The 72,089-nt window shown below is 38.3% G+C and overlaps 2 protein-coding genes across 2 annotated transcripts in view; both read left to right on the top strand.

Annotated features, from left to right (window-relative positions):
• Positions 1–9,755, top strand: part of LOC128663291 (threonine--tRNA ligase 2, cytoplasmic-like) — a 411,905-nt gene extending 402,150 nt beyond the window's left edge. Inside the window, exon 19 of the mRNA XM_053717549.1 lies at positions 9,478–9,755. Within this exon, the coding sequence (XP_053573524.1) occupies positions 9,478–9,626 (149 nt within the window). The 3' untranslated portion in view covers positions 9,627–9,755. The remainder of the gene's footprint in view (positions 1–9,477) is intronic.
• Positions 9,756–37,942: 28,187 nt separating this feature from the next.
• Positions 37,943–61,303, top strand: TM2D3 (TM2 domain containing 3). Its single transcript, XM_053717548.1, has 6 exons — positions 37,943–38,264; positions 38,708–38,800; positions 57,779–57,936; positions 58,502–58,676; positions 60,340–60,415; positions 60,700–61,303. Exons 1-6 carry the CDS (start codon positions 38,144–38,146, stop codon positions 60,863–60,865), a joined length of 789 nt encoding a protein of 262 aa, XP_053573523.1. The 5' UTR covers positions 37,943–38,143; the 3' UTR covers positions 60,866–61,303.
• The last annotated feature ends 10,786 nt before the right edge of the window (positions 61,304–72,089 follow it).

The raw sequence follows: 72,089 nt of genomic DNA, 5'->3' as shown, positions 1-72,089 counted from the left end.
GGCTCATTCTACTAGGGCTGTGGCTTCCTCATGGGCATTTAAAAACGATGCTTCTGTTGAACAGATTTGCAAGGCTGCGACTTGGTCGTCTCTTCACACTTTTTCCAAATTTTCCAAATTTGATACTTTTGCTTCTTCTGACGCTGGTTTTGGGTGAAAGGTTCTTCAAGCAGTGGTGCCTTCCGTTTTGGTTCCTGTCTTGTTCCCTCCCTTTCATCTGTGTCCTGTAGCTTTGGTATTGTATCCCACAAGTAAGGATGAAATCCGTGGACTCGTCATATCTTGTAAAAGAAAAGTAAATGTATGCTTACCTGATGTCGTGAGTGAGCTCGTCTCAGGTGCAGTAATAAAGAGGTCCAGACCAGATATTTATCAAACAAGGGCTCACCTCAGGAGAGGTAATCTTTATTACACTGTTGCAACAGTGTCCCAGAACATAAAACAGCAACGCAAGACTAACACATTTTCATATACATGCATTTTTATACTATTACAGTAACTTACAAAGCAGAGAGCTAATTGGCTGATAATGATTGGCCAATAAATCTCACATGATTAGTGGTTACTAGGAAAGGAAGAAAAAAAAACAGGTCCTCTATGTTAAAATTTGGGAGATATGTTTTCTTGGAATGTGACCAGAGGCTAGCTGACTAATTGGATTGAGAAGTTGATACTGTACAGAGAAGCCTTGGATTTTACCTTGAGTTTCAGATATTTAGAAAACTTTGTATGGGAGAAGCCATAACTTTAATATGTACTGATATATACTTTTTATGCTAAAAGTAAGTTGTTAAAGATACATCACTTATTAGGTCAGGAGTGAATTGCTGGAAAATACAGAAGTAATATATCTGCAGTTTCAGAGAAGAGTTCAGTAAAAGAAAAGGAAAAGTTTGGTTAAACATATAAAATAATGAAAATAGAATAAGCAGCTCATAACATTCCCCCCTTTGATCGCAAACGTCAAAGTGCTGCGATCACAAAAACTTAATGTGACTCATGGCGGTTTGACAATTACAATCACAATGCTATTAGTACATGGGTGCTCGCGTCCAAGATGGTTCACAGGACTACAAGAGGGTAAGCAAAAACAAGGTAGGAGTGAAGTTATTAGGTAGTAGGCAATTCCGCTATTACCGGACGCTAGTCGCCATCGGGTGGAGTAGACAACTACCTAAACATTCCTATGCTGTAAATGTGTGTGTGGCATGACATATGTGTGTGGCATGACATAGTGCAGAAACATCCCCTCCCAGATTTATTAACAACAATTAACAATCCCCATCATTCTTGCAGAGTTGATAGCGAATAGTGGGTTATCAGGCAGTATCATGGCATGTTTGGGAGGTGAAGGAATTCTGCACCTGTGAAGGAAATATAGAGAGTGTAAGTATAAGGTAATGCAATATGAAATCAAAATAAAACAATACAGAAAGACAATGAAGAAATAGAAACCACAAGGGAGGGAAAAAGGAGTGGGTTATGGGTATACAGGCTATGACCGGGGTGGCCATCAAGGTAGATGATGGTCCATGGTCTCTCCGTGGCCAGTTTCCCAATGTAGGAAAGTTCTAGACGATCCCAGGGACGTAGTGCATCCTGCATAGGGATAAGACAGGGAATTTTAGGGCACAGCTGGTGGGTAGACAATAACATTGTAAGATCAAGAGGTCAAAAGAGACATAGAGTAGGAGAGAAGTCAGGGTCAAGAGAGATCTCAACATGGTGGGGAGATTCAAAACAGATAGAGGGAAACAAGTATTTGGGAGAAGAATGAGACACAGTGAAAACATTCTTGCATGTAGAGATTAGACCAGGTACACATTGTATACAGCAACACATCAGGATAAGGCATACTATAATAACAATGCCATACAGAAAAAGGGAGTGTAACCATCCCAAATTAGGTAGCCAATCAAAGAGATGGTTAAGAATACCTCCAAGGCCAAATTTGTCATCAATCACATCTTGGACATCCTGGGATAGGGACCTAATAACTGTGAGATGGTGACTCAAATTAAGTGATTGATCAGTAACATAGGTACAACATTCTTTGCTCACAAGACTACACCCCCCTCCCCTCCTTGGGATGCCAGGAGGTAATCAAGGACCATCCTATTCTGCAATGCTAGTTGTCTAAGCTGCTTCAACTCTTGGGCCACACTCTGAACAACTCCTGCACTCTCATTCATGAAGGTCTGTAGTGTCACAGATAACATGATGATGTCCTGATGATTCAGGTAGACACCAACGGCCGGGAGGATAGCTCGACCAGTTGAATCTCCAGCATACTGTTGGACAAGGGGGGGCAGCAAGCTTTCAGATTCACGTTTATTGCGAATTGGGCCCAAGGGCATCGTGGGGACAACACGGATGGCTGGGGTTACCACACCCAGGAAGCAGATGGCTGTAGAGTTACCAGGGAGGACTGACACCGCTGTCTGTCCACATATCAATACAACCCAGGGGGTGGTCTGCTGAGGAAAGATTGTACAAGGGATGGGGAAACAAAAGTACAATTGGGGCCCTGGAGGAAACAAAAAAAGTGCAGTGAGATTTTGATTCACAGTCAGGATCATTCCAGAGAAATTTACCAGCTGGAAATGAGTGCCATTACTGGAGATTACATACTCACATAGGGAGGCACCCAACCGCACCGTACCTTGGCCAATTTCCCTGCAGATAGTACCATATGAGGTGCCTCCCAAAGAGATAAAATTACCTGATGGGTTGAACAATGGTGTACCTGGAGGAATAAAAGTAGACAAATCAAAGGTAAACAAATCAACATTAATACCCATAAGAGGAATACCCCTCTTATGATGATTGGGAATGCGAGCACAAATATAACAATTGCCCTCTGTGTGATTGGCTATAGTTTGGAGTAGGACAACGTGTGAGTTTAGTCCCCATTCACCTAAAGAATAGTTCTCTGTGGACAATTGGGCATTAGGTAAATTATCATTATGGGGGAAAGAATTGTGGGGGTAAATAGGGGTTGTGGCAATTGCAGTTACAGGGGAACGTCAAGCAAGAAGGGGTGACTTTCATTTCTCAGCTACCCACTTCATAATTTTCAAACCACATTCACTAGTGGGGCTATGCAAATAGACTGGATAACAAACCCCTTAGGGCCTTTAAATACGAACTTTGAGTATAATTACTTGTTGAGTGCAGCTAGTTGTAGGAGGAAAAACTGCCACAGATACAAGGTTACCAGAACAAGAGTATTTAGTAAAGGGGTTAGGACAAACACACTGACCAGAAGACACATATTGGGAAGAGAGCATGGTCAAAAGTGTGACACAAAACAAAGGAGACATATTGAGGGATGTTACTCAAGATATCAACAGAGGAGTGAGACAATGAAAATAAGAGAAAGACAGATCTTTCAGTTTCACTCATTCAGCTAGTGAGATTTCACTATTTCTGGTTAGTCTGAGTTTCAAACCCAGAAGGGTCTGAATTAACCAATCGTCGTCAGGGGTCTTGGTTACCCCTTCTTCAGAGGCCTTGGTTGCCCCAGCTTCTTCTTTCTTTGGCTTGTTGCAGGCTGCTTCTTTGTCTGGGCTGTATCTTTTACACATGGAGTAGTGGATCCAAGAGTCGACCTCAGCAACTTTAATAGCTGTTGGAGTAGTCAGCAAAACCAGGAAGGGACCTTTCCAGAGAGGCTGCAGTGGCTTTTTTTGATAGGTCTGGACTAAAATGAAGTCACCTGACTGGAAGGGATGTGCAGTCATGTCCAATGGAAAAGACTGAGAGAGAGAGACATGTCTGTGGAGAGAATGTCTGCAGTTGCAAAAGATAAGCAGTTAGTTATACATCACCTACTGCAAGGTCAGGCAGGTGTAAGGTGTTGGCACTATACAAAGGAGGTGGCCTACCAAACAATAGTTCATATGGTGAGAGCTTGAGGGTCCCCCTATGGTTTGTGTGAGTCCCAAACAGTGCTGGGGCAAAGCATCTACCCATTTAAGGCTTACTTGAGAACAAATGTTTGCAATAGTCTGTTTTAGGGTCTGGTTCTTTCTTTCCACTTGGCCTGAGCTTTTCTGGATGCCAAGGGGTATGGAGATGCCAAGGAAAGCCTAAGGCTAATGTCAGTTGCTGAATAATATTACTTGTGAAATGTGTTCCTCTGTTAGATTCAATTACTCTGGGAGGCCAAACCTGGGTATGAGTTCTTTTAGCATTCACTTGGCAACTTCTTGGACTTTCACAGTTCTTGTAGGAAAGGCCTCGACCCATCCAGTAAGTTGGTCCACTATCACAAGTAAATGTTTGAAACCCCTACAGGGAGGTATGTCAGAAAAGTCAATTTGTAAACATTCAAAAGTTTCAAATGCCCATGGGCATCCGCCTGGTGGGCCTTTAGGTTCCCCCCTTGGATTGAATTGAGCACGTCTCACAATTCAATACAACCCATTTTGCAGCTTGATGGGGGGGGGGGGGGCAAAGTTGTGTGGTACCTCAGTGTGTTTGGTTATGCAGAAAGGATAGCATAAGAGAGAGGTGTGGTTGAGGTAGAGCAGGGCATCCATCTGGAGTGGACCAGATACCAAAAGTCACACCAAGAATAGTCCAGAGGTGAACAGTTTGTTCAGGAAGAGAAGTGTAAAGAGAGACAATGTAGTGTAAATGGCAGAGAAGCTGCATGCTAAGCAATTTGATCAGCATAACTATTACAAAGTGAAATGGGTTCCTGTGAGTGGGTGTGTGCTTTGCAATGCATGACAGAGATGGAAGTGGGTAAATGGATTGAGTCAAGGAACGCAGAAGCTTGTGGTGCATTGGCAATTTGGGTACCAGCAGAAGTTAGAAAACCCCTTAATTTCCATAATTGACCAGTGGCATATACAATCCCTAAAGCATATTTACTATCAGTGTAAATGTTTACTGACCTGTCCTTTGAGAGCTGACAAGCAAGTGTGAGTGCATGTAGCTCAGCCGCTTGGGCACTGTAGTGAGATGGGAGGGGCTTGGCCTCTATAACAGAATCTGTCATGACTACAGCAGAAACATTCACCATCCTCAAACTTCCATCACAGAACAGTGTCCAATCCAGGTTAGGTAGAGGCACATCAGAGAGGCCATCCCTTAGTTTGGATTAAAAGAGAGATACAGATAAACAGTCATAGTGTGGGGTACCATCATCAGGTAGAGGTAACAAAGTTGCTGGGTTGAGAGAGGTACAGTGGATGATAGTGATATTAGAAGGTACAAGAAGCAATGTCTCATACCTAGTGAGACGTTGGTTTTAAAAAAAATGTGTATTTGTCTGACTGAGTAAGAGGTGTACTGCGTGTGGCACATAAATGTGTAAAGAATGTCCCTGTACAAGCTCCTTTCCTCTATTTTGGCATTTGAAATAGCTGATTTAGTCTGTGGTATACCCACCTATAGTAAAAGTTTTATACTGGAGTCTCATCTATCAATCAGCCTAAGTAAACAAGCCAGTAATAAGAAACCACACTCACAGGGGTGCAGGATAGTTAAAGGGACAGTTTACCCAAATTAAGAATAATTTTTAATTGAAACTGCTTGACATAGTTAAATATACTAGTGCTGAGCATACAATAAACTTCATTTTCTTTCTCTGTAAATATTTTTTGAAATCTTAGATTTTATATCAGTTTGCCTATACCCCTTTAAATATTTTTTTTTTCCTGCCTTCTGTGCATAGCACTTGCTCCACCCCCTGACTCCGTGTTGAGCAGTGAGCAGTTTTTTTTAGAGCTTGAATACATTCAGGTCAGTGATATCTCTCAGTTTGCAACTTATTTGAAGAGAAAAAGAAAACGTTTGCAACATGCAATTCCACTCCTGTATTAGAACAGACTTTTACACAGACCTGTATGTATTCAACTCAGAAGTCAAATCCACATCGGCATGAAGCCTCAATCAGCTGGAAAGCAAATGTAACTCTTTTTTTTGTTCACTGTTAGTCTCACGGATTTTATATTATACTGAATATATATACAAGGAAAGGTCTGCACAAGGTGATTATGTAAGCAAACTATTGTAAAACAAACTAAAGTAAAAATATAGAAAATCATCCAGGTCTTATGCAATTATTATGCTCCCAGAGACAGGACCAGTAAACACAGCAGATTTGCATAATCAACAAATGCAAGATAACAAGACAATACAATAGCATTTAGTCTGAATTTCAAATGGGTAGTAGATTCTTTTCTAACACATTTCTAAGTTATGTATATTTCCACTCCCCCTGTACTATGTGATAGCAATCAGCCAATCACAAATGCATATACGTATAGTCTGAGTTCTTGCACATGCTCAGTAGGAGCTGGTGACTCAAAAAAAAGTGTAAATATAAAAGACTGTGCACATTATTTTTAATGGAAGTAAATTGGAAAGTTGTTTAAAATTACATGCTGTATCTGAATCATGAAAATTTTATAAAACCTGAGTGTCCCTTTAAATGTAAAGTGTGGGGAGTGATATTTAAATTTATATTGTTAGCTGCCGATTATTTTTTATACTATGCAGCTTGTATAACAAGTCATTGAAAATACATTAATATAAAAACAATTTTACAGTGTACTGTCCCCATAAGGGCTGATCATTTATCATGTATATTACATATTCAACCTTATTGTCTTATTTACCATCAAAACTCCACCTCCCCACTGCATCGCAACCTGCATATACTTAAATATTTATTGCAAAAGAAACAGACCCAAATACATACATCTAATGACACACAGTCCATAATACAGCAAAGAAGCAGAACTCCAATGGCAAACAAGACAAGTTTTTTTACCTTATTATCTTTTCCACAAACATACTTAACCCATTAATCATATACAAGAAAAACTCTCATATTTACTAGAGCGTGACAAAAATGACACACACCATCGCACTTTCAAAGTCCTTAGCTACTTCACTTGCAGATATATTTTATATGCCTCAAACAGATGGAAACACATTAAATCTCTTATCAGCCCATACATAAAACAAATATCACTTAAAACTAAAACAAATTCTATTATTGGCGCACAAAATTAAGAACATACATATGACTTTAAAACCAAGTTACAGCAATTACAAGCAAATCCTTACGTCATCAAATTTCTTAGCTAAGAATCCCTGATACACACACACAGCTCCAGCCTGCATCAAACATCAAGGCCAGCTTTCTTTTGCAGCGATCGTACACAGAATTCATATCAACTCGCATACCTCAAATATTTCCCTCCCAGCATTTATTCTAAAGCAATGTTAACATACATGAAACTTTTAGTAATACAGAAAACACATTTTCATTTGGGTTTTGACGTCCGCAACCCTACTATTCTCAAACAGATAATAGTAGTCCATCTGGTCAGGGCATATATCAACCAGAAGATTGCGGAGGGCAATTAATTTAGGGAGCTCAAAGGACCCAAATCTCGGCCACCTTAATTCAGGATCAAGGCTGAGAGTATAGGAAACTCAGAGCTCTGTGCACAAAGTATAAATTCTATTTTTTTTATAACCAAGCAGTACTGAGTTTTCCCTAATTTGCATATACTTTAACAAGGGGAGAGTCTTTGTCTACTTTAGACAACCGGGATCCCATTATTATATCCCTGTTCCTTAAAGTGAATGTAAATTTTGATGACAAAGTGCCCAGTCTACAAAAATTAGACCAAAAACAGGGGCACTTTAACTCCTCAAAATCCACACCTCACCTCAATCCCTAATCAAGTCCCTGCAGTTACCGGACGGACACTACCTCAACGTCCCTGCTTAGCGGGAGAGATTAGCACTATAGTCTCAAGTCACAATATGTCTTGGATCACTATTTCTGCCTCTGTAAAATCCCTACCACCTGAAACTTTATTTTATAGTGGGCTGGCACCCTAATGGTGTTTAACTGCCAGACAGATGTCCCACTGAATTTAATAGGGATCCAGTATATAAAACAAAAACAGGGTAAAAGACCCACAACATATATTACACGTACATGAACACAAAAGACAAGAAGACACTCACAGACTGGTCCAAGGGGTAGATTGTGTCCGTTGTTTGTGGTCTGTTCCTCAGGACGTACTCCCTTATCGCCCCCCGGGACTCCCTGGCCAACAAGACAAAACCTCCCACAGGTAAGCTATAGACCTGAATCAGATGGGTGCGCGCAGATGTTGGTTCCCAGCCAGGGAGGCACGGAAAGGTCGACCTGAAGCATGTCCCACCAGAGTCGCCAAGTTACTGTCGTGAGTGAGCTCGTCTCAGGTGCAGTAATAAAGAGGTCCAGACCAGATATTTATCAAACAAGGGCTCACCTCAGGAGAGGTAATCTTTATTACACTGTTGCAACAGTGTCCCAGAACATAAAACAGCAACGCAAGACTAACACATTTTCATATACATGCATTTTTATACTATTACAGTAACTTACAAAGCAGAGAGCTAATTGGCTGATAATGATTGGCCAATAAATCTCACATGATTAGTGGTTACTAGGAAAGGAAGAAAAAAAAACAGGTCCTCTATGTTAAAATTTAGGAGATATGTTTTCTTGGAATGTGACCAGAGGCTAGCTGACTAATTGGATTGAGAAGTTGATACTGTACAGAGAAGCCTTGGATTTTACCTTGAGTTTCAGATATTTAGAAAACTTTGTATGGGAGAAGCCATAACTTTAATATGTACTGATATATACTTTTTATGCTAAAAGTAAGTTGTTAAAGATACATCACTTATTAGGTCAGGAGTGAATTGCTGGAAAATACAGAAGTAATATATCTGCAGTTTCAGAGAAGAGTTCAGTAAAAGAAAAGGAAAAGTTTGGTTAAACATATAAAATAATGAAAATAGAATAAGCAGCTCATAACACTGATAAATTAATTTCTTCTACGATATGACAAGTCCACGGCCCACCCTGTTATTTTAAGACAGATTTAGGTTATATTTATTTTTTGTAAACTTCAGTCAACTTTGCACCTTTCTCTTCCTAACTTTGGTCGAATGACTGGGGGTGGAGAGGAGGGAGGAGCTATATATACAGCTCTGCTGTGGTGCTCTTTGCCACTTCCTGTTAGCAGGAGGATAAATCCCACAAGTAAGGATGAAATCCGTGGACTTGTCATATCGTAGAAGAAATGAATTTATCAGGTAAGCATAAATTTACTTTTTGTCATTGCCTCACCTGATGGTTTAAGACAGGTCCCAGTAGTGCATTGCTGGTTTGAAGCTGACTTTAACTTTGTGTTTAACCCCTTTGAATGGATTAAACACATAGAGCATTTTATTATTGCACTAGTGCTTGCATATGACTAACATAATAGATCAATTTCTTTTTTGCACTTTTATATAATTTTAATGAGTATGTAAGAGGAATGGTGAAGGATAGTATAACAATGAAAAAACAGATTGCAGGTGGCCTGACTGCATACTTAACGTATTAATAAATCTGTTTAATCTATGTGAATCTTTTTTATGTTAACAATAGAATGTCTGTACTTACAGTTGTTGGAGAGAAAGAAAAGGCAAACAATGCAGTAAATGTACGAACAAGAGATAACAAGGTACACGGAGAGGTTTCTGTATTATCTGCCATAGAGAAACTCCAGAATCTAAAGAAATCGCATTCTAAAAATGCAGAAGAGGAGTTCTGAGGATGAAATCAAGAAGAATGCAAATGGAAGTGCACATGATGGTGACTGAAACAAAATCATGACGATGAGAAGAAAATGATTACATTTATTTATAAAATGTGAATAAATTACAATCTCTTTCTTGAAAAATGTGATGCTGTCTTTAGTATTTGACTGTATTATTGTCCTTTTTTTAAACTCACAACCTGTGGATTTGTGTAAAACACTTGCTTAAAAGGAACATGATCTAATCGCAGTTTCTTTCTTAAAGGTGGTAAGAGTCCACAATCCATTACTCCTGGAAATTGCCTTCCCTGCCACTAGGAGGAGGCAAAGATTCCTGAACCTAAAGAGCTCTTTATAACCCCTCCCACCTCTATGGTAGTTAGTCTTATCTTTGCCTCCGCTGGAGGAAGGTAAAAACTGGAGATGTGCAGATGAATTCTTTGTTGAGAGGGGTTCTTAGACCGAGTTGAGGCCCATTTCGCCTCAGAGTGCAGTGTTTGTCAAGAGGGAAGTTTAAAGGGACATAATACTCATATGCTAAATCACTTGAAACTGATGCAGTATAACTGTAAAAAGCTGACAGGAAAATATCACCTGAGCATCTCTATGTAAAAAAGGAAGATATTTTACCATCACTTTCAAGTGTTTCAACATTTGGGTATCATGGCCCTTTAAAGAGTTCAAGGTGTGCCTTATTCTTTTTTTTTCTCATGAGAATCTAATATCCTCACTATCCTCCAAAGGATGTTGCAGGGACTTTTGTTTTTCTTCCTTCTACTGGGTCTACAGTTAAAGGGACAGTCTACTCCATAATTGTTATTGTTTTAAAAATGTAGATAATTCCTTTAATACCAATGCCCCAGTTTTGCATAACCAACACAATTATTAATATACTTTCTCTTGTAAGGTGTATCCAGTCCACGGGTTCATCCATTACTTGTGGGATATTCTCCTTCCCCACAGGAAGTTGCAAGAGGACACCCACAGCAGAGCTGTCTATATAGCTCCTCCCCTAACCCCCACCTCCAGTCATTCTCTTGCAACTCTCGACAAGATAGGAAGCATCAAGAGAAGTTTTACCTTCAATCAAGAGTTTGTTATTTTTAAACGGTACCGGCGTTGTTCTGTTTTACTCTCAGGCAGAAATTAGATGAAGAATTCTGCCTGGAGGTGGATGATCTTAGCGGTTTGTAACTAAGGTCCATTGCTGTTCTCACACATAACTGAAGAGTATGGGAAAGACTTCAGTTGGGGGAACGGTCTGCAGATTACCTGCTTTGAGGTATGTTCAGTATATTTATTTCTAGAGATGAAATAAGTTCTAGAAAATGCTGACAGAGCCTTGTGTATTGGAGGTATGCCTGATGCAGTGATTTAACAGCAACTGGGATCATGCTTACAAAACAGGGTAATACTTATGTTAATACTCATATTACTTAGTGACAAAACGTTTGCATGTATACATAAATAGGAAGTTTTTTCTCTGAGGGAGATAAGTCTTTATTTGGGGCCTAGTTTCCACATGGCTAGTCAGATACTCCTAGGAGTATTTTCTTAAGGCCCCTCTGACATCCAGTACATGGTGGGAGGGGCCTATTTTCACGCTCTAGATGCGCAGTTTTAATTCAGACTGAGACATCCAGCTTCCCTAGAGGAGTCATCTGGCATCTGAGGACCATTCTGAGACATCCAGCTTCCCTAGAGGAGTAATCTGGCATCTGAGGACCATTATAGAGGGTTTATTTCTTCCCTAAATCGTATTTGAGGGCAGGTAGGAGCCTCAGCAGAGCTGTGGCAAGGTGTTTAACTGTTTTTTACCGGTGGTTAACGTTTTTTTAAATCCGGTTTGGGGGCTAAGGGGTTAATCATCCATTTGCAAGTGGGTGCAATGTTGCTTTAGTCCTTTACACACACTGCAAAAATTTCGAAGAATTTACTAAATTTTATCACTGTTTTGCAGTTTAAGTGCTAGTTTTTTTCTCTTAAAGGCACAGTAACGTTTTTGTTTAATTGCTGTTTTACACTTATTAAAGTGTTTTCCAAGCTTGCTTGTCTCATTACTAGTCTGTTAAACATGTCTGACATTGAGGAAAATCCTTGTTCAATATGTTTAGAAGCCATTATGGAACCCCCTCTTAGAATGTGTACTAAATGTCCTGAAATTTCTATAAACTATAAAGACCATATTATGGCATTTAAAGATTTATCTCCAGAGGAGTCTCTGACTGAAAGGAGGGAGATTATGCCATCTAGCTCTCCCCATGTGTCAGAACCCATAACTCGCGCTCAAGTGACGCCAAGTACATCTAGCGCGTCTAATTCTTTTACCTTACAGGACATGGCGGCAGTTATGACTAATGCCCTCACAGAGGTATTGTCCAAGCTGCCAGGGTTACAAGGAAAGCGAGACAGCTCTGGGGCTAGAACAAATACAGAGCTTTCTGACGCTTTAATACCCGTGTCCGATATACCCTCACAATATTCAGAAGCTGAAGCAGAAGAGCTTCTATCTGTGGGTGACATTTCAGATTCAGGGAAGGCGTTACTTCAGTCTGACTCTGAAATGACAGCGTTTAAATTTAAACTTGAACACCTCCGCTTGTTGCTCAGGGAGGTTTTAACGACTCTGGATGACTGTGACCCCATTGTAGTCCCAAAGAAATTGTGTAAAATGGGCAAATACTTTGCAGTGCCTATTTACAATGATGTTTTTCCAGTCCATAAGAGGTTTTCAGAAATTATTACTAAGGAATGGGATAGACCAGGTGTGCCGTTCTCTCCCCCTCCTGCTTTTAAAAAGATGTTTCCCATAGATGCCGCAATACGGGACTCGTGGCAGACGGTCCCTAAGGTTGAGGGAGCAGTTTCTACCATAGCTAAGCGTACAACTATCCCCGTCGAGGACAGTTGTGCTTTCTTAGATCCTATGGATAAAAAATTGGAGGGTCTCCTTAAGAAAATCTTTATACAGCAAGGTTTTATTCTCCAGCCTCTTGCATGCATTGCCCCAGTCACTGCTGCAGCCGCTTTCTGGTTCGAGTCTCTTGAGGAGGCTCTACAGGTGGAGACCCCGTTGGATGATATTTTAGACAGGATTAAAGCTCTTAAGTTAGCTAATTCCTTTATTTCTGACGCCGTTTTCCATTTAACCAAGCTAACAGCTAAGAATTCAGGTTTTGCCATTCTGGCGCGTAGGGCGCTATGGCTTAAGTCCTGGTCAGCAGATGTTACTTCAAAGTCTAAGCTTCTCAAAATCCCCTTCAAAGGGCAGACTCTATTCGGGCCTGGACTGAAGGAGATCATTTCTGATATTACTGGAGGAAAAGGTCACGCACTTCCTAAGGATAGGTCCAATAAATTAAGGACCAAACAGAATAATTTTCGTTCCTTTCTAAACTTTAAGAGTGGCGCAGCTTCAGCTTCCTCTAATGCAAAGCAAGAGGGAAATTTCGCCCAGTCCAAACCAGTCTGGAGACCTAACCAGGCTTGGAACAAGGGGAAGCAGGCCAAAAAACTTGCTGCTGCCTCTAAGACAGCATGAAGGAGTAGCCCCCGATCCAGGACCGGATGTAGTAGGGGGCAGACTTTCTCTCTTCGCTAAGGCTTGGGCAAGAGATGTCCAGGATCCCTGGGCATTAGAGATTGTTTCCCAGGGATATCTTCTGGAATTCAAAGGTTCATCTCCAAAGGGGAGATTTCACCTCTCACAACTATCTACAAACCAGATAAAGAGAGAGGCATTCTTACGTTGCGTTCAAGACTTACTGGTTATGGGAGTGATCCACCCAGTTCCAAGGGAGGAACAGGGGCAGGGTTTCTATTCAAACCTGTTTATAGTTCCCAAAAAAGAGAGAACGTTCAGACCAATCTTGGATCTCAAGATTCTAAACAAATTTCTCAGGGTCCCATCTTTCAAGATGGAGACAATCCGAACCATCCTCCCTATGATCCAGGAGGGTCAATATATAACTACTGTGGACTTAAAGGATGCTTATCTCCACATTCCGATCCACAGAGATCATCAGTTTCTCAGGTTCGCCTTCCTAGACAGGCATTACTAGTTTGTGGCTCTTCCCTTCAGATTAGCCACGGCGCCAAGAATCTTTACGAAGGTTCTAGGGTCCATACTGGTGGTTCTAAGGCCGCGGGGCATAGCGGTGGCTCCTTACCTAGACGACATCCTGATCCAGGCGTCGACTTTTCAAATTGCCAAGTCCCATACGGACATTTTTCTGGCCTTTTTAAGGTCTCACAGGTGGAAGGTGAACAGAGAAAAGAGTTCTCTCTCCCCCCTCACAAGAGTTTCCTTCCTAGGAACTCTGATAGATTCAGTAGAAATGAAAATTTTTCTGACAGAGGTCAGGATATCAAAGCTTCTAACTTCCTGCCGTGTTCTTCATTGCACTTCTCGGCCGTCAGTGGCTCAGTGTATGGAAATGATCGGCCTAATGGTAGCGGCAATGGACATAGTTCCGTTTGCCCGCCTTCATCTCAGACCACTGCAACTCTGCATGCTCAATCAGTGGGATGGGAACTACACAGATTTGTCTCCTCATTTAAATTTGGATCAAGAGACCAGGGATTCTCTTCTCTGGTGGTTGTTATCTCGGGTCCATCTGTCCAGGGGCATGAGTTTCCACAGGCCAGAGTGGACTATAGTGACGACAGATGCTAGCCTTCTGGGCTGGGGCGCAGTCTGGAACTCCCTGAAGGCTCAGGGTTTGTGGACTCAGGAGGAAGCCCTCCTTCCGATAAACATTCTGGAACTAAGAGCGATATTCAATGCTCTCCAGGCTTGGCCTCAACTAGCTACAGCCAGGTTCATCAGATTTCAGTCGGACAATATCACGACTGTAGCCTATATCAACCATCAGGGGGGAACAAGGAGTCCCCTGGCAATGATGGAGGTTTCCAAGATAATTCTTTGGGCAGAGGTTCACTCTTGCCATCTCTCAGCTATCCATATCCCAGGAGTAGAGAACTGGGAGGCGGACTTTCTAAGTCGGCAGACTTTTCATCCGGGGGAGTGGGAGCTCCATCCGGAGGTATTTGCCCAGCTGATTCAACTATGGGGCAAACCAGAACTGGATTTGATGGCGTCTCGTCAGAATGCCAAACTTCCTCGTTACGGGTCCAGGTCAAGGGATCCCCAGGCAGCGCTGATAGATGCTCTAGCAGTGCCCTGGTCCTTCAGCCTGGCTTATGTGTTCCCACCATTTCCTCCCTCGTCTGATTGCCAAGATCAAGCAGGAGAGAGTTTCTGTGATTTTGATAGCGCCTGCGTGGCCACGCAGGACTTGGTATGCAGATCTGGTGGACATGTCATCCTTTCCACCATGGACTCTGCCGCTGAGGCAGGACCTTCTACTCCAAGGTCCTTTCAGACATCCAAATCTAATTTCTCTGCATCTGACTGCTTGGAGATTGAACGCTTGATTTTATCAAAACGTGGTTTCTCCGAGTCGGTCATTGATACCTTGATTCAGGCTCGTAAGCCTGTCACCAGGAAAATCTATCATAAGATATGGGGTAACAAACAATGCTCAAACAGCACCTTGATTTCTTTGTACCCTTAATAGGGTTCCTTGGTGACCGGTGGTATAGAGGGGACTGCTATCCTCTCTCATATATCAATACAATGGAATTCCACAGCACCCAGGATTCATGATAAAATGAAGAAATTTATTGAGGTACAAACAATAGCAACGTTTCGGGAGTATTTCCCTTAATCATGATGCATGATTAAGGGAAATACTCCCGAAACGTTGCTATTGTTTGTACCTCAATAAATTTCTTCATTTTATCATGAATCCTGGGTGCTGTGGAATTCCATTGTATTGATATAAGATATGGGGTAAATATCTTCATTGGTGTGAATCCAAGGGTTACTCATGGAGTAAGGTCAGGATTCCTAGGATATTGTCTTTTCTAAAAGAAGGATTGGAAAAAGGATTATCGGCTAGTTCCTTAAAGGGACAGATTTCTGCTCTGTCTATTCTTTTGCACAAGCGTCTAGCAGATGTTCCAGACGTTCAGGCTTTTTGTCAGGCTTTAGTTAGAATCAAGCCTGTATTTAAACCTGTTGCTCCGCCATGGAGTTTAAATTTAGTTCTTAAAGTTCTTCAAGGGGTTCCGTTTGAACCTTTGCATTGCATAGATATCAAGCTTTTATCTTGGAAAGTTTTTGTTCTTAGTAGCTATCTCTTCGGCTCGAAGAGTTTCAGAATTATCGGCCTTACAGGTGGCTTCTAATAAGAATATCAATCAGGAGATTGTTGTTCCGTCACTGTGTCCTAATCCTTCTTCAAAGAAGGAATGTCTGTTACACAATCTTGACGTGGTTCATGCTTTAAAGTTCTATTTACAAGCTACTAAAGATTTTCGTCAAACATCTGCATTGTTTGTTGTCTACTCTGGAAAGAGGAGAGGCCAAAAGGCTTCGGCAACTTCTCCTTTTTGGCTAAGAAGCATAATCCGTTTAGCTTATGAGACTGCTGGCCAGCAGCCTCCTGAAAGAATTACAGCTCATTCCACTAGAGCGGTAGCTTCCACATGGGCTTTTAAAAATGAGGCCTCTGTTGAACAGATTTGTAAGGCGGCGACTTGGTCTTTGCTTCATACTTTTTCTAAATTTTACAAATTTGATACTTTTGCTTCTTCGGAGGCTATTTTTGGGAGAAAGGTCTTACAGGCAGTGGTGCCTTCCTTTTAAGTTCCTGCCTTGTCCCTCCCTTCATCCGTGTCCTAAAGCTTTGGTATTGGTATCCCACAAGTAATGGATGAACCCGTGGACTGGATACACCTTACAAGAGAAAACAAAATTTATGCTTACCTGATAAATGTCTTTCTCTTGTGGTGTATCCAGTCCACGGCCCGCCCTGTCACTTTAAGGCAGGTGTTTTTATTTTTAAAACTACAGTCACCACTGCACCCTATAGTTTCTCCTTTTTCTTACTTGTCTTCGGTCAAATGACTGGAGGTGGGGGTTAGGGGAGGAGCTATATAGACAGCTCTGCTGTGGGTGTCCTCTTGCAACTTCCTGTGGGGAAGGAGAATATCCCACAAGTAATGGATGAACCCGTGGACTGGAAACACCACAAGAGAGAGAAATTTATCAGGTAAGCATAAATTTTGTTTTTTACATCTGTGATTACCTTGTATCTAATCCTCTGCAGACTGCCCCCTTATTTTAGTTCTTTTGATATACTTGCATTTTAGCCAATCAGTGCTGACTCATAAATAGCTCCACAGGAGTGAGCAAAATGTTACCTATATGACACACATGAACTAGCACAGTCTAACTGTGAAAAAAATTCAGAATGCACTGAGATAAGAGGCAGCCTTCAAGAGCGTAGAAATTATCATATGAGCCTACCTAGGTTTAGCTATAAATAAAGAATACCAAGAGAACAAAGCAAATTTGATGATAAAAGTAAATTGGAAAGTTGTTTAAAATTGCATGCGCTATCTAAATCGTGAAAGTTTTATTTTGAATAGACTGTCCCTTTAACTCCTATATTGTTTCCTCTGCTGATATGTTTTCAGTGCAGGACTGTTTTCCTGCTATCGGGTATAGTAGGAGAGTATTGTAGGTAAGTTATCTTGATTTTTTAAATTTATAACTCTTGGGTCAGATCTGTTACTTTCTCTCTCTCTATATATAAGGGGGTCTCTTTTTTTGGAACATATAGTTCTAGATTACGAGTGGAGCACCATTTTGCTGTGCTAAGAGTAAACGTTTTCCGCACGTCAAGTTGCGCTCACATTACAAGTTAAAAGTAAAAAGAAGAACACGCGAGACAACCTATTCCACCATAGAAGTTAATTGTGGAAAAAAACTAACACCCCACTCACACGCTAACCCAACGCATGAATTTCACATTCCAATGTTGTTCATAAATACATATTTCTTCTATAAGATACGACGAGTCCACGGATTCATCCTTTACTTGTGGGATATTATCCTCCTGCTAACAGGAAGTGGCAAAGAGCACCACAGCAGAGCTGTCTATATAGCTCCTCCCTTGACTCCACCCCCCAGTCATTCTCTTTGCCTACTCTAAGTAATAGGAAGGGTAAAGTGAAAGAGGTGATAAAATGTTAGTTTTTATTTTCTTCAAGCAAGACTTTTTTATTTTAAATGGTACCGGTGAGTGCTATTTCTTCCCAGGCAGCAGATGGATGAAGACTTCTGCCTGGAGACTGATGATCTTAGCAGTTGTTACTAAGATCCAGAGTAGTTCCCACAGAATGGCTGAGGAGTACTTAAAGGGACAGTATACTGTAAAATAGTTTTTCCCTTAATGTGTTTACAATTGCTTTTTTTACCAACTGCAGAATAAAAAATGTATGAAAATTAGCTTTTTAAGGCTTATTTGGGTATATTAAAGCTCTGATTTTGTGTTTTGAAGCCACAACCTAATAAAATGGGTTGAGCTTGTAGGTATAATCCGATCTCATTACTCTATCACATTGTGCAAATATACCTGCTTCTTTATCTTATATCTGTCCTTAAAACAATCACCAGTACTTTGAGAGAACAATGGAAAATCAACATTTTATTACCTTATCTCTGCTATATCGCACTGTGAGTGTAATTTCTTCTGCTGGCTGTGTTTACAAAGCTTATCTATAGCTGGTACGCGCGGCCACAAACTTTCAGAATAGGTGGGGATATCACATGCTAAATCAACAATTTCAAATGCCAATATAAGGGTAAAGGAGCTACTTGTAAACAATTTAATACACTCCAGCAGGTAAAGTGGATCATTGGGAACAAATTAAAGGGAAGAAAAATTTTGAGTAAACTGTCCCTTTAAGAAACTTTAGTGTGAGGAACGTTTTTCATGCTACAAGCATTGAGGTATGTTCAGTCATTTTTTTCTGGAGAGATTGTGTTATTTCAGAATTGGCTGACAGTATCCCTATGAGGGAAAGGGTAAGCAGTAATCCTAATGTATAAAGAGGGGTATTACTGGACCTGTATGTTGGGCTATAAAAAAAATGGTTGACACTGATGATGTTTGTGGGCAAACGTTTCTATGTTGCTAGTTAAAGATAACGTTTTTTGTGGCAAACGTTTTGACTTTATTTTAACAATGGAGGGTACACATGGCTTCACTTAGATGGGTATATGAACCCACATGGCTAGGTTTTAGACCGCTCTGGTGCGGTTATTGTTAAGGCTGTGAGACATCAAGTTCGATGGGCGGGGCCTATTTTCGCACCTCAGTTGCGCAGTTGTTTTTCCCATGCAAGCAGCAAGCTCCAACTCCGGTGGGCCTTTTAGGAAAGTTTGGGCCTAATCGAAGGGTTAATCCAATTTTGCAGACCCCTGAGGGCAGGTAGGCGCCACAGTAGGGCTGTGACGAGGTGCAGGGGGTGTTTTTGTTTAACTATAACGTTTTTGGTACGTTTTTTGTTCTTAAGGGTTAAGTATTCCTTTCCTTGTGGGGCAATCTTAGCTGACAAGTTGGGATACATTTATCATATAATTTAGATAATTTTATCGTTTTAAAGCAGTTTTGGAAAAATTGTAGGCTTTTTTCTCTTAAAGGCGCAGTACCGTTTTTTCAGATTATTATTTTTTCACAAAATAAAGTGTTTTCAAGCCTGTTTGTGGTCATTACTAGCCTGTTTTAACATGTCTGACATTGAGGAAAGCCAGTGTTCTATGTGTTTAGAAGCCATTGTGGAACCCCCACTTCAAATGTGTCCCTCATGTACTGAAAGGGCCTTACATTGCAAAGAACATATTTTAGCTGATAAAAGTATGTCTCAGGACGATTCTCAGTCAGAAGAGAATCAGGTTATGCCATCTACTTCTCTCCAAGTGTCACAACCTTTAACGCCCGCCCAAGCGACGCCAAGTACTTCTAGTGCGTCTAATTCTTTCACCCTGCAAGATATGGCTGCAGTTATGTCTACTACCCTTACAGAGGTATTATCTAAACTGCCTGGTGTACAGGGTAAGCGCAGCAGGTCAGGTATTAGAGTAAATGCTGAGCCCTCTGATGCTTTATTATCCATCTTCAATGTACCCTCACAGTGTTCTGATTTGGGGGTAGGGGAATTGCTGTCTAAGGGAGAACTTTCTGATTCAGGAAAGATATTCCCTCAAACAGACTCAGATATGACAGCCTTTAAGTTTAAGCTTGAAACTTCAAACATAGCCATCACGAGTTCAAGCAATAGAAACACGGCTATATGATATAAAGTTTTCCCATTATAAAGAATATTCCCTATATACTACGACATTGTGGGGAATTTACTGGAAAGCCGCCAAGTCAATGTTTTCATTTAATCCCTCAAGGAATAATGTCTTCAGCTTCCAAATCCAATATGTCTCTATTATAATGCACAGATTTGGGAATAAATTCAATGGGGGTGATATGGTAGGTGTCATCCTTAGTAAAGAAAAAGGTGGTGCGAGGGAAAATGTATTTTCTGATCAAAATTCAAGGGTTACATTTATTAGTGCTTGAATTAGCTTACCCTTGAATTCTAGAGTTGTGGGCAATAAATATACACAGTTATGTACTTGAAATGCAAAAAGACATTGCAAAAGACAAAAAAAGATTGCCCCACTCTATATGTGTAATAGAAAAATAAACTATCAGTTTGGCACATGCATACTAGATAATTATATTGTTAATATTTGCCAACAAAACCGGAGTCCAGACCGACTCCTGCACACACACATACACACTGTTAAAAGTAGCTTAAACTCAGTACCAGTTATATATATTATATACAATGTACTCAAATGGCATTAAATAAATATCACTCTTATGAGGTTTTTACCAATGAATTAAATGTCAATTGAAATGCAAACACAGATGAAAACAGTAACAAAATAAATATTATCAGTTGTTATTGTAGAAACCGATATATTTAAATCAATGTCAAAAGTTAGTCACTCAACTAAAATCCTGTGAGTCAGTTTCTATAAAGATCACTTGTGATTAAATATTGATACATGTGTATCGGTTCAACAACAAAGTATATGTTTATCTCAAATCAGTTGCTTTTTGTTGGTAGAATTATTGATGGCAGTGATAAACGTTAATTAACATGCAAGTCTCGTGTTCATCAATGGCAGCTATAATATAACATAACTTGCTAGTACCAGGTTAACAATAGCCCACCTATAAAGTGTTATTAATTTGTCAAATGATGTTTGTTATAATCTGGTAATGTTGGAACGTTAAAAATTATTGCAGATTTAAATAATGCTGAAAAAACAGCCAACATTTAATGGTAACTATTGATCCGACCACTAGCCAGTACTGAATCTAATTATAGATACTTGCAAATATTATTTTACATCAATGTTAAGTATGCCACAGTATTTGGGAGCGTCTTCTTTATAATAAATATCCCTTACGCTGTAAATACAGCCAACAATTGGTAATTATCAATACAGACACTGCCTACTGCTGAAATTGGTAAAGACATGCACACACACTGTACTAAAATAAGGCCCTTCTATAGCGGGGACTTGTATTACTTTTATTTTAACTGCAGATGCATTCAAATGGAATATAAGGTTATAGTACTGAGCAAGCAATTTTAAAAGAGAAGGAGGTGTTATGACCTCTTGAGAGTGCCCCTGACGCGCTTTTCACATAACGCTTCCTCGGAGGGGTACGCACCGGTCGGACAAGGTGGTTTATCTCACATCAATGTGCCCGCCTCTTTTGCAGGATAGGATAAATTTTTCTGAATCATTCCTCTCTCATTGGGTATATACTTTGTCTGTTATTAATCGATACCCAGTGGAAGGTATGTTGTAACGTCACCACTTTTTTAACCAATTGTGAACTGGCTATACAGATTTCTCTTGGATATTGAGAATTCACGTTGAGTAGTAATAGGTACATTGTATGGATATACTATATGGGGTTAAATAAAGTCATATAAACACAAATACCTTAATATGGTCACAGTTTATATAATAATTATAGATACTGAGCTCGCAAAACTCATAAAACTTAAGTGCAAACATAAATTTTATCGCTCTAAATGGACTTTGAAATTGCTGTATAGAGTCAACATCAATATTGTTTATAAACATAAGTATTTACTAAAATGGCTGCAAATTTATAACTTAATGTTTGTGATTAGAAACATTAATGACAAAAACAAAAGAATGTGAAAAGAGGGTGGACTGTTTGATGATTAAATCAATACAGCCGGAAATTAAAGTGAATAAAAAAGTGATCTGATTTACATTGTATCATAAAGAAGGGATTACCTATATACACAAGGGTGTTCAATAAGAATAAAGTAGTGACAATCTTTAGGTTCTAACATGTGAAATGGACATGAACATTCCTGGATAACAGTCTTATTAAAGGATCAAACTAAATTATATATCAATATAGATGGCTATTAAACAACAACCAAACTACTAAGCTAATTGTGCACTCTCCTAAACCTCAAACATAGCCATCACGAGTTCAAGCAATAGAAACACGGCTATATGATATAAAATTTTCTCATTATAAAGAATATTCCCTATATACCACAACAGTTTGGAGAATTTAAGATAAAACAGAATGGAGGGGCGCCTCATGTGTGGTATCATCTATTAATTAACAACGAGTCACAGAACTATTGCCAAATGGGTACTCACAAATTTGGAGAGCACACTTATGTGCTGGTAGGGGCGGGCTGCAGAATTAGAAAGGTGTGACAGCTCACCCACTTGAAGGCGCTCTTGGCTTAAGATGGTGGTGCTATAAGGGAGACAAGAAATACGGGCACCACATGTGCAGACTATTAATGGTACAACCACAACAGATTCCTTAATGTGGAGGGTACTGACATATTCCCAGAGCACACCAATGTGCTTGTAGAAGCAGGCTGCAGATAGGTAGAGGTGTGGAAGCTCACCCAAACTCTAGGTATCCTGATATTTGTATGATAATGTGTTCCCTCAGGTGCTGGGCTGGTCTCTCATAGGTGAACAATGGCAGATGGTGGGTAGAAATAAATCCACTCAAAGTATAAAATATATATCCAAATTTATTTAAAAGAGCAGCATAAAAGTTTAAACTTTTATGCTTTTTTAAATAAATTTGGATATATATTTTATACTTTGAGTGGATTCATTTCTACCCACCATCTGCCATTGTTCACCTATGAGAGACCAGCCCAGCACCTGAGGGAACACATTATCATACAAATATCAGGATACCTAGAGTTTGGGTGAGCTTCCACACCTCTACCTATCTGCAGCCTGCTTCTACAAGCACATTGGTGTGCTCTGGGAATATGTGAGTACCCTCCACATTAAGGAATCTGTTGTGGTTGTACCATTAATAGTCTGCACATGTGGTGCCCGTATTTCTTGTCTCCCTTATAGCACCACCATCTTAAGCCAAGAGCGCCTTCAAGTGGGTGAGCTGTCACACCTTTCTAATTCTGCAGCCCGCCCCTACCAGCACATAAGTGTGCTCTCCAAATTTGTGAGTACCCATTTGGCAATAGTTCTGTGACTTGTTAATTAATAGATGATACCACACATGAGGCGCCCCTCCATTCTGTTTTATCTTATATAGTACCACCTGGACCATCCAGTGAGGAGGAGGCAGCCGCTACAGCAATCGTTATCCTTTGAAGAACATATAAAGGACTGTCTAATTTTTCACAATTGCAAGTGTATTTTCACTACAGTATCTAAGAATTTACTGTTTTCTGCCTTTATTTTGTATATACTCATCTATGATAGCTTAACATTGCCCCATCATATATACTTTTGTTCTAGATTAATGATTATACTGCATCTTGAGCGCCCCCTTCAGTGATCAGGTTTTTACAGTTTGGGGAATTTACTGGAAAGCCGCTAAGTCAATGTTTCAATTTAATCCCTCAGGGAATAATGTCTTCAGCTTCCAAATCCAATATGTCTCCCTCTGTTGCAACCTAGTGAATCTATTATAATGCACAGATTTGGGAATAAATTCAATGGGCGTGATATGGTAGGTATCATCCTTACCCTCATGTCTATGTGTACTATGCTGTGACACGCTTTGTTTGGTGTACTTATGTTTGATGTTTCTATGATGTTCCCCCCATCGTGTTCTCAAACACCTACTGGTGCGTCCACAGTACAGATGCATGTTATTAAGTAAACAACATATACACTTTCGTAGGTCATACGTGTCTTAATCTGGAATACTTCCCCAGTCGTATTAGATCTAAAGCTTGTTTCCTTGTGTCCAATATATTCACAAGTCAGGCATCTATTCTTGGCACATTTATACACCCCCTTCTTAAGTTTCAAAAAGCCAGAAAGTTGCTGATGACAACCTCCAGTCTGGCTTTTTTGTGTTCCTCTCTTAAGCCGCGTTCGGCCAGCGCTCCAAGTGACTCAGAGCTCGCTTGGAGCGTTTTGTGTAGACTTAAGTTCAGCGCTGAGTGTTCGCTTCGATGATGTAAGTCCCAGCGTTTTCAGCGTGCTGGAAAAGCTGAGACTTTTCAGAGCAAGCTTAGAAGCTTGTAAACGTGGCAGCCTCCACAAGCAACATGTGTGTCTGTATATATATATATATATGAGTTAATCAAAAATTAGAGAGAGAAGTATAGTAGTCAGGCGCCTTGATTATCACTTACAGGTAAACTGCCTGAAACAATAGAGAAAACCTGGATAACGCTAGCTAGACCAGGTCCTGGTGCAGACCCCAAAAATATTTATAATAATTCAGATATATTTATATGAGTAAATATATGATACACACAGCAGAGCTATACGAGATGCTATGTTGAAAGTAGGGGATTGCAGCACTCAGAAAAAACTTCTCTTAATCTAGTATGTAGATGAAAAGCTGAAACATTGTATCCAAACAGAGGCTCACACACAGATGGTCCAATTAATAAGTAACTCATTTATTTATGCAGGTAATCCTAAACCTAAACATGCCACTGCAGTGGAAGACCTAAAATTATCACATGACTCATGATAATAGGGTACAATATAACGACATTCACAATGTTGCATAAATCAATAACCAAAATTGAAAGAAGCATGGGAAATTTACTGAGAAGCAAAACGTCCCAAAGTAACAAAAGTTCCACAGATCTTATCTGTAATGATGTAGATATTTTCTTTCATGCAAATGCAACTTACGAGCTCATGTATAAACGGTACCGTTATTAGTGAAACAGCTGACAGGTTCGAGGTGAGAGCGTCCTCCTATGTCAGCTAACGTAAACCATGAGTACTTGATAGTAATAACAGGCTTATTCCAAAGACGGCAATTAAGGAAAAGGGAAAACACATACGACCTCTTCCAGGTGAAAATAGATGTCAGGCAGCAAAGACCGGGTATCTTTAGGCACAAACATGAAGCGTAGTGTAAAGTGAGCTGGGACTTTGCATCCGGCTTTCGTCTCACCGGAGCCGAATGCAAAGTCCCAGCTCACTTTACACTACGCTTCATGTTTGTGCCTAAAGATACCCGGTCTTTGCTGCCTGACATCTATCCTCACCTTGAAGAGGTTGTATGTGTTTTCCCTTTTCCTTCATTGCCGTCTTTGGAATAAGCCTGTTATTACTATCAAGTACTCATGGTTTACGTTAGCTGACATAGGAGGACGCTCTCACCTCGAACCTGTCAGCTGTTTCACTAATAACGGTACCGTTTATACATGAGCTCGTAAGTTGCATTTGCATGAAAGAAAATATCTACATCATTACAGATAAGATCTGTGGAACTTTTGTTACTTTGGGACGTTTTGCTTCTCAGTAAATTTCCCATGCTTCTTTCAATTTTGGTTATTGATTTATGCAACATTGTGAATGTCGTTATATTGTACCCTATTATCATCATGAGTCATGTGATAATTTTAGGTCTTCCACTGCAGTGGCATGTTTAGGTTTAGGATTACCTGCGTAAATAAATTAGTTACTTATTAATTGGACCATCTGTGTGTGAGCCTCTGTTTGGATACAATGTTTCAGCTTTTCATCTACATACTAGATTAAGAGAAGTTTTTTCTGAGTGCTGCAATCCCCTACTTTCAACATAGCATCTCGTATAGCTCTGCTGTGTGTATCATATATTTACTCATATAAATATATCTGAATTATTATATATATATATATATATATACATACATACATACATACACACACACATATACACTATATATATAAATATATATATATACATATATAAACACACACATATTTGTGTATATATATATATAAATATATATACAGGGAGTGCAGAATTATTAGGCAAGTTGTATTTTTGAGGATTAATTTTATTATTGAACAACAACCATGTTCTCAATGAACCCAAAAAACTCATTAATATCAAAGCTGAATAGTTTTGGAAGTAGTTTTTAGTTTGTTTTTAGTTATAGCTATTTTAGGTGGATATCTGTGTGTGCAGGTGACTATTACTGTGCATAATTATTAGGCAACTTAACAAAAAACAAATATATACCCATTTCAATTATTTATTTTTACCAGTGAAACCAATATAACATCTCAACATTCACAAATATACATTTCTGACATTCAAAAACAAAACAAAAACAAATCAGTGACCAATATAGCCACCTTTCTTTGCAAGGACACTCAAAAGCCTGCCATCCATGGATTCTGTCAGTGTTTTGATCTGTTCACCATCAACAATGCGTGCAGCAGCAACCACAGCCTCCCAGACACTGTTCAGAGAGGTTTACGGTTTTCCCTCCTTGTAAATCTCACATTTGATGATGGACCACAGGTTCTCAATGGGGTTCAGATCAGGTGAACAAGGAGGCCATGTCATTAGATTTTCTTCTTTTATACCCTTTCTTGCCAGCCACGCTGTGGAGTACTTGGACGCGTGTGATGGAGCATTGTCCTGCATGAAAATCATGTTTTTCTTGAAGGATGCAGACTTCTTCCTGTACCACTGCTTGAAGAAGGTGTCTTCCAGAAACTGGCAGTAGGACTGGGAGTTGAGCTTGACTCCATCCTCAACCCGAAAAGGCCCCACAAGCTCATCTTTGATGATACCAGCCCAAACCAGTACTCCACCTCCACCTTGCTGGCGTCTGAGTCGGACTGGAGCTCTCTGCCCTTTACCAATCCAGCCACGGGCCCATCCATCTGGCCAATCAAGACTCACTCTCATTTCATCAGTCCATAAAACCTTAGAAAAATCAGTCTTGAGATATTTCTTGGCCCAGTCTTGACGTTTCAGCTTGTGTGTCTTGTTCAGTGGTGGTCGTCTTTCAGCCTTTCTTACCTTGGCCATGTCTCTGAGTATTGCACACCTTGTGCTTTTGGGCACTCCAGTGATGTTGCAGCTCTGAAATATGGCCAAACTGGTGGCAAGTGGCATCTTGGCAGCTGCACGCTTGACTTTTCTCAGTTCATGGGCAGTTATTTTGCGCCTTGGTTTTTCCACACGCTTCTTGCGACCCTGTTGACTATTTTGAATGAAACGCTTGATTGTTCGATGATCACGCTTCACAAGCTTTGCAATTTTAAGAGTGCTGCATCCCTCTGCAAGATATCTCACTATTTTTGACTTTTCTGAGCCTGTCAAGTTCTTCTTTTGACCCATTTTGCCAAAGGAAAGGAAGTTGCCTAATAATTATGCACACCTGATATAGGGTGTTGATGTCATTAGACCACACCCCTTCTCATTACAGAGATGCACATCACCTAATATGCTTAATTGGTAGTAGGCTTTCGAGCCTATACAGCTTGGAGTAAGACAACATGCATAAAGAGGATGATGTGGTCAAAATACTCATTTGCCTAATAATTCTGCACTCCCTGTATATCTATATACATACAAACACACGTGTTGCTCGTGGAGGCTGCAATGTTTACAATAATTATATAAATGTTGTAATAAATAATTTAATAATTATTTTATAAGTGAGGGAGCTTATAATAAATGTTCGAATGCGCAAAGGGATCTGCTGCACAATAATGGAGTACATATATACAATTCATATGTGAGATGTTTCTATTTGCATGCAATATTTCTGATACTTAAAAGGTATTCGAAATATTGCATGCAAATAGAAGCGTCTTACATATGAATAATATTTGAGTACTCCATTATTGTGCAGCAGATCCCTTTGCGCATGCAAATGTTTTTTCTTAGCTCCCTCACTTATGACGTCTCCTAGCGCCACGTCATCGCTAGAGCAGAAGTGCCTGGCGCTGGCTCTGAACGCTTGCCGAATGCGGCCTTAGAAGTGGGGTCTTCATAGGTCTTCTACCATGGAACCAATTTTCATTCAGACAGCGATGGACGGATGATGCGACTTGAAACTGTTACACCTTGGGCTTCAACATTGGCTTGGATCTGTTTTGAAGTTGTCCTTGTTTTTTTTCTTCACCATTCAAACAATCTCTTTCTCATCATTCTTGGGTCAATTTTTCTCTTGCGGCCACATCCAGGGATGTTGGCTACAGTTCCATGTGCCTTTAACTTCTTAATTATTTTTGCAACAGTGCCCACAGGGCCAATTCAGTTGCTCATCTGCAATCCCAGGTAACAGCTTTTCTCCTACAAAATAAATGGTAAAAAAATGGATTAAAACAAATGTTGGCATTTTATCTGTAATCTTCCATAGTTGCCAAGTGTCCCGTTTTTGCCGGGACAGTCCCGGAATTTGGGACCCAGTCCAGGCCATTTAAATGTCCCGGACTGTCCAGGCAAAATGAGGGCAAGCAGGGCTTCCGCTAAAGCTTTTTTTTAATCTGAGTGAGACTTCTTCAAAAGGCAGCGCGCTGCCAATCAGCGCAACGTCTCACTCACTCAGTCTCAGCTCCTCCCTGCTAGTTACTCCCCGCGTGCGCTGTGTGTTGGAGAGACGTTGAGGTGAGTGATCTATGTGTCCCTCTCAGTGTGATCTGTCAGTATATTTATAAAGATCTTCAGTAGTGCTCTCCAAATAATATATCAGCCTATGGCAGGGTTATAATACAATGTATTTAATAATTACCCTTTAAAAATATCAACCCTCAATCAATATGCATCTACTAGAAACCATTAAATTAATATAAATATCTGAATTCTTTTTTATTAGTTAATATCTATGAACATATTGGAATATATTTGTAATACCAGGATAAGAAACAATATTATACACGTTTTAAAAAAAAAAAACTATTAAGATATGCTATACTTCTTATAAAGCTCATAAAAATTTACCTTTAAAACCAGCCTTATTTACAAATAGCCTTTCATTCAATTAACACAAAGGGATTCTAAGTAAAATACTCAGCTATTTACCCACGCTTTACTCTAACACAATTCTACTTTAAAATATCAAAATTTTCACAGATAATTTACTTAGCATCAATGATATATGTTTAACAATACACAGGCTATGAAATACTAACTTGCAATACAAACTATTTCTTTAAATCTGCTACATACAGCAATAATGAATGTTTTCTTTAAATGTTTGCATACAAAAAGGCAAGCTAAGAGCTATTCAAGGCTATGAAATACTAGCTTTCTTCAATCTACCACAATATTTTAATACATTACCAGGATGAACACCAATCGATATCCAATATCTTTCAGCAGGTTTAATCTCACCTCAAAAATACCAATAAGTATATTTTGCAATCAATGAGAAAAGGGTAGATCAGCTTTGCCAAAGTAAAATGGTATCTCATGCCTAGCACACCAGTTATAAGTTAGCCAGCAGAATCTGTGTCCTGTTCCTGTGTCCTGCCTTACTTATATATGTTTCCATCATTGGTGAGGATTGGAAACGCCCAAACGGAAGCATTGTCCCGTCTGATTGGATATCTGGAATATCTTATTTTTAACAGCCTAAAAAGCCTTCTGGCTGTAGTTCTCGCATCATAACACCGGGGGGCAGCATGACAAACAAACACAGCAATACATTTACTATCCAACATTGAAAGAAAATATTTCTTTAAAATGTGTAATAAATGCCATAATTTCCTTACATCAATAAGTTATATTTTCATTATGCATTGGGCTAGGTCACAATATTTATTCTGATTATTTTAATATGAAACATCATGTGTCTTTAGCATTATACTATATTAAAACAAATTAATACTGCTAATTATTCTGAAATTAATGGCATTTATACATCTGTTATACATGCATTTACACAAATACAGCATGTTTCACATTTCCAACAAGTTTTGCATGCATGAATCTTGTCCATGGTCCATCTGAAATAAAAATAATTGTCATTAATCATTTCTTTTTAGTTCCATAAATATTCTTCTTAAAATAATAGAGATGCTAAGACATTTTATGCTTTCAATATATATATATATATATATATATATATATATATATATATATATATATATACACACATTCATTTCTATGCAGTATCTTGTATTATCTTTGAACTCCATCTGGAAAAACAGAAAAACATGTCCTCTATATGCATATATTTTAAATATAGGATTATTAAAATTTCCATTCAATCCATTACAGATTTGAATCTTTTTATTCATATATCTATTCACTGCAACTATTCACCCAATATAATATGTTCCAGTTCCATATATACACACATATGGGTTATTTGAATTATTTCAAACATACTTGAAACTATTGGCATCATTTCTTTTTCAAAATGTATTCATTTTCATTTATGCCATACAGGGAATTGCAAATGCCAATTTGTCCGTTCCCTGCACATGGAGACTTCATAAACAGCAGGGATCATTTTACGAGTAGTTGTAAAAGTCATAATACAACATATTTTCTGTTTAGCTAGCAATACAGACGTGTATTTGATGTTTTGGGGTAATTAACAAGCCTGTGCTAATTACCATTTCCCTATGACTTTGACCAGCTTTTCACTGCTGATTACAGACTCAGCGTCCCTCTCACCACAGGTAGTAGTAACCTAATCTAGGTGTCATGCCTATCTTTGTATTTGGCTAGGGAGCAAATGTCCCCTTTTGAAGTTTCTTTAGACATCCTGCTTGTATTTAAGTCTTTGAAATGTGTATTCAAATCATGGGGTTTTGAATCAATCCTGACATCAGAATTGCAGCCCTTACTTTGGTAATATCTGATAAAAAAGATGGTTTCATACATAAACACATTCCCTTGTCCTATTTACATATATATATATAATAGATATGTCATTTACCTGTACCCTGACAGATCCATTTCTGGCAGCGCAAAAGTGTTAGTCCCGTTCTGACTTTTCTATCTTGGGAACCTATATATTCGCACTATAATGGGAACCTTAGCTTGGTCTCAAGCTTGCTTTAGCTCTGTCTGCTCCGTGATGCAATATTATTACTACTGTGAGTGTATTTACCTTGCTCTGATTCTCTGCACTTGCGTTAAACCTGTGAGCTGAGGGTAAGTTTTGAATTTCAAATATATATTGTGATTTTTCATAATTATTTTTTTTATTCAGCTGAACCTTGCATGCTGTTTCACTTTGAGGTTTTCTGCTACCAATCTCGTATCATTCTGCCGTTTTCAGTAAAAATCCTAGAATGATAGGAGATTGTTAAAAGAAAATCTCAAAGTGAAACAACAGCAGGCAAGGTTCAGCTGAATAAAAAAAAAAAATTATGAAAAATCAAATCATACCAATATTAGGCTTTTATATGGGGATTATATGATTACCCCATTAGCTTGTGTTGCCATTAGTGATACATATAGTGCATGTTGGTTCTTTATAGATTTGATATGCGCTGAATATAAGATAAAGAAATTTGCAGCAAACTGTCATCACTACACCTTTAGACAACATGACTCTGTAAATAGGAATTATTTCTAGCAAAAAAACTCTACTTTCCAGTGCATTGCGAGATTTGTAGTTTTTAAAGCACTTGATGCGTAACATTCTTTCCTAAAATGACTACAGTTCCCATCATGCTACTGAAGGGATGTTTTATACAGCCTTAGGTAACAGGAAGTGTCTCTGCTCAGTGCTTTGCTCTCTATATGAATCAGTGTAGCCCATAAGAAACATGGCCGAGCAGCAAGAACACACATGACTTAAGGTTTATACAGCTGTGTATAGACCTGTGTTGTTGTGTCTCATTGTGTTACTGTGTACATGTGTTATGACATCACCGTGTTACTTTGTGTGCCAAAAAGTGTGTTGATGCCACTGTGTCTGTCACATTGTGTGTTACTGAGTGTGTTATTTTGTGCATGTGCCACTGTTTGTTATTGTGTGTGGTGACTGTCAAACATCCTAGTACTCTATGTAATTTTTACTTTGTGTGTCATTGTGCTTGTGTTACTTTGTGTGTCTAAGTCTTACTGTGTGTTGCACTGAGTGTTATTGTGTGTGTATGTCACTGTGTGTTGCACTGAGTGTTATTGTGTGTGTGTATGTCACTGTGTGTTGCACTGAGTGTTATTGTGTGTGTATGTCACTGTGTGTTGCACTGAGTGTTATTGTGTGTGTATGTCACTGTGTGTTGCACTGAGTGTTATTGTTTGTGTATGTCACTGTTTGTTGCACCAAGTGTTATTGTGTGTATGTCACTGTGTGTTGCACTGAGTGTTATTGTGTGTGTATGTCACTGTGTGTTGCACCAAGTGTTATTGTGTGTATGTCACTGTGTGTTGCACCAAGTGTTATTGTGTGTTTGTGTTACTTTTTGTGCCAATAAGTCTTACTGTGTGTTTCACCAAGTGTTATTATGTGTGTGCGGGTGTGTGTCATTGCGTGTTACTGTGTGTTGTGGTGGGAGGGATTTGTGTGTAAGGCAGAGGGGACCTCTCTATAATATTAAATATATATTGATTAATAAGTTACTGGGAAGGGGCTCTGTGAGTGAAGCAGAGGGCACCTCTCTATAAAAATATATATCTGTATATAAGGTACAGGTGAGGGGCTATCTAATAAAGGCAGAGGGAACCTCTATATAATATTAAATATGTATTTATTTCTAAGTTACTGGGGAGGGGCTATGTGAGTGATGCAGAGGGATCCTCTCTATAACAGAGCTTTCCAAACTTTTCATGTTGCCGACACACTTTTTAGACCTACATAATTTTGCGACACAGTAATTCAGTTGTACTAGCAAACAGGAGGTTAAACTAACTTGTTTTAAGAGATACAGGCACATAATGATATAACATAAATGATATAATAACAAAATGTATTTACAAGTAACAATATGTACTGTATGTGCAAGAATTAAAAAAAAGTTTCATAAACCAATAACTACTTACTATTTTATTGGGATGTATGAGGTTGATGGGATGAACACAGTTTCTGAATATTTGGTGGAAAATTAGATAAAGACACTCGCATTTCATCATCAAGCATTTTTAAGCTTCCATTTCCTATCGATATATCAAGAGCAGGAGCAGCAATGCACTTCTGGGAGCTAGCTGCAAAAAAAAACAAAAAAAAAAAAACACTTTCGGCTAGATTACGAGTTTTTGTCGGTAAGGCTTGTGGCTTTAACGCTACCTTAAGCCAACGCTGGTATTACAGTTCTTTTTTAAACCTGGCGTTAACCGCAAAAAGGTGAGCGTAGAGCAGAATTTAGCTCCACATCTCACCTCAATACCAGCGTTGCTTACAGTAGCGGTAAGCTGGCTAAACGTGCTCGTGTACGATTTCCCCATAGGAAACAATGGGGCTGAGCTGGCTGGAAAAAAACCTAACACCTGCAAAAAACAGCGTCCAGCTTCTAACACAGCCCCATTGTTTCCTATGGGAAAATAAAAAATATGTCTAAACCTAACACCCTAACATGAACCCCGAGTCTAAACACCCCTAATCTAACACTTATTAACCCCTAATCTGCCGCCCCCGACATCGTCGCCACCTACATTATATTATTAACCCCTAATCTTCCGCTCCAGACACCGCCGCCACCTACATTATCCCTATGAACCCCTAATATACTGCCCCCAATATCGCCGCCACCTACATTATATTTATTAACCCCTAATCTGCCCCCCCAACGTCGCCGCCACCTACCTACAATTATTAACCCCTAATCTGTCGACCGGACATCGCCGCCACTTTAATAAATGTATTAACCCCTAAACCGCCGCACTCCCGCCTCGCAAACACTATTTAAATTTTATTAACCCCTAATCTGCCGTCCCTAACATCGCCGACACCTAATTACATGTATTAACCCCTAATCTGCCACCCCCAACGTCGCCGCTACAATATTAAAGGTATTAACCCCTAAACCTAAGTCTAACCCTAACCCCCCCCCTATTTTAAATGTAATTTAAATTAAACTAAACACATTTAACATAATTAAATAAATTAATCCTATTTAAAACTAAATACTTACCTATAAAATAAACCCTAAGCTAGGTACAATGTAACTATTAGTTATATTGTAGCTAGCTTAGGGTTTATTTTATAGGTAAGTATTTATTTATTTTACAGGCAACTTTGTATTTATTTTAACTAGGTACAATAGTTATTAAATAGTTATTAACTATTTAATAACTACCTAGCTAAAATAAGTACAAAATTACCTGTAAAATAAAGTTACAATTACACCTAACACTACACTATCATTAAATAAATTATCTAAACTACCTACAATTAATTACAATTAAATACAATAAGCTAAATTAGAAAAAAAACCACACTAAATTACAGAAAATAAAAAAGAATTACAAGAATTTTAAACTAATTACACCTAATCCAATCCCCCTAATAAAATAAAAAAGCCACCCAAAATAATAAAATTTCCCTACCCTATACTAAATTACAGCAACTGATTAGCATGAGTAAGGGTTGATAGCCCAAAACGTTGCATTTGCTGCTGTGTGCCTATGCTTTATGAAAGCTAAAAGGATCAATAAATGCTTTAAAGTTTAAAAACTTTTCTCCTCATCATTGGTGCTGTGGAATTCAGTTGCTGTTATCTTACAGAGAGGTGTTTGCAGTGGCCCTCTACTACGTGCATCAGGTGTGTGCTGTCTGCCAAATGTGAACTGCTATACTAAATTACAAATAGCCCTTAAAAGGGCCTTTTGCGGGGCATTGCCCCAAAGTAATCAGCTCTTTTACCTGTAAAAGAAAAATACAATATCCCCCCAACATTAAAACCCACCACCCACACACCCCTACTCTAAAACCCACCCAATCCCCCCTTAAAAAACCTAACTCTAACCCCCTGAAGATCTCCCTACCTTGAGCCGTATTCACCCAGCCGGGCACAAGTGGTCCTCCATACGGCAGAAGTCTTCATCCAATCGGGGCAGAAGAGGTCCTCCAGACGGTAGAAATCTTCATCCAGGCGGCATCTTCTATCTTCATCCTTCCGGAGCGGAGCCATCTTCTATCCAGACGACGCAGAGTTATCCTATTCAAACGACATCCTAGCGAAGAATGAAGGTTCCTTTAAATGATGTCATCCAAGATGGCGTCCCTTGAATTCCGATTGGCTGATAGGATTCTATCAGCCAATCGGAATTAAGGTAGGAAAAATCCTATTGGCTGATTGGATCAGCCAATAGGATTGAGCTTGCATTCTATTGGCTGTTCCAATCAGCCAATAGAATGCGAGCACAATCCTATTGGCTGATTGGATCAGCCAATAGGATTTTTCCTACCTTAATTCCTATCAGCCAATCGGAATTCAAGGGATGCTATTTTGGATGATGTCATTTAAAGGAACCTTCATTCTTCGTTAGGACGTCGTTTGAAGAGGATGGCTCCGCATCAGCTGGATAGAAGATCGCTCCGCTCCGGAAGGATGAAGATAGAAGATGCCGCCTGGATGAAGATTTCTACCGTCTGGAGGACCTCTTCTGCCCTGATCAGATGAAGACTTCTGCCGTATGGAGGACCACTTGTGCCCGGGTGGGTGAAGATGGCTCAAGGTAGGGAGATCTTCAGGGGTTAGAGTTAGGTATTTTTAAGGGGGGATTGGGTTGGTTTTAGAGTAGGGGTGTGTGGGTGGTGGGTTTTAATGTTGGGGGGGTATTGTATTTTTCTTTTACAGGTAAAAGAGCTGATTACTTTGGGGCAATGCCCCGCAAAAGGCCCTTTTAGGGGCTATTTGTAATTTAGTATAGTGTAGGGAAATTTTATTATTTTGGGGGGGGCTTTTTTATTTTATTAGGGGGATTAGATTAGGTGTAATTAGTTTAAAATTCTTGTAATTCTTTTTTTATTTTCTGTAATTTAGTGGGGGTTTTTTGTAATTTAGTTTATTGTATTTAATTGTAATTAATTGTAGGTAGTTTAGGTAATTTATTTAATGATAGTGTAGTGTTAGGTGTAATTGTAACTTAGGTTAGGATTTATTTTACAGGTAATTTTGTACTTATTTTAGCTAGGTAGTTATTAAATAGTTAATAACTATTTAATAACTATTGTACCTAGTTAAAATAAATACAAAGTTGCCTGTAAAATAAAAATAAACCTTAAGCTAGCTACAATGTAACTATTAGTTATATTGTAGCTAGCTTAGGGTTTATTTTATCGATAAGTATTTAGTTTTAAATATGATTAATTTATTTAATTATGTTAAATGTATTTCGTTTAATTTAAATTATATTTAAGATGGGGGGTTAAGGTTAGGTTTATACCTTTAATATAGTTGCGGCGATGTTGGGGGTGGCAGATTAGGGGTTAATAAATGTAATTAGGTGTCGGCAATGTTAGGGACGGAAGATTAGGGGTTAATAAAACGTAACTAGTGTTTGCGATGCGGGAGTGCGGCGGTTTAGGGGTTAATACATTTATTAAAGTGGCGGCGATGTCCGGTCGGCAGATTAGGGGTTAATAATTGTAGATAGGTGGCGGTGACGTTGGGGGCGGCAGATTAGGGGTTAATAAATATAATGTAGGTGTCGGCGATGTTAGGGGCAGCAGATTAGGGATTCATAGGTATAATGTAGGTGGCGGCAATGTCCGGTCGGCAGATTAGGGGTTAAAAAAAATTATTATAGTGTTTGCGATGTGGGGGGGCCTCGGTTTAGGGGTTAATAGGTAGTTTATGGGTGTTAGTGTACTTTGTAGCACTTTAGTTAAGAGCTTTATGTTCCGGCGTTAGCCCATAAAACTCTTAACTACTGACTTTTATATGCGGTAGAAGTCTTGACAGGAGAGGGTCTACCGCACACTTCTTCCAAGACTCGTAATACCAGCGTTAGGCAAGTCCCATTAAAAAGATAGGATACGCAATTGACGTAAGGGGATTTGCTGTAGCCTCGAGTCGCGGAAGAAAAGTGAGCGGTAGACCCTTTCCTGCCTGACTTGTAATACCAGCGGGCGTTAAAAAGCAGCGTTGGGACCTCTCAACTCTGTTTTTTAAGGCTAACGCCAAACTCGTAATCTAGGCGTTTGACTTCTGCTCAGCGTTTAAGCTGCCCCCCTCAGAGCTCTGCGAGTCCGACTACTGCCCGAGCTGCAGACACACTGCTGTCTCACTCACTTACTACACATGCAGTCACGAGCTGATTGAGGAGACTACACATGCAGTCAGGAGCCAATGTGCTGCCAAAGCCGCCAATGGGAATAGTTTCAGTTCCCACTGAGCTGCGCCAATAGGTTAAGATGATCTGTGACCCACTAGGTATCAATCATATGTCAACCATTTGATATGAGTAGCAGGCAGGTGGAATGTCGGAAACCAAAAAAAAAAAATTTTAATTAAAAAAAATGTGTGCTGAAGCAGGGACACACCTACACACTGTCCCCGACACACTAATGTGTCACGACACACAGTTTGGAAAGCACTGCTCTATAATATTACATTTTTGTATATATGGTAATGGGAGGGGATGGATTTTCCTTGTGCTCCCATTTCTTTCATTGCATTCTGTATGGTCACCTTCTATACCTTTTTAGTTATTTATTTTTATATATATATATATATATATAAAAATCATCTGCACCATAATAAATAGGTGGAGTTAAATTATGCTAATTATGTGGGTTTGGCAAAGTGGGCGGAACTTTAGGGCAGGGGGTGTGGTAAAAAAAATTTACTGCAGGTAATTGATAGCTGCAAAGTGTCCCTGGAAATTTTTTTCAAATGTTGGCAACTAGATCTTATCCCACATCCAGTTCTTCATGTTTCTAGAAAAAAAACAATGTAATGCATAAACAAGGGTCCCAGTATTCATATGAGACAAATATCTGGGTGACTGTCACACCCACCAACCTCTAATCAGCACCCAGCTTCTTGTTTCATAGAAAAATGAAAACAAGTATTCGCTCACTCTTTTTCCAGTCCGCGTTTCTATCACGGCCAGCTTAAACACTTAAAACAAATACTTATGTCCAAACATGGAGCTGCAGTAGGAAAACACAACAGTGTAATTTGAGTCAAACCGGCCTACTGCTTCCTCAACTCTCTCTACCATGTGATCACTGCAGGCCAGGAACGTTGGCTGGAACTCTAACTGTAACAATAACAGAGAATGGTCTCTGCTAGCTTAGGACACTGCCTTTATCAAATACAATTTGGTTACTGCTGTCATCTCAGAAAGTTCTTTAGAAGGATGGGAACTAGCCGCTACCCTCCTACTTCCTCAGCTGTATGTACCGTGTGATCACTGTAGTCACGTGACTGCTATGACATTTGAATGTCCGTGGGACAGATGGGAACTAGCCGCTACCGGAGCAATATGGACGCCCTGTCAGCGCTGAAGCGTTTGTGTGGAGTTGTGTTGTTTGTTTCACAATTGTATGTGTTTTCTGGCCGTGGTGAGTGTCACAGTTGAGTTGTGTATTCGCCACAGTATATGACAGATATCTGCAGCGTCAGTACTTCTTGTTCTATGCATAGGCAAGGCTGTATAATGCATCATATTATCCGTATACCCAAGTACATAACATTAACCCTTGCTGTGTCTTGTTTGAGAACCCTGTGGTTAAATGTCAGTAATCAAATGCTTTTTCAAAACGCACCTTACTATTCCTATATTTTGAAATGCTAAACTTACTGGTTTGCACGTCAACCCTATATAACGTTATAATATTTATATCCAGAAAGCTAAGATAAAAGAAAGAACAACGAGGGCTAGGTTAGCAGTGCCAAAACAAGAAAATAATGCAATGTTTCATATTCTTGTAGTGTTGATCAAATGTATGGGCCTAACTGTTAAGTGTGTATCAAGCAAAAACGTATTAATGAATTTGTTTTGTAGGTTCCTTGAGTTTGGAGCATTCCCAGCCAATAGCACAGACACTGAAAGACCAGCTTCTATCTTCTACTATTTCTCCAAAAAACAAAAACATTGGTAAATATTTACTTTAGTATTATGCTTCACTTCGTTGCATTAGAGACACATAAATAATCACAATGTGACATTTTATTTGGCTTAAAGTGATGGTAAAGCCTGGCGCCAAGCTGTATTTCCCGCACGGCTATTGGCTAAGAGGTGGAAACGTCACCTCTCAGCCAAATTGTGTTCTGCCGTGGGCTGTCTTTAGCAGCTCAGCGCAGCAAACGCTGATAACAAATAAAGGGGCTTTCAGAATGAAGTATTTTATACTTCATGAATGAAAGTCCCCTTTATTTGTTACGATTGTAAATCCTAGCGTTTCCTAAACGCTAGGATTTACCATCACTTTAAACCTAATGCAGTGCAGCATCAATCTAGATAATATGGCACTGTTAAAAAAAATAAAAAAATGTGCTTCATGTTTGAAGTTCTAGTTGAAATGTTTTTGATTAGTGAGTTCCATGATTATGGAAATATCCTGACTTGTATGGTATTGGTAACTTAAAGTGAAGGTCAGTTTTCATGTGAAAGTGCCCGGGTTTTTAAAAAAAAAAAAAACTATTAAAACAAGGGCACTTTCATTCATGAAAATTGACATTTCAGCTTTTTTTTTTTTTTTTTTTTTAAATATACTTCACCAGCTCATCGCAAGCTTCTTCATACATCAGCAATGACGATTCCGACATCCTCTAATCACAGCTCCCCCCCCCCCCCCCCCTCCCGGGGTAATCATTGCCTGAGGCAATGCCATTATTGGAGGAAGCCGGTTTCGTCATTACTGGGTTAGTAAACCAGGAAGAAGCAGACGGGGCATCGTTTCAGAACGGCGATTCGGCGTTTCAGAAGAACAAGGTAAGTATTTTTAAAATATGGTGCTATGTCAATTTTCATGAATGAAAGTGCCCCTGTTTTTAATAGTTTTTTTTCACATGAAAATTGACCTTCACTTTAAAGGGACATTAAAGTCATAATTAGACATTCATGATTTAGACAGAACATACAATTTTAAACAACTTTACTATTTACCTCTATTTAATTTGCTTCCTTCTCTTCAAAAAAGCATACCAAGAGAATTAAGCAAATTTGGTAATAGAAGTAAACTGGAAAGTTGTTTAAAATTGCATGTTCTTCCTAAATCATGAAACAAAATGTTTGGGTTTCATGTTCCTTTAAGTTCTACTTAATCTGCCTGTTTTGGAATAAAAAAAAAAAGTTTGTAGTTGACTCCTTACATTGTGTGTGTACTTTTTTTTTTTTTTTTTTTTTTTTTTTTTTTTTTTTTTTTTTTTTTGGTAAAGGGATGCTCAAGTCAAAATAAACTTTCATGACTAAGAGTGAGTGTGCAATTTTAAACAACTTTCCAATTTACTTCCATTAACAAAATGTGCACAGTCTTTTTATATTTACACTTTTTTGAGTCACCAGCTACCACTGAGCATGTGCAAAAATAAATGTGTATGCATTTGTGATTGGCTGTCACATGGTACATGTATGCATTTGTGATTGGCTGATGGCTGTCACAAGGTACAGGGGGAGTGGAAATAGAGAGAACTTTTAAAATTGTTAGAAAAAAATCTACTACTCATTTGAAGTTCAGACTAAGTGCTATTGGATTGTCTTGTTATCTTGCATATGTTGATTATGCAAGTCTACTGTGTTTTACTGGTCCTTTACGTTTGTCATTGTGATGTCCTTATGCATAAGCATATCACGTTAAAGGGACACTATGGTCAGATTTTAAACTTTAACGATTCATGAAAGAGCATGCAATGTTTTGAGTAAAACTTTGAAATGTACTTCTACTTTAAGATTCACTTTATGCTTGTGTTGAATCGACATTCATTAATTGGTGGCAATTACTTGGTTTATTCTGCACCATATTTGTACATTTCTTTTAACTTGAGCTCATTCTATTACTACTGTGAGAAGGAAAAGGGAAATCAATCAACAATCTTGTGATATACTGATCTGTATTTTGTGATCTAGTAGATCCCATTCTACCTTTTAGGCACACCTGGGTTAAGCATATATTGGAAAGTCAGCTTTACAGCCACAATGTACTGCTAAACTTGGCTTGTGTTTGGTGACTGCTAGACATGTACATGTTCATTAGTGTTTTTCGTGTTACATTGAATGCCGAATATGGCTGCTGGCAGCGGCACTCAGTTCTTTTCAGAGCCGTTAAAGTAAAGGCTGTGACACACTGCAAGTGGAGCGGCGCGCAGCGTGTAGATGCAGCTGTGTGCGCTCAGTGTGTCCTGCCTTTTCATCTCTGAGCACTCTGCTGCGTCAGGTCGCGTAGCTAAGCGCTCAGAGATGAAATATTTGAACTTCAGAAGCGATGCGACGCGGAGCGAAGCAGCTGCTTTGCGCCGCATCGCTTGCAGTGTGTCACAGCCTTAAAGCTGTAGTTAGTGCAACTATACAATATTAAAATACATTGAAGCTTTATGTCTGTCCCTTTTTTTTTTTTTTTTTAAAGTTTACATTTTTTTAAATATAATTTTAATTCTTCATGAAATATGAAGTGTTTATGAAAAAAACAGACTAGTGTGTGTTCTAATGAGCTATTTATAACCTTTTATTTTCTACCATTGAAAAGACACTCTTGTTAAGTTGGAGTTTGGAAAAAAAAACGCAATTGCGATTTTATTAAAAATGACTAAGGCCTTCATTTAGCATTAAACAATTTATTTAACACTACAGCATCTTAATGTACATGTTTAGCAATGTCCAATACACTATTTGAGCATAAAAATACAAAACAAAAATAGTTACATTAAAATTTGCTGCCTGTGATGTGATTAAATAGTAGCCACTAGCCAGTTATTAGGTCTTATGACATACAAGTTCACACAACATTGTCATGTTTTATTGGACAGTCATTCTAACAGTGTGGACACAGTGGTATGATTAACATATGAAGCAGTGTAAGCATGGAGAAACCTGAAATTGCTGTCTTTACAGCAGTATGACTTGTAAAGTTCTGTACAGTATATATAAAAAAATATAAGTGCAGTAAAGTAAGTACAATGAATGCACACACTGCTGCATGTGTTATTCATTTTAGGAGTTACTGTCCAGGGAAAAATTAGGGATGTTGCATTGACAAGGTCAATCCTGACATCCTGCAGCCTGTCATATACAATCACACACTAGTCACAGCTATTCTGTAGTAGTAGATCTATATAAAAGACCACAAAGAAGTAGAACACAGGAGGTAGTAGTACATAACAAGTTAACTCAACACATACAAACAAAGCTAATTTAAATGAAATTAGCTGGCCAGTTCTTACCACATTGCCCATGTTTTCTTGGGCAGTCAGTCTACCTGTGGTAAGAGTAACATATGAAGCAGTGTGTGCAGCATGTAGAAAGAAACCTGAAAAGTGCTGACTGAGGACTATCCAGCTCCAGCTGCATGATTTGTGTTTCTAAGTAAAGGTAGTACAATGCAGCACACTGCTGCATGTGTTAGTCATTTAGCTGAGTGACTGTCCATGAAAACATGGGGAATGTGGCATTGACAAAGTCAATGCTGACATCCTGCAGCCTTTCATATTACATTAATTTTTACAGCTATAGCTGTAGCACAGAACACAGTAAGAAGTAGAACACCAGTTATAGTTAGAGTAACTAGTACAATACATAATACAAACAACTGAACTCAACACACACACAGCTAATTGAAATGAAAATAGCTGTCCAGTTCTTACCACATTGTCTTTTGTTTTCTTGGGCACTGGGCAGTCAGTCTAGCTGTGGTATGAGTAACATATGAAACAGTGTATGCATTGCATGCATGGAGAAACCTGAAAAGTGATGTGTGCAGCAGCATGATGTGTGTTCTTTTTCTAAATTCTAAGTATAGTAAAGCTATTACAATGCACACTGATGCATTACATACATTTTTACAGCTCTAGCTGTAGTACAGAACACTTAGAACATTGGTAGTTAGAGTACAATACATAATACATTACAAATGCGTAAACTCAACACACACAACAGCAAATTGAAATTAAATTAGCTGGACAGTTATTATTACCACAACACATTGTCCATTTTTTCTTGGCCAGTCAGTCTATCTGTGGTATGAGTAACATATGAAGAAGTGTACAACTACATGGATGGAGAAACTTGCAAAGTGCGTACTGTGCAGCACTGATTTGTGTTTCTAATTGCAAAATAAGGTAGTACTTAGTACAACGCACACTGCTTCATGTGTTAGTTAGCTGAGTGACTACTATCCAGGAAAACATGAGGGATGTGGCATTAACAAGGTAAATCCTGCAACCTGTTTTTAACATCCATGCATCAACTAATAGCAGCAGCACTGCAGCATAGTACAGTAAGAGTACATTATTCAAGATTAAAACAGAGAATACAATAGAAAAACATTGGAATTTGGAAGCTGGCCTGCCCTGGTTATGGCATTGGCCATCGATACAGCCAGAATACAGTCAGTGCACAAAGTGCATGTGCATTTTCACACAGGAGAGAAATGTGAATAACTATTTTAGCTCACAACATCATAATATTTTTTATTTTATTTTTTGTCATAGTGAGTGACACGTTAAGTACAACTATAACATAGAGCTTGTAAAAGCAGGGCCCATGAAAGAATTCTAATGATTTTTTGTAATAGTAAATAATTTAGTAATATACATAATAACAAGAGAATAACATAAATAAAATATATTATAACATTTAAAAATTGCATGGTTTTTAGACTTTAGATAGGTTAGGTGGTTTTTGGATACAAAAACCAACATCTGACTAGGACAATACAGCTACTGTAGTACCATTTTTTTTATTTTAAGCATTACTAGTGTTTTTAGTGGGTTAGGTTTTTGGCTAAAAAAAACAACATATGTACCATTTGTGGCTTCAAGCATGAACGTTGAAAGGTCACCACATTTCCTCCTGTGCTAAACACCCTTTCTGATGGTGAACGAGTTGCAGGAACACAAAGATATTTTTGTGCTAGCTTGCTCAATTTTGGAAAGTTAATCTGATGTAGTTTCCGCCATTGCAGAGGATTTTTCTCACTATCAATGGAGGGAGAAAGCAGGTAGCTGTTCAGCTCTGATGCTATGGCTTCTTCAAGTTGCAGAGATGGCGCAGCGGACTCGGTCTTGAAGAAAACTTCCTAAAGACTTTCTTGATTTCTTTGCAGGAGGAGGACCATCTGCTGCAGGTGCTTGCACTGTTTCTTCTTCTACATCTATAACTTTGCATGGTGGACTGCTGATTGCTTGACTTGCCTTCTGCACAACTTGCTGCTCGTGCTCAGACACAATGCCATATCAGACATCACCCTGGCCTTGATGCTTGTAATTTTATCCGCATTTATGTAGGTTGTCTTGAATCGTAGATCAAGGAATGATGCCATATCTAGCAGATCTTGAGTATCTTCATAATTTCTATTCATATATTCAAGAATTTTGGATTTCAGTGTTTTGCTAAGGTCAGAATCATCTTACTCCAGAGCCAGTATCTTTGTGTTTAATAGATGCAGAACTGATTTAACATATGATACACTGATGAAGTTTTCTCCAGAAAGGGCATCAGTAAAATCTTGAACTTGCCCCAGGGCCTTACTCACAGATTCAAGAACATCAGTGTCCTGCCATTGTGGAACCAGATGTCTGTTTTTTCTGTCTGCAGAGAGAACCTGAGTCAATGCTCTCTGTTGCTCTAAAACTCTCTATCATCTTTTGTCTTGAGCTCCACCTTGTTGGGCACTCTGTTATAAGTGAATGCTTTGGCATTTGAATTTCTTCCTGGGCTTGAGTTAATGCCACCTTCTTTTCCAGCTGTATGAGAAATGGCAAACAATTTTCTTGCATAAGCCTGTGGCTCTAGAAATGCGAGGCTCATCTTTCACTGCATTTTCAATTGCAAGATGCAACCTGTGCCCAAAACACTGTAGTCTTCTCCATTTATTCAGAGCAACAGCCTTAACGATGTTTGTGCCATTGTCTGTGGTGATTGATACTTGTTGATCCTCAGAGTCCCCATAAGGCCAAAGCTTCTCTCAAACCTTGTACTACATTCTCTCCAGTGTAGTCAGAAGGAAAGTATGATGTTTGCAAACATAGACTTTTGAACTCAAAATCATCATTGATGAAGTGCACGGTTAAACTCGTATATGGCTCCATTGTTTGGCTTGACCACATATCTGTTGTTGCATATTATTTCAATTGATTTATCTCGGATTCAACTATAGCTTTGCATACCTTTCTGGGATTGCAACTACTGAGAAGTAATTGCGAGATGGCATTTGGTATCTCTTGTCGAGTGTGTGTATCATTCTTTTGAAGCCTTCTTTACTAACTGTTTATGCAGGCACCATGTCTTTGCATATATAATATGCAATAGCGTTGGTTATTTCTCTATGCCTTTTCTTCCCATATGGTGCTGTGTTTGCAAATGCCTTTATGATTGATTGCTGCTGCTCAACTTTAGATTCACAGCTTGTTTGTGTTGTCTTTTCTCTACCAGGTTTTTTTTTTTTTTGCCATACATCGTTCAAAAATGTCCTTATGCCGCTGTTTAAGGTGCTGGAACAGGTTTGATGTGTTACTTCGTTTTGCTGTAACACTCGTTCCACAAGTTTTGCAGATTACTTGGTTCTGTTTCTCATCCTCTTTTCTGAATTCAAAATATTCCCAAACAACTGATGTTGAATTTTTCTTTGGCACCAACAATTCTGTAGCAACATCAACATCATTTTCATCATCATCGTCGTTATTGTTGGACACGGACAGCTCTTCAGAATTCATCTTAAATTTTATGTACCACCCATCCAATACCAGCTGGCACAAAAAATATGAGGAGATTATACTACCGCACACACTGCCAATATCAGTAGGATCAGGTGTCACTGGCAACCGTGGCACAAATAGACTAGACCAGTCTTGCACTTTAATACAAAGACAGAGAACTATTGAATGGCCTTGATAATGCAGTTAGCGTAGCTCTGATGATGCTAGTATAGCTTCTTCAAGTTGCAGAGATGACGCAGCGGAAACGGTCTTAAAAAAGCTTCTTAAAGATTTTTTATTAGAATCACACAATTTATTTTGATTAATAATTAAAGAATGGATGATATGCTTCTGTTGCAATTAAGACAAGAGACCTCAGGCACTTGAAAGTCTTGAATATAAAGAGATCACAACAATGTGCTATATGATGCAGTCACCTTGATTGAAGAGAGAACACAGGCTTGCTGCACTTTAAAGAAGAAAAAAATAGGCTGATAGTGCTATGATGCAGGCACCTTGATTGAAGAGAAGTAGAGAACACAGTGGCTTGCTGCACTTGAATAGAAAGACAACAATGGGATTGATGATGCAGTCACCTTGATTGAAGAGAAAACAGGCTAGCTGCACTTGAATAGAAAGAAGACAACGATGGGCTTGATTAAGCAGTCAGTGCACCTTGATTGAAGAGCGAACACAGCCTTGCTGCACTTTAAAGAAGAAAAAAATAGGCTGATTCTTAGTGCTATGATGCAGTCACCTTGATTGAAGAGAAGTAGAGAACACTGGCTTTCTGCACTTGAATATAAAGAAGACAACAATGGGCTTGCTTGATTAAGCAGTCACCTTGATTGAAGAGAGAACACAGGCTAGCTGCACTTCAATATAAATAAGACAATGATGGGCTATTGGGCTTGATTAAGCAGTCACCTTGATTGAAGAGAGAACACAGGCTTGCTTCACTTTAAAGAAGAAAAAAATAGGCTGATAGTGCTATGATGCAGGCACCTTGATTTGAAGAGAAGTAGAGAACACAGTGGCTTGTTGCACTTGAATAGACAACAATCTGATGATGCAGTCACCTTGATTGAAGAGAACACCGGCTAGCTGCACTTGAATATAAATAAAGAATACAACAATGGACTTGATGATGCAGTGACATCACCTGGATTGAGACTAGAGACGAGAGATCACAGGCTTGTACTTGGTCTAGACTCTAGATCTAGAATATAAAGAAGACAACGATGGGCTTGCTTAACTTAATGATGATGCAGTCACCTTGATTGAGAAGAGACAAGAGACCACTGGCTTATACACTTGAAATTATTTAAATATAAACTTTAAAGACGACAACAATGCGGTTGCTCATATTTATGTTTATTTAGACTGAGGCAACACTGGCTTTCACTGGAGGAGACTGACCTTGCAGTTGTAGAAAAAACTGGCTTTGGATGACTGACCTTTCTGTTGTAGAAAACACTGGCTGAATGGCTGACCTTGCTGTTGCAGAAGACAGTGGATGTCAGAGTTGCAGTGCACCTGCAGGATGACTTTGCTGTTGTAGAAAAAGAAACAGGCTGCACTAGGATGTGGATGACCTTGCTGTTGTAGAAGAAGAAACAGGATGCAATCTGGAACCACAGCTGTTGGCTGACTTTGGTGAACTTGAGTAGATGACACACAGGCACTGTCAGGCATTATTTGCTGTTGGTTGAACAATTAATATAAATTATTTTAGAATAATGTGGTGGTGGTGGTGGGAGGGAGACAAGTTCTACTTTTTGGAAAGCCAAAATAAATGAATGAAAATGTTAAATGTATAAAAAAAAAGTTTTTTTTTTTTTTTTTTATTTGATGTCCATTTACTGTTTCTGACTGTGTTGTGTTTGTTCATTGTTGTCAACAACACAGTCAGAAACAGTAATGGACTGGGAGGGACATAAAAAGTAAAAAAAACACTTTTTTTTTTTCTACATTTAATTAATTTGTTTTGTGTTCAAGAGCAATAGAGCATGGCATCCAAAGCGACATTTGAAATTAAATTGACTTATATTTTATTGGCTTAGCTATTTTTTTTCCTTCTTAAACACAATTGGTTAGGCGTACTTAGGACTGCTATTTTGTGGCTGCACAATGCACATGGACAGTTAATAGGGCATTGCAGACTTGACACAATGAATGCATTGCTTGCACATTTAAAGGATTACTTTCTGTTATAATTTTTATGCTAAACAACTAACATATTAAAGTTTAATAAACATTAATTAAAACCTACTGACCTATATTTTCTCCAAAACGAAGTTTCATAACGTTCTAAAAGTTATATCTTTTATTCACAGATGATGTCACGTTATCCTGCCCACTATTTTCAGCACTGCATGTTCAAAATACTTAAACCAATAACTTTGTGTTTAAAGCGCCATTTTGAAACCTAGGTATTGTAAACGGATTGGTACAGAGCAAAGGATACCCACCGAGTGGGTTTGGAAAACAATTAAATTTGCAGACAAGATTTCTGATATACGGTAGAGATCTGTTAATGAAATGCTATTGATAAAAAGCGTATTTGGGGTAGTTAGTTAGTAACAGGCATAGAAAATATTTACTTACAGTGGCCCTTTAAGCATCATGCTAATTTTGATATTTTTGCTCACCAAAATGCATTAACCATTAATGATTTTATATTGTTGCAGCAATAGCCTAGCATCAATCATAAAAAAAAAAATCTGACTTGCATTAATTGCAGAGGCTGAGCTACAATAAAAAAATATTAGAAATTGAATTTTATTTTTTAAATAATAAAAAAAAAAAATTACTTTATTTACACTTGCTGCAGCAATGCATCCATCAATAAATAAACATTATTAAACCAATATAACTTATTTGGGAAGTGGAACATAAACTAATATAATAGATCTTTTTTGATTATTTATTTAAAAATGATTTGTGTTATGGTACACTACTGGACTGCAAACTGGTATAATAAGGGTAATGGTAATGTAAATATAAAATTAACTATTTAAAATTAGAGGAAAAATATTCTAAAAAACAAAAATATGTGCACTCACTGACTGCACCACTGTTTACTGTTTAGGAGATTGATGATCTATCTTCTCGGAATCTAAATCAGTAATTCTATTAAAAAGTAACTATCTCATTATCTATATTATTATCATCCTTTATATATTCTGATGATGGAGTAGAGCTAGAGACTGTTCTGTAGTAGTAAAATATATTATTATTATATTTATATTATAATCTAAATCTCAATGTTTACATTCACAATTTCACATGCATCACATTAAAAAAAGTGCACTTTAAAAGTTTTTTATTTTTATTAATACTCACTTTATTGCTCACAACTTTGAGCTGTACCAACGCTTGACCACCACCACACTACTCCCAGATGACTGCAGATCAGGATGAAAGCCAGTTGCTGCCACACACTCAGAATTCTCTGCAAAAATGGCCATTTTGCAGGCATTCTCAGGTCCGCCCATGGCCGCACCCTGGTCCGCCTCTCATCCTCCCTTTCTGCCTCCGTTTTCATGAAGATTTAAAGAATGATTTTTTTTTCTCATGAAAATTGCGTACTCTTGCGGTATTTAAACCACAGCGATTAATCACGGTTTAAAACCGCATGTGCGGTTAATCGTGCAGCCCTAATTAGTACCCTTCTCAAAAAAGTCAAAATCATATTCCAATATTTTTAGAATGTGCCTTTCAAAATGATAGGTCTCAACTAAGCTTATTTACGACATTTTTACCAACTGTAGTCCAGTCTCTACCATTCATCACTCGTGTAGTTAAAGGGATAGTCTAGTATTCGGGAAGTTTAAAAAATGATCTTTAAAAAAATGTGTGAAAAGGCTATTCTAAAAAGACTAGACTACGCTTTTGTGAGAGGTTTCGGTGATACTTATCCAACAAACAAACTAACATGGGACAAAGTACTGCCAAAAATAATAAAACATTTTCTAATGGATTGAGATGGCTTCAAATTTGAAAACTTGTATAAGAGAATATTGGGTTGTACCATTTTAGTTTTTAAACATGCAGTGAAATAAGACTCTGTTGGGGGGGAGTATATATTTTTACTCTGGTCTAGAATTATTGTTGTTGAGAGATATATATATATATATATATATATATATATATATATATATATATATATATATATATATATATATATATATATATATATATATATATATATATATATATATATATATATATATATATATATATATATAAATTTTTTTTTTTTTTTTTTTTTTTTTTTTTTTACAAAATACAAGCAAAAAAGAATACAAATGTGTTTAGATGTAAACAACACTAGAAAATAGAAAACCAAGAACTGATACTCTCCTTTTAGAATAGACCGCAGCCTTCTTACAGTCTCTCCTCTAGGACTGTGTAGATAATTTGATAGTGGAAAAGTAGATGGCGCTGGTCTGCAGAATGATTGTTCTCTAATAATGAAGAGAAAACAGGGCTTGAAGTGTATGTAGGAACCAAATAAATATGGGTGCAGTATACTCACTCCATATGCTGCGATAGTTCAGCTTCAAAATCGTACATCTCCTTGTTGGGGTATGGTGTTTCCATATAATGCCTGCTGCTTGGTTGTGGATAAATGGAGACTCAAATGACAAAAAATCCAATGTGCAAAGGAAAACAAAGTAGTAACTTACTCCATATAACGGAGGATCCGGCTTGGTACAGCAAAGCAGCATATCAACAGTCTTCCAATTTTGGTGAAAAGATGTATTTCTCCAACATAGGTGTGTCCGGTCCACGGCGTCATCCTTACTTGTGGGATATTCTCTTCCCCAACAGGAGATGGGAAAGAGCCCAGCAAAGCTGGTCACATGATCCCTCCTAGGCTCCGCCTTCCCCAGTCATTCTCTTTGCCGTTGCACAGGCAACATCTCCACGGAGATGGCTCAGAGTTTTTTGGTGTTTAAATGTAGTTTTTATTCTTCAATCAAGAGTTTGTTATTTTAAAATAGTGCTGGTATGTACTATTTACTCTGAAACAGAAAAGAGATGAAGATTTCTGTTTGTAAGAGGAAAATGATTTTAGCAACCGTTACTAAAATCGATGGCTGTTTCCACACAGGACTGTTGAGAGGAATTAACTTCAGTTGGGGGAAACAGTGAGCAGACTTTGGCTGCTTGAGGTATGACACATTTCTAACAAGACTTGGTAATGCTGGAAGCTGTCATTTTCCCTATGGGATCCGGTAAGCCATTTTCTGAATTTTCTATATAAGAATAAAGGGCTTCACAAGGGCTTTAAAGACTGGTAGACATTTTTCTGGGCCAAAACGATTACTTTATAAGCATATTTAATGGTTTATAACTTTGGAGAGTTATTTTAATCTTGGGAATTCTGTTAAAAAAACGGCAGGCACTGTATTGGACACCTTTTTCACTGGGGGCCTTTTCTAGTCATAGGCAGAGCCTCATTTTCGCGCCACTAATGCGCAGTTGTTTTTGAGAAGCAAGGCATGCAGATGCATGTGTGAGGAGCTCAGATCCACTGAAAAAGCTTATTGAAGGCGTCATTTGGTATCGTATTCCCCTCTGGGCTTGGTTGGGTCTCAGCAAAGCAGATACCAGGGACTGTATAGGGGTTAAATGTAAAAACGGCTCCGGTTCCGTTATTTTAAGAGTTAAAGCTTTATGACACTGTGGTGAAATTTTGGTGAATTTTGAACAATTCCTTCATACTTTTGCGTATATTCAGTAAAAAAGTGTGTTCAGTTTAAAATTTAAAGAGACAGTAACGGTTTTATTTTAAAACGTTTTTTGTGCTTTGTTATCAAGTTTATGCCTATTAACATGTCTGAACTATCAGACGATGTTCTGTATGTTCGGAAGCCAAGGTTCCTCTCCATTTAAATATTTTAAATATATGTGATGAATGTGACAAACAAAGTAGGGACAATGATGCCACTGATAATGTTGCCCAAAATGATTCCTTAAGTGAGGGGAGTAAGCATGGTACTGCATCATCTCCTTCTATGTCTACACCAGTCTTGCCCACTCAGGAGGTCCCTAGTGCATCTAGTGCGCCAATCCTCCTTACTATGCAACAATTAACGGCTGTAATGGATAATTCTATTAAAAACATTTTAGCCAAAATGCCCACTTATCAGCGAAAGCGCGACTGCTCTGTTTTAGATACTGAAGAGCATGAGGACGCTGATGATAATGGTTCTGACATGCCCTTACACCAGTCTGAAGGGGCTAGGGAGGTTTTGTCTGAGGGAGAAATTTCAGATTCAGGAAAAATTTCTCAACAAGCTGAACCTGACGTTATTACATTCAAATTTAAATTGGAACATCTCCGCGCTCTGCTTAAGGAGGTGTTATCTACTCTGGATGATTGTGACAATTTGGTCATTCCAGAGAAATTATGTAAGATGGACAGGTTCCTAGAGGTCCCGGTGCCCCCCGAAGCTTTTCCTATACCCAAGCGGGTGGCGGACATTGTAAATAAAGAATGGGAAAGGCCCGGCATACCTTTTGTCCCTCCCCCTATATTTAAGAAATTATTTCCTATGGTCGACCCCAGGAAGGACTTATGGCAGTCAGTCCCCAAGGTCGAGGGGGCGGTTTCTACTCTAAACAAACGCACCACTATCCCTATAGAAGATAGTTGTGCTTTCAAAGATCCTATGGATAAAAAATTAGAGGGTTTGCTTAAAAAGATGTTTGTTCAGCAAGGTTACCTTCTACAACCAATTTCATGCATTGTTCCTGTCACTACAGCAGCGTGTTTCTGGTTCGAGGAACTAGAAAAGTCGCTCAATAAAGCATCTTCTTATGAGGAGGTTATGGACAGAGTTCAAGCACTTAAGTTGGCTAACTCTTTTACCTTAGACGCCACTTTGCAATTAGCTAGATTAGCGGCGAAAAATTCAGGTTTTGCTATTGTGGCGCGCAGAGCGCTTTGGCTGAAGTCTTGGTCAGCGGATGTGTCCTCCAAGAACAGATTGCTTAACATCCCTTTCAAGGGGAAAACGCTGTTTGGCCCTGACTTGAAAGAGATTATTTCAGACATCACTGGGGGAAAGGGCCACGCCCTTCCTCAGGATAGGTCTTTTAAGGCTAAAAATAAAACAAATTTTCGTCCCTTTCGCAGAAACGGACCAGCCTCAAATTCTACATCCTCTAAGCAAGAGGGTAATTCTTCTCAAACCAAGCCAGCCTGGAGACCGATGCAAGGCTGGAACAAAGGTAAGCAGGCCAAGAAGCCCGCTACCAAGACAGCATGAGATGCTGGCCCCCGATCCGGGACCGGATCTGGTGGGGGGCAGACTCTCTCTCTTCGCTCAGGCTTGGGCAAGAGATGTTCAGGATCCTTGGGCGCTAGAAATAGTTTCTCAAGGTTATCTCCTGGAATTCAAGGAACTACCCCCAAGGGGAAGGTTCCACAGGTCTCAATTGTCTTCAGACCAAATAAAAAGACAGGCATTCTTACATTGTGTAGAAGACCTGTTAAAAATGGGAGTGATTCATCCTGTTCCATTAGGAGAACAAGGGATGGGGTTTTACTCCAATCTGTTCATAGTTCCCAAAAAAGAGGGAACATTCAGGCCAATTTTGGATCTCAAGATCCTAAACAAATTTCTCAAGGTTCCATCGTTCAAAATGGAAACCATTCGGACAATTCTTCCTACCATCCAGGAAGGTCAATTCATGACCACGGTGGATTTAAAGGATGCGTATCTACATATTCCTATCCACAAGGAACATCATCGGTTCCTAAGATTCGCCTTTCTGGACAAGCATTACCAGTTTGTGGCACTTCCATTCGGATTAGCCACTGCTCCCAAGAATTTTCACAAAGGTACTAGGGTCCCTTCTAGCGGTGCTAAGGCCAAGGGGCATTGCAGTAATACCCTACTTGGACGACATACTGATTCAAGCGTCGTCTCTGCCACAAGCAAAGGCTCATACGGACATTGTCCTAGCCTTTCTCAGATCTCACGGGTGGAAAGTGAACGTAGAAAAAAGTTCTCTATTCCCGTCAACAAGAGTTCCCTTCTTGGGAACAATAATAGACTCCTTAGAAATGAAGATTTTTCTGACAGAAGCCAGAAAATCAAAACTTCTAAGCTCTTGTCAAGTACTTCATTCTGTTCTTCCTTCCATAGCGCAGAGCATGGAAGTAATAGGTTTGATGGTTGCGGCAATGGACATAGTTCCTTTTGCGCGAATTCATCTAAGACCATTACAACTGTGCATGCTCAGACAGTGGAATGGGGATTATACAGATTTGTCCCCGACGATCCAAGTAGATCAGAGGACCAGAGATTCACTCCGTTGGTGGCTGACCCTGGACAACCTGTCCCAAGGGATGAGCTTCAGAAGACCAGAGTGGGTCATTGTAACGACCGACGCCAGTCTGGCGGGCTGGGGCGCGGTCTGGAAACACCTGAAAGCTCAGGGTCTATGGTCTCGGGAAGAATCTCTTCTCCCGATAAACATTCTGGAACTGAGAGCGATATTCAATGCTCTCAAGGCTTGGCCTCAACTAGCAAAGGCCAAATTCATAAGGTTTCAATCAGACAACATGACGACTGTTGCATATATCAACCATCAGGAGGGAACAAGGAGTTCCCTGGCGATGGAAGAAGTGACCAAAGTAATTCAATGGGCGGAGATTCACTCCTGCCACTTGTCTGCAATCCACATCCCAGGAGTGGAAAATTGGGAAGCGGATTTTCTGAGTCGTCAGACATTTCATCCGGGGGAGTGGGAACTCCATCCGGAAATCTTTGCCCAAATAACTCAATTATGGGGCATTCCAGACATGGATCTGATGGCGTCTCGTCAGAACTTCAAGGTTCCTTGCTACGGGTCCAGATCCAGGGATCCCAAGGCGACTCTAGTAGATGCACTAGTAGCGCCCTGGACCTTCAACCTAGCTTATGTGTTCCCACCGTTTCCTCTCATTCCCAGGCTGGTAGCCAGGATCAATCAGGAGAGGGCTTCGGTGATCTTGATAGCTCCTGCGTGGCCACGCAGAACTTGGTATGCAGACCTGGTGAATATGTCATCGGCTCCACCATGGAAGCTACCTTTGAGACGGGACCTTCTTGTTCAAGGTCCGTTCGAACATCCGAATCTGGCCTCACTCCAACTGACTGCTTGGAGATTGAACGCTTGATTTTATCAAAGCGTGGGTTCTCAGATTCTGTCATTGATACTCTTATTCAGGCTAGAAAGCCTGTAACTAGAAAAATTTACCAGAAAGTATGGAAGAAATATATCTGTTGGTGCGAATCGAAAGGATTCCCATGGAACAGGGTAAAAATTCCTAAGATTCTATCCTTTCTACAAGAGGGTTTGGAGAAAGGATTATCTGCAAGTTCTTTGAAGGGACAGATTTCTGCTTTATCTGTTTTACTTCACAAGAAGCTGGCGGTTGTGCCAGATGTTCAGGCTTTTGTTCAGGCTCTGGTTAGAATCAAGCCTGTTTACAAACCTTTGACTCCTCCTTGGAGTCTCAATTTAGTTCTTTCAGTTCTTCAAGGGGTTCCGTTTGAACCCTTACATTCCGTAGATATTAAGTTATTATCTTGGAAAGTTTTGTTTTTGGTTGCAATTTCTTCTGCTAGAAGAGTTTCAGAATTATCTGCTCTGCAGTGTTCTCCTCCTTATCTGGTGTTCCATGCAGATAAGGTGGTTTTGCGTACTAAACCTGGTTTTCTTCCGAAAGTTGTTTCTAACAAAAATATTAACCAGGAGATAGTTGTGCCTTCTTTGTGTCCGAATCCAGTTTCAAAGAAGGAACGTTTGTTGCACAATTTGGATGTAGTTCGTGCTCTAAAATTCTATTTAGAGGCTACAAAGGATTTCAGACAAACATCTTCCTTGTTTGTTGTTTATTCTGGTAAAAGGAGAGGTCAAAAAGCAACTTCTACCTCTCTCTCTTTTTGGCTTAAAAGCATCATCAGATTGGCTTATGAGACTGCCGGACGGCAGCCTCCTGAAAGAATCACAGCTCATTCCACTAGGGCTGTGGCTTCCACATGGGCCTTCAAGAACGAGTCTTCTGTTGATCAGATATGTAAGGCAGCGACTTGGTCTTCACTGCACACTTTTACCAAATTTTACAAATTTGATACTTTTGCTTCTTCTGAGGCTATTTTTGGGAGAAAGGTTTTGCAAACCGTGGTGACTTCCATCTAGGTGACCTGATTTGCTCCCTCCCATCATCCGTGTCCTAAAGCTTTGGTATTGGTTCCCACAAGTAAGGATGACGCCGTGGACCGGACACACCTATGTTGGAGAAAACAGAATTTATGTTTACCTGATAAATTACTTTCTCCAACGGTGTGTCCGGTCCACGGCCCGCCCTGGTTTTTTAATCAGGTCTGATGATTTATTTTCTCTAACTACAGTCACCACGGTATCATATGATTTCTCCTATGCAAATATTCCTCCTTTACGTCGGTCGAATGACTGGGGAAGGCGGAGCCTAGGAGGGATCATGTGACCAGCTTTGCTGGGCTCTTTGCCATTTCCTGTTGGGGAAGAGAATATCCCACAAGTAAGGATGACGCCGTGGACCGGACACACCGTTGGAGAAAGTAATTTATCAGGTAAACATAAATTCTGATTTTTATTAGCTCAACGCGTTTCAACGTTAAAACGTCTTTGTCAAGAGCAAGATTAAAAACAAGAATAAAAATAGTAAAAACAAATGACTGAGTATGTCTGCTGTATCCAAAAGCTGGTTTATATACAGGTGTACTGATTATCAAATTTCCTGTTCTGAACAGGAAGTTGGATTTACAATGTGCCTTAAATAAAAACAATAATAATGCATTGGTGGTGAACTAACTTTCAAATCAAAATAATGTCTAATAGAAAAAGCTTTTAAAAGATAAATTATGAAAGATAAATTTGGCGATTTTTGTTTTGTTTTGTTTTGTTTTTTTGTTTTTGTTTTTTTGTTCAGCATCAATACGATTTTTAACCAATCAGGTTTCAGATTCATTACGTTAACCAATCAAAAAAGCGTGTTTTGTAAGTCCTCAAACAGGTAGTTCACAGTATAAAGTTCCATTTCAGGTCCGATATGTCATCACGTGATCTGTATATCCAATCCTAGTTAGACCATGCAGTGAAGAGCTGATGACGTATCGGAGTTATCGTAGTTGTTCTTGATTAGTCCGGGTGTGCAGTCACATGGTTGTGGTGACCAATCCGAATGAAGCTGTATAGCGAAGGCATGATCGTCTATGGTTTCGAGTTGAATGATTACTGATTGGTCCGTTGTTGTATGGGGAGTGTCTTTGACAATTGAAAGTCCGTAAAAATATTTAAACTAAATAGATATCTGTAAAAAAATGAAACAGAGTGAACAGTACATGTTCTTCATTTTATATAACAAATATAAAGACAATGATATTTACAACTATTGTTGGTCCTAAACACAAAATGTATTATCCGTGAATTTCAAGGTATGTCCCAATTGGGGGCAGGCACTAAAATTAAGATCGATGGCATGCAAATAAGTATTTATATCCCCTTTGGAACCTTTGAAACCCTAAATTATATTTTATTTAATTTGGTGTACAACGATGTATTAAAACTTTGATTGATTTATATATAATTTAAAGAAAAAACGGCTGCAAAAAATATTAAAAAAAATTAAAAATGTAAACTCTGATCTTTCCATTTTACATATAAATTCCCATATCAAATCCATATGATGATACAGTTATAAATCCTCTTAGGGAATAATGTGAGAAAGTAATGGAATATGTGAAAAAACAAATAATATCTTTCTCTATATCGTTGTGTTAAATAAACTAGTGTGACTATGGACAACTAGATATACTTTATATCTTTTGAGTGAAAAATATTATGAGTAAAAAATCTATGCTAGAAAAATGCTTAATATATTGTGAACTGTACTTATTTAATAATACATATAATCATGTAGTTATAAGCTGATAAGTGCATCTAAAGCTTGACTGTAATTTTAACTAGGTATGTGTGTTATAATTTAGTCTAATGATCTTGTGTATGAGTATAACTCATGAAAAAACAAGAAGAAGAAATAGAAGAAAAAAAGAAGAAAAAATAAAATTAAAATAAAAAGAAAATGGTGCAAAGGAGAATGTGAATGTGATTTATAACTAAAATGAATGTGACACAATGTATGTATAACAATATAAATTGTAACTATTTCTTATTGAAGAAACTACTGAAACACCTGAATATTTGGCGAAGTGTCCAAGCAACGGACTGTGCAGCAGATTACCTTCGGACTGCATCACTTGCAATCATAACTACTCGTGTATTTATGGGAAACCAATTACGTTTGACTGCATGGCCAAAGCAGGTGTTTTGTGTTTTGTAAGTAATAATTTAAAATGCAGTCCTAGTCAGGTAATTTATCAACAATCCACCTATCGTAATGAGTGTTAGTATCATGCAGAACTTTTTTACTATAATTTTTTGTGCTGCTACTATTTATATACAAATTAAATGGCCATTATATTTGAAAAAATGACATGCTCTTTGCTTTGAATACATCATGTATTTACTGTTTAACATACCTGTAATTTACCTTTGTTTTCTTACTGATTTTTGTACTATAGCTGAGATGTTACAGGTATTTGAAGATATTTAATTATGTCACACAGATTTCACAAACACTTCGTAAACTGCAGTTCTGTGAAGTTTGAGATCTGCTGGGCTAACGTTTGTTGCTGTTAGGCTTTTCCTGTTATAGTTTTCTTTAAATTTCTTAATTATTAGTTATTTGTAGAGCGCCAACAGATGGGTTTTTAGTACTTTTTTTTTTTTTTAGTTTTTCAGATAAATGACTGCATTCATTTATTTCCCTATAGAATTTTTTTTTTTTGTTACTATTAAAAATGCATTTTTTTTCGCTAACCATGTTTACTTTTAAATACAGGATCAATATAATCAACTACAGGAGAATTTCACCCTCAACATAACCTGCCAGTTTTGCTGGCAGCTTCCTCCTTCAGAATATGTGTGCTCTAAATCAACCAACTGCATGACTGTGTCCTGCCCCAGACAGCGTTACAATGCTACCTGCAAGGTGCTGGATCATGTACACTGCCTAGGTAAATAATATGTTTAACTTTTGTAACATCATTCACAATATTTCATTTTATATATAGACAGTTCTTTAAATAAGGGGTATTCTTTTAAAGGGACACAAATGTATTTTTTGTTTGTTGCGTCTAAAATAAGTTGTTTCAATATATGATTTGCAGTGATTTAGAAAACTAAAAAAATAAATAAAAATAGATGTTACTTTATTGAGAAACACAAAAAAACTTTTGTTATTTTTTTTATGCACCTGAGCCATGTCACTGTGCACAAAAGTGATGTGAAATCTGCTTATGAGCCACAGAGCAGCCCAGTTGTACTTCCAATTAGTTTAAAAAAGATAAACGGCTTAAACCTAACTTTTTTTTTTTTTCTGGCAAGAAATATTTTTAAGTTTTTTGGCCCCTTTACTGTACTGTAAGCTTACTATAAATTATTATATGTATCTGCACAATTTTAGGGACCAGCTAGTTACTGTGAAACTTTAATTAAACTGGATCACCTGAAAGTTAATCTTTCTTTCTGTTTAAAGTGACAGTGTACTGTAAAATTATCTCCTTGTTAATGTGTTACCAATGATCTATTTTAAATACTGGAGTATATTAAAGTGAAAGTCAACCATAGCGTTTTTTGGGGGGGGTTTTACGCGAGGGTTGACTGTTGAAACAAACAAAGGGAACTTTCATTCATGAAGTATAAGATCCTTCATGCAGAAAGTGCCTTTATTCGTTTCAACCGTTCCCCGTTCTTAGCTGCTGCAGCAGCCCACGGCCAAAAATCGGTTTCACCTCTTAGCCAATAGCCGTGTGGTAAATCCAGTTTGGCGCCCATGGAAGCCGGATTTACCGCATGGCTATTGGCTAAGAGGTGAAAACATCACCTCTTAGCAAAATATTTTTTTGCTGTGGGCTGCTGTAGCAACTAAGAACGGTTAAAACGAATAAAGGCACTTTCTACATGAAGTATCTTATACTTCATGAATGAAAGTGCCCTTTATTTGTTTCAACAGTCAACCCTAGTGTTTTTAAAAAACGCTATGTTGTTTTTCACTTTAAATTGATTTACACCAGGAGAATTAATTACACTCCCGGTGGGGGGGGGTCATAGAGATAAGTGCTCAAATGTTTAATTATCAATTGATCTTTCTAAGTATACAAACTTAGATAAGATTGAGATGCTTTGTGTGTGTATTAAGAGTGATAATGGCAGAAGAAGAATTAATATACCTGCAAACTCAACCCATTTTAATGGGTTGTGGTTTCAAAGATAAAAAAAACAGCTAGTTCATATTAAAAAAATAAACATAAAAGAACAAGTTTCCATTAATTGTATACTGTACAGCTGGAATAACAAGTCATTGTAGATTTTAAGGGGAATCCAGTTTTACAGTACACTGTCCCTTTAAGTAACCCCAGGACATGGGTTTTTAGGTTAAACAAAACCTTCACCAATGTAATTATAAGATGTTTTATGAAAAGCTGGTATGAAAGACTAGATAATGGAGAGGCTGTGAAGAAGCACTTCGGCTTATCTTTTAGCAATAGCTGCAACTAATCCATCATTTTAATATTTGCACCTACTTTTATGTGATTGAGTGGCAGTTAGTTGTGTGTTCTGTATACAGTATAACATTTTTTTTTTTTCTTCTTTATTTTTTTTATTTCCCCCCACTAGGTAAACGGGAGTTTCCAAAGATGCTGTTCTGTAATTGGACAGGAGGCTACAAATGGTCAACTGCCCTGGCGTTAAGGTAATGAAATAGGGAAGCATTTTACTTGCTCTGTTGTAAAATGTCTTACCTGGAGGTGTGCAGCTCTGTGTAATCAAACTTAAACATATTGTATCTGATGCAAAACCTGCGCATGAAAGTGTTTCAGCATTGATGCCGTGATTTTAATATTTAGAAAATGCTGAACATGAATGTACTCTGTGTGAAATGTATGTTAAAATGTCTCATCAAATTTGCATTGTTGGATTTTCTTAAATATTCCTTTAAAATGTAATTTTTGTGTTTGTTTTTTTTTTTTTTTTTAGCATTACACTTGGTGGATTTGGAGCTGATCGATTTTATCTGGGACAGTGGCGAGAAGGACTTGGAAAGCTCTTTAGTTTTGGTGGACTAGGAATCTGGACCCTGATAGATGTTTTCTTAATTATTGTTGGATATGTAGGTCCTGCAGATGGTTCTCTATATATTTAATTTCACAGCTCAATATAAGCAGAATGCGCCTTAATTTTTCAGAACACGGATCTTAAATTTCTTTCTGCTTGTTTATTTTTACTGTACAGTATCTGTACTGAATCTGCCTTTTAATTAAGGTGACCTGTAAGCAGTTTATTGTAACTTATTTGTGTTAACAATGGACTTTAATTTGTTTTTCCCCCTCTTATATATTTGCATAGCTAATGCAGGCCAGTCTATATTGTTGTAAACTGTATATAGAGCTTGTTAAGTTTAGAGACTGATGCCTCCAATCTATGCAATTTATGTTATTTCCAATATCTGGTTTTCAACTGGCCCATCTCTCTCAGGACTGTTTATTGCTTCACTTCAGTGTAAATGGGCGTGGTTAAACCCTCCTATATAAACACACATTCAGAGTAAAGTTAAATTAGTATAAATAAACTTTAAAATGTTGTTGGGTTTTTTTTTTTTCTGCCTCAGGTTCAAATCACGTTTTTTTATTTTCAGAATTTTTTATAGTTTGATTGATATTTACATTTGGTAGGATGGTCCAGTTAGATAGATTTACATATTACATTTGGTAGGATGGTCCACTTGTTCTCAAACCAGTCCTCGGGCCTCCCTAAAAGCCACATTTTGAGGATATCTGAACTGAAGCACAGGTGTAATAATCAGCTAATTAGTAAATATGGTTATTTTACCTGCTCTCATCCAAGGTAATCCTGAAAACCTGGCCTGTTGGGGAGGCTTGAGGGCAGGTTTGAAAACTAGTGAATTATACTGATTTACATATATTTAACAGCACAGTGTGCTTACATTTAACTAAACTAACAGGAGCTTGTGTGACTACAAATTAGACCGTTGTATCGTATTCGTACTTTTAAACATGGTATGAGTTCCAACCGTCTATTAAAAACAAACAAATCGATGCTGAAAAGACTGAAATAATTTAGGGAAAAATAAAAACCTTTTCGGTGATGTCTGTTATCTCACAGTAGTGTTCTTGAGTTTATCCCTGTACCGTTCCTGCCCTAGAAGTGCAGTTGTGACACATAATCAGAATTATATAATGAATAACGCAGTTTAGATTATTTTGGCTAAACTGTTTATTTGGTTCCTGAGTATCTTTTAAAGAATAGCAGGAACGTGTAAGCTTGCATAATTTATCATATAGTGAACGTTCACCAGATTTTTATTAATGACACCATCTAAAGTATTTTCTATGTCAGTGTTTTTCTTTTTTTTTCTAATGATACAAGAAAGAGACTATCTGCATATTTGAACAAAAAAAATACAAAACCATTTATTGTGGTTCTAATATAAAATCACTATCTCTGCAGATGTTTTTAGTATATTTATTTAGCACAGCTTTTTTTTTTTTTTAGTTGACATGGTTTGCTTCCTCCATTTCTCCTTTTAAAGGGACAGTCGACAATAGAATTTTTATTGTTTTAAAAGATAGATAATACCTTTTTATTACCCATTCCCCAGTTTTGCATAACCAACACAGTTATAATAATACACATTTTACCTCTGTGATTAACTTGTATCTAAGCATCTTCTGACAGCTTCCTGATCACATGACATTTTATTTATTATCTATTTACTTTAGCCAATTAGTGCAGTGTCTGCCACAAGCCACGGGCGTGATCACACTGTTATCTATATGGTTCACATGAACTAGCACTCCCCTTTTGTGAAAAGCAAATTAAAAGCATTTATCATATGAGACTACCTAGGTTTAAGAATAACAAGAGAACAAAGCACATTTGATGATAAAAGTAAATTAGAAGTTGTTAAAAATTTACATGCCCTATCTGAATCATGAAAGTTTTTATTTTTGACTAGACTGTCCCTTTTTATCTATGTGATTACCTTTTTTATCTAAGCATCTTCTAATAGCCCCCTGATCACATGATTGTGGCCATTTTTTATCTATTGAGTTGCATTTAGTACTGTGTTGTGCTAACTCTTAAATAACTCCCCGGGCATGAACACATTGTTATCTATATGGCCCACATGAACTAGCAGTCTCCTGTTGTGAAAAACAAATACAAAAGCATGTGATTAAGAGGCTGTCTATAGAGCCTTTGAAACAGGCAGAAATGTAGAGGTTTAAATGTTATAAAGTATATTAATCTAACAATGTTGGTTGTGCAAAGCTGGGGAATTGGTAGTAAAGCAATTATCTTTTTTATACAATAACAATTTTTGTGTAGGCTGTTCCTTTTAAGGGAAGAGGACAAGATATTCTAAAATGTAAAATCTATTCAGTGTCAGTGTGGGATTGTTTTTGCTTTTGTCAAAGTGAGTATTTTATGTAGAATATTACTTTGTTTATATGGAGGATTTACAAGGCTTTACTACAAAATGTATGCATTGGTTTTGTTCAGTTTGCTCAAAAATGAGCATCAAAATCCTTTATTCAGAAGCAATATTTACAAATGTCCTTAAAATTATCATCACATACTTGGGCAAATCTCAAGTTAGATTTAGCAACCAGCAATTCCTGAGGGTTTGTAAAAATTCGGGAGGATATGTACAGTTACTGTACTGAACCTTTCTCCTTAACCCCCTCTAATTCATTACAGTATGTAATTATTTACAGACTTTAGCTTACAATGTGTTTAACCCTTACAAGAGTCACTCTTCCAATTGGTGATTGGTGGCTACGTGTAGCTTCTGCTGCTTGTGATTGATGACTAGCTATGTCCTGCTTGGGAATCCCAATACTTGCAACCAGGGCAGGAATGGGAAATCAGACCTTCGCTGGAAATTTTTGAAGGCTCAGTAATGCAAAAGTTACATGCTGTAACAAATTAGAAGACTTAATTTTTGCATTACAATGTCCCTTTAAAGGGATATGAAACCCAAATATTGTCTTTCATGATTCAGACAGAGCATGCAATTTTAAGCAACTTTCTAATTACTCCTATTATCAATTATTATTTGTTCTTTTGGTATCTTTATTTGAAAAGCAGGAATGTAAGCTTAGGAGCCAGCCCATTTTTTTTGTTCAGCACCTAGGTAGTGCTTGCTGATTGGTGGCTAAATGTAGCCAGAAAGTGCTACCCAGGGTCTGAACCAAAAATGGGCTGGTTCCTAAGCTTAGATTCCTGTTTTTTCAAATAAAGATACCAAGAGAACAAAGAAAATGATAATAGGAGTAAATTAGAAAGTTGCTTAAAATTGCATGCTCTATCTAAATCGTGAAAGACAATACAGTATGTGGGTTTAGTATCCCTTTAAGCAATCTTTTATATATTTTGCATTTTTATGTTTACTTTTAGTTTTGAAATGGATACATCTGCGCAACTTAAACTTTAATATTGAGCTTGAACTGGCTGTTAATGGTTTTCAGTGAAACCACAGACACCAAGAATAAAATAGACTAGGTATCTTAAAAAAAATCAATATATCTTTCTTTGAAGTTACCAAAAAAAGCACTTTATATTACTGCTAAAATCCATGATGACTTAAAAAAAACAAAGCATATAAATGCATGAAAAGTATCAGTTTACATTCTAATGATTGTGTATTTTTTTTTTTTTTTATACAAAACTTTTAATTTAATAAAGTTTGTTTCTTTTTTCTTACAAATGTAAATTTTCTGATAGTAAAAGATTAAAACATTTTAAGATTAAACATCTTATAAAGGTATGTGTTTTAGCCTTTATACATTTTTTTTTTTTTTCTGTGATAAATTAAAGTTCTATATAAGTTTGCATGAATACATACATCTCTTGATTGAACCTTTTTGATATGCCATGGATATTTTGAATTAAATTGTAATTTTAGCCAGAATGCAATTTTTAATAAAACCATGTGCATGATCATTTGCAGATTGTTTTGTTTAAATATATTTGTTCTGAGTTATTTGCTTCAAAGAAATCTAAACATCTGTGAAGTGTTAAAGGTTTGAAATGTACATGCATTACAGATTTGTTCTATCTCTAACACACCTACTTAAAATGTGTGTATGTGTATATATATATATATATATATATATATATATATATATATATATATATATATATTTATAATATACACAGTCATATGCAAAAGTTTTGGCATCCCTGACCGTTTCCATGATTTTCATTTATAAATAATTGGGTGTTTGGATCAGCAATTTCATTTTGATCTATCAAATAACTGAAGGACACAGTAATATTTCAGTAGTGAAATGAGGTTTATTGGATTAACAGAAAATGTGCAATATGCAACAAAATGAAATTAGACAGGTGCATAAATTTGGGTACTCCAACAGAAATATTGCATCAATATTTAGTAGAGCCTCCTTTAGCAGAAATAACAGCCTCTAAATGCTTCTTATAGCCTGTAAGGCAGTGCTTTCCAAACTGTGTGTCGGGACACACTAGTGTGTCGGCAGCAGTGTGTAGGTGTGTCCCTGCTTCAGCACAAATTTTTTTACATTTAATTTTTAATTTTTTTTTTTTTTTGACTTTCCGCCTGCCTGCTATGCATATCACATGGTTGACACGTGATTGATACCTAGGGGGTCACAGATCATCTTAACCTATTGGTGCAGCTCAGTGGGAACGGAAACTATTCCGATTGGCGGCTTTGGCGGCACATTGGCTCCTGACTGCATGTGTAGTCTCCTTAATTGGTTTGTGATTGCATGTGTAGTCAGTGAGTGGGACAGCAGTGTGTTTGCAGCGTGGGCAGTAGTCAATCTGACTCACCAAACTCTGAGGGCGGCAACTTAAACGCTGAGCTGAAGTCAGAAGTCAAAGGGTTGTTTTTTGCAGCTAGCTCCCAGTAGTGCATTGCTGCTCCTGCTCTTGATATATGGATAGGAAGGGGAAGCTTAAAAGTGCTTCATGATGAAATGCGAGTGTCTTTAATATTCCACCAAATATTCAGAAATTGTGTTCATCCCATCAACCTCATGCATCCCATTAAAATAGTAAGTAGCTATTGGTGTTATTAAACTTTTTTTTAATTCTTGCACATATTTACATACTGTTACTTGTAAATACATTTCGTTATTATACCATTTATGTACATGTCCTTATCTCTTAAAACAAGTTAGTTTAACCTCCTGTTTGCCAGTACAAATGAATTACTGTGTCGCGAAATGATGTAGGTCTAAAAAGTGTGTCGCCAACATGAAAAGTTTGGAAAGTTCTGCTGTAAGGAGTGTCTGGATTTTGAGTGAAGGTATTTGGACCATTCCTCCTTGCAAAACCTCTCCAGTTCAGTTAGGTTTGATGGTTGCCGAGCATGGACAGTCCGCTTCAAATCACCCCACAGATTTTCAATGATATTCAGGTCTGGCCATTCCAAAACATTGTACTTGTTCCTCTGCATAAATGCCAGAGTAGATTTTGAGCAGTGTTTTCGGTCATTGTCTTGTTGAAATATCCAGCCCCGGCGTAACTTCAACTTTTGTGACTGATTCCTCAACATTATTCTCAAGTATCTGCTGATATTGAGTGGAATCCATGCAACCCTCAAGATTCCCAGTACCGGCACTGGCCACACAGCCCCACAGCGTGATGGAACATCCACCAAATTTTACTGTGGGTAGCAAGTGTTTGTCTTGGAATGCTGTGTTCTTTTGCAGCCATGCATAACACCCCTTTTTATGACCAAATAACTCAATCTTTGTTTCATCAGGCCACATCACCTTCTTCCAAAATGAAGCTAGCTTGACCAAATTGCGTTTGCATACCGCAAGCAACTCTGTTTGTGGCATGTGTGCAGAAAAGGCTTCTTCCCCATTACTCTCCCATACAGCTTCTCCTTGTGCAAAGTGTGCTGAATTGTTGAACGATGTACAGGGACACCATCTGCAGCAAGATGATGTTGTAGGTCTTTGGAGGTGGTCTGTGGGCTGTTTTTGACCATTATCACTGTCCTTTGCCTCTCTGATATTTTACTTTGCCTGCCACTTTTGGCCTTAACAAGAACTGTGCCTGTGGTCTTCTATTTCCTCACTATGTTCCTCATAGTGTACACTAACAGCTTAAATCTCTGCGATAGCTTTTTGTAGCCTTCCCCTAAACCATAATGTTGAACTGTCTTTGTTTACAGATCATTTGAGAGTTGTTTTGAGGCCCCCATGTTGTCACTCTTCAGAGGAGAGTCAAAGAGAACAACTTGCAATTGGCCACCTTAAATACCTTGTCTCATGATTGGATGCACCTGTCTATGAAGTTCAAGGCTTAATGGGCTCACCAAACCAATTGTGTGCTTCAATTAATCAATGCTAGGTAGTTACAGGTATTCAAAATGACAAGGGTGCCCAAATTTATGCACTTATCTAATTTCGTTTTGATGCATATTGCACATTTTCTGTTAATCCAATAAACCTCATTTCACTACTGAAATTTTACTGTGTCCTTCAGTTATTTGATAGCTCAAAATGAAATGGCTGATCCAAACACCCAATTATTTATAAATGAAAATTGTCATGGGTGCCTAAACTTTTGCATTCAACTGTATATATATCTCTATACTCGCAGGAAAAGTGTCACAATTTGGTGATCTAGATCCCCTACACGTCAAATTGTGACACTTTTTTGAGCTTGCAGGTAAAATCAGATCTGATTATGTTATCATTTTGGGCTCAATTTATCAATCTATGTCAGACAGAGGCGTACATATTCGCCCCTGTCCGCCCGAGCTCTCCTCTGGCGGGCAGCAATGTCCTGCCTAAATTTAACTTTGCACATGAGCGCTCCTTTGCGCTCGGGTGCAACCTCGCCCCCTGCCCACACACAGCCAATCGCGCATGGCAGAAGCTGTCAATCACCCGGGTCGGAAGAGACCACAGAGATTGAAATTCTTCACAAAAGAGGTGGAGACCAGGGTAGGGAAGCATCAGCCTGATGACCACTGCTTGATAAATCCTGACTGCAGGTTCTCTTGGATCATTGGGAACAAATTAAAGGGGAGAATTTATTTGGGTAAACTGTCTTAATATTCTAGAGGGAAAGAAGTTGTCAGGCTCCATTTCTTATTAATCATTTGATAAATATTTTTGTTTGAGTTTATAAAGTTATTGTAACCTTGTTTTTATAGTTCAAAGGACATGAAACACAAAATGTTTCTTTTATGATTCAAATAGATGATACAATTTACTTCTATTGTCTAATTTGTTTTATTGGTATCCTTTGTTGAGAAGCATACCTTGTGCTCTGGAGCAACAAAGACTCACTGGGAGATAGCAGCTGCTGAATGGTGGTTGCACAAATATTCCTCTTGTTGTTGGTTCTCCCAATGTGTTCAGATAGCTCCCAGTGCATTGATGTTTCTTCAACAAAGGATGCAAATGGAATGTTGATAATATAAGTAAATTGGAAAGTTGTTTAACATTGTATGTTCTATATCATTTATGAAAGAAAAAAAAAATGGGTTTCATGTCGCTTTTTAAAGGGACATGAAACCAATTTTTTTTTCTTTCATGATTCAGATAGAGCATGCAATTTTAAACAACTTCCTAATTTTACTTCTATTTAATTTGTGTTCATGTAACTGAACACATTGGTGAGCCAGTCACACACTCTATCTATATATATATACATATATACCACCAATCAACATCTAGAACCTAGGTTCTCTGCTGCTCCTGAGCTTACCTAGATAAACCTTTCAGCAAAGGATAACAGGAGAATGAAGCAAATTAAATGATAGAAGTAAATTGGAAAGTTATTTAAAATTGTATGCTCTGTCTAAATCATGAAAGAAAAAAAATTGGGTTTCATGTCCCTTTAAGGCACAACGATTTAAAAAATGATTGCCGAGATCCAAGAAAATAAATGTGAGAAAATGTACTCTCATAAATATCCCTAGTTGGATAGATAATATGTACACCCAACACCTTGTGCCTATGAATGATACTGTAATGTTGAGCTGGTTGAAATGTTGTTTAGATAATTTAATGTATTTTGTTAATATGGTATAAATAAAAATATTTTAGGTTACTCATAGTGACACCTGACACGTATATGGTGTATCCTTTTTATATAAGAATTAAGAACTGCATTGCATAGGGTAGGCATACAAAATAATAGGCATCGAAATTTGAATAATTTGTTATGATCCGATAGCGGAAGGAGTTGGCCTCTTGCGCCACATTTATTCTTGTGACAGTGCAACACACTAACATCTGGGGCCCCATCCGATATGCAGCGTTGCCCGCAAAAGCCGGCGACGCCGTTTTTTGCGCGGGTTTGGTATCCTATATACAGCGCCGCATATAAATGCGGCACGTATATTTCACCCGTCGGACGTAGTTTTTTACCCCATAGGCTAACCTAAAAGCAGCGCAATTTGGTATCCAATATCCAGCGCAAGGCCTTATGTGGCGAAAATGGAGAAAACTTACTCCATTTTCACCTCGCCATAAAATGCAGCCGTAGCAGGCCTTGCGCTGAGTATGGAAGCACCGTAACTCCCTAAAATGCCTTAAAAAAAAAAACAACTAACGCCTGCGCAATGTCTATCTACCTGTCAACCGCAATCCCCCACTGCAATAGCTAATTAAGTGTTTAACCCCTACACCGCCGCCACCTACATTAAATATATTACCCCCTAATTTGACCCCCCTACACCGCCGCCACCACCTACATTAAATATATTACCCCCTAAACCTAAGTCTAACCCTAACACCTCCTAACTTAATTATTATTTAAATAAATCTAAATAATATTAATATTATTAACTAAATTATTCCTATTTAAAACTAAATACTTACCTATAAAATAAACCCTAAGATAGCTACAATATAATTAATAATTACATTGTAGCTATTTTAGGATTTATATTTATTTTACAGGTAACTTTGTACTTATTTTAGCTAGGTATTACAAAACAAACACTAAATTACAAAAAATATTACAAGAAGTTTAATCTAATTACACCTAATCTAAGCCCCCTAATAAAATAAAAAAAGCCCCCCAAAATAATAAAATTTCCCTACCCTACACTAAATTACAAATAGCCCTTAAAAGGGCCTTTTGCGGGGCATTGCCCCAAAGCAACCAGCTCTTTTACCAGCCCTTAAAAGGGCTTTTTGCAGGGCATTGCCCCAAAGTAATCCGCTTTTACCTGTAAAAAAAAAAGAAATACAATACCCCCCCAACATTACCACCCACACACCCCTACTCTAAAACCCACCCGATCCCCCCTTAAATAAACCTAACGCTACCCCATTGAAGATCACCCTACCTTGAGCCGTCTTCACCCAGCCGGGCTGAACTCTTCATCTGATCCGGGCACAAGTGGTCCTCCAGCCGGGCAGAAGTCTTCATCCGATCGGGGCAGAAGAGGTCCTCCATCCAGCAGAAGTCTTCATCCAAGCGGCATCTTCTATCTTCATCCTTCCGGCGATGAGCGGCTCCATCTTGAAAACCTCAGGCGCGGAACATCCATCTCTGCCGACGAATGACTGGTCCTTTTAAATGATTAAATCAAACAATCGGATTTTTCCTACCTTAAGAAGATAGTTGAAGATGCCGCTTGGATGAAGACGTCTGCTGGATGGAGGACCTCTTCTGCCCCGATCGGATGAAGACTTCTGCCTGGCTGGAGGACCACTTGTGCCCGGATCGGATGAAGAGATCGGCCTGGCTGGGTGAAGACGGCTCAAGGTAGGGTGATCTTCAATGGGGTAGTGTTAGGTTTATTTAAGGGGGGATTGGGTGGGTTTTAGAGTAGGGGTGTAATGTTGGGGGGTATTGTATTTCTTTTTTTTTTTTTTTTACAGGTAAAAGAGCTGATTACTTTGGGGCAATGCCCCGCAAAAAAGCCCTTTTTAAGGGCTGGTAAAAGAGCTGGTTACTTTGGGGCAATGCCCCGCAAAAGGCCCTTTTAAGGGCTATTTTTTATTTAGCTTAGGGTAGGGGAATTTTATTATTTTGGGGGGGGGGTATTTTATTAGGGGGCTTAGATTAGGTGTAATTAGATTAAACTTCTTGTAATATTTTTTTATTTTTTGTAATTTAGTGTTTGTTTTTGTAATATAGTTTAGTTTATTTAATTGGATTTTATATTAGATAATTGTAGGTAATTTATTTAATTAATTTATTGATGGTGTAGTGATAGGTGTATTTGTAACTTAGGTTAGGATTTATTTTACAGGTAATTTTGTAATTATTTTAACTAGGTAGCTATTAAATAGTTATTAATTATTTAATAGATATTGTAACCTAGCTAAAATAAATACAAAGTTACCTGTAAAATAAATATAAATCCTAAAATAGCTACAATGTAATTATTATATTGTAGCTATCTTAGGGTTTATTTTATAGGTAAGTATTTAGTTTTAAATAGGAATTATTTAGTTAATAATATTAATATTATTTAGATTTATTTTAGGTTTAGGGGGTAATATATTTAATGTAGGTGGTGGCGGTGTAGGGGGGGTCAGATTAGGGGTTAATATATTTAAAGTAGGTGGCGGCAGTGAAGGGGGGTCAGATTAGGGGTTAATATATTTAATGTAGGTGGCGGCAGGGTCCGGGAGCGGCGGTTTAGGGGCTAATATTAGGATAGGTTTATTGCGTTGTGGGCTATGGCGGTTTAGGGGTTAATAATTAGGCTTATTGCATTGTGGGGGTTGTCGGTCTAGGGGTTAATACATTTATTATTAGGAGTGAGAGGGGGGATTGCGGATATAGGGGTATACGTGTCGGGATGATGTTTGGGAGTCGTGTTAGACAGTTACGGGAGATTTCATATTTTAGTAAGCTTTTGTAGGCGCAGGCAGTTTCTAAAGTGCCGTAAGTCACTGGCGACTCCAGAAATTTGTACTTACGCTTATTTCTGGACATCGCTAGTTTGTCTGACTTACGGCACTTTAGCAACTGCCGACGGGGTATATGTAGTACCCCGATGTGCGAGGTGAAACAGCGGGCGGCGCGGGTTCCCTCGTTTGTGCCGAAAACTACGCCATATATCGGATCACGCCCCCGGATTTTTGCACAAGAATAAATATGGATCCAAAAAGAGACGAATTCCATAAGCAGCCGCCATTTTTCTGCATTTGGATCATGACAAATTATCTGAATGGCCATGCCTACAAAATATGTTTTAAAAGCATTTAAGACTGTTATATTATTAGGAAATGTTGCATTGCTTTGCAGTCCAGGGATACCCCTTAAAAAAAAAAAGCCTATTCGGGGTTATTGCCTTTGCTGATAGAAATGAGCTCCTGCACAAATTAAACAATTACCTTGCAGCATATGAGAGGGTTTGGGGTCTGTTTCAT

Source organism: Bombina bombina, chromosome 6, assembly GCF_027579735.1.
Source record: "Bombina bombina isolate aBomBom1 chromosome 6, aBomBom1.pri, whole genome shotgun sequence".
NCBI classification, from domain to species: domain Eukaryota; kingdom Metazoa; phylum Chordata; class Amphibia; order Anura; family Bombinatoridae; genus Bombina; species Bombina bombina.
Note: the sequence above shows the minus strand (reverse complement) of the source record. Positions and strands in the feature narration are given on the sequence as shown.

What these genes read in the sequence shown, in the direction of transcription:
- TM2D3 (XM_053717548.1), top strand. Translation starts at nt 38,144, where the DNA reads ATGTCCGTGGGACAGATGGGAACTAGCCGCTACCGGAGCAATATGGAC. An exon ending in AAGCAGGTGTTTTGTGTTTT is followed by an intron (nt 57,937 to 58,501) that starts GTAAGTAATAAT and finishes TTTTAAATACAG; the next exon opens with GATCAATATAATCAACTACA. An exon ending in GGATCATGTACACTGCCTAG is followed by an intron (nt 58,677 to 60,339) that starts GTAAATAATATG and finishes TCCCCCCACTAG; the next exon opens with GTAAACGGGAGTTTCCAAAG.